Raw genomic sequence first — 72,089 nt, forward strand, 5'->3', positions numbered from 1 at the left:
GGATATTTTGTGTTTTTAATTGCACAGGTAACTGTGTGAGAAAAAGAGCCTTTTAAAAGTATTTTTAGTTTTCTGAAATTATGTTTGTGTATTGTCCTCCCTACTAAACTCTAAGCTCCTCTAAGTAGAAAACAATCCACTCACTCCTCACTGTACCCCAGCACCCAGGTCAGTGCATGGATATTTTAAAGAAATTTTCTATCAGTAGCATAGAACCATTTGAAGTGAAGTGAAAGTTGCTCAGTTGTGTCAGGCTCTTTACAACTCGGTGGACTGTAGCCCGCCAAGCTCCTCTGCCCAAGAGATTCTCCAGGCAAGAATACTGGAGTGGGGGAAAAAAAAAAAAAAAGGATACTGGAGTGGGTTGCTATTTCCTTCTCCAGGGGATCTTCCCAACCTAGGGACTGAAGCCAGGTCTCCTGCATTGCAGTCAGATTCTTTAGCTGCTGAGCCACCAGGGAAGCCCAAATAGCAGAGGGGGCATCCCTGGGTGGGCACGAAGAATTGATGCTTTTGAACTGTGGTGCTGAAGAAGACTCTTGAGAGTCCCTTGTACTGCAAGGAGATCAAACCAGTTAGACCTAAAGGAAATCAACCCTGAATATTAATTTGGAAGGACCGATGCTGAAGCTCCAATACTTTGGTCACCTGATGCAAAGAGCTGACTCATTAGAAAAGACCCCGATGCTGGGAAAGATTGAAGGAAAGAGGAGAAGGAGATGACAGAGGGTGAGATGGTTGGATGGCGTCACTGACTCAATGGACATGAGTTTGAGCAAGCTCTGGGAGATAGTGAAAGACAGGGAAACCTGGGGTGCTGCAGTCCACGGGGTAGCAAAGAGTCAAATACGACTGAGTGACTGAATAACAAGCATAGAACCAAAGACCCAATTTGGGGGGTTGAGACCAAAAGGTGGACAAGGGGGCCCCGAAGTGGTTTATCAGATCTCCCGAGAGACAAATGTTCTCCACTTAAGCTTTTGGAGCAAGACTTGCTTGGTGGTGGTGTTGACAGTTTCCCTTCGCCAGGAGGCGTCTATCACTTTAAGATAAACACCAGGAAGTTAAAAGTGAATGGGAGAGGCGAGTGACGGAAATTCCGGCTGCTTGGATCTCCCCCTGAGAGTATTTGAGAGTTCGAGCATCTGCAGCTGAAAAACCGAGAGGTTGTAGGGTTAATCCTTTCTGCTTAAAGCGGGTTGGCCCACTTTTTATTCCCTCAGCTGGAGAAAAGGTTGCGGCTGAGTGGGCGGGGTTTTGGCTGAGAGGTGTGGAGCCGAACAGCCCCGCCCCATTGGCTATTGATGATGTTGGTATTTTATTGCTTTATATATCTTCGAAAAGAGCCAAAATTGCACTGTGCTCCAGATCGCAGCTGTAGGATCTGTTGGTGTTGAGGCACAGGCATTGAGTTCGGGTACCACAGCCGACCTCTCAGCTCTGTGTCTCAGGTCTGGGTCTTGCAGCCGCAGGGCTCTCCCATCCAAGGTGTAATAATTCCCTGTGGCTAGGAGGACACTGGTATCTGGCTTCCTCAAAGGTATCTGCTCTTTCAGCCTTTATTTATTGATGCCACGGCCAAGTCTTACCGAAAGATGTTAATTGATGTGTGTTTTCTATCTTTTGTCATCCTTTCTTTCAGACAGGTTACACTGACCCAGCCCCGAAGATCTCTGGAGACCATGGCCAAGAAAAGAATTGCTGTGATTGGGGCAGGTGTGAGTGGGCTCACGTCTATCAAGTGCTGCCTGGAAGAAGGCTTGGAGCCCCTCTGCTTTGAAAGGTCTGATGACATCGGAGGGCTGTGGCGGTTCCAGGTAAATCTCTTGGTTCCTTAATACTTGGAACTCTGGCTGTAACTAGGTGCAAAAGATACTTTATCTTGTGTCAGGAAATATGATGGGCTTCATAGTGATTCAGCCTGCTAGACTTCAGTTTGCTGATCCCTTCTCAGGTTCTATGCAGGTTCCTCTTTCCCAAGGCTGGCAGCAAAAATGGGACAGAGATATCACTTTTTTTTTTCCTTTACTGATGACTATGAAAATGGCACAGAGATCTTTTTCATTTACAGATCTTCCTTGATTGACAATGAAATTACATCTTGATAAGCCCATCATAAATTGAAAATATCCTAAGCTTAAAATACATTTAATACACCTAACTTGGTAAAGAACCTGCTTGCTATGCAGGAGACTGCCTACAATGCAAGAGCCCACCTGCAATGCAGGAGAGGCAGGATTGATCCTTGGGTTGGGAAGATCCCCTGGAGAAAGAAATGGCAATTCACTCCAGTACTCTTGCCTGGGAAATCCCATGGACAGAGGATACTGGTAGGCTACAGTCCATGGGGTTGCAAGAGGTGGACACGACTTAGTGACTAAACCACCCCCTAACACCATAGCTGCACCTAACCTGTCTTAAATGTGCTCAAAGCACTCACTTTAGCCTACACTGGCAAAATCGTCTCACACAAAGCCTATTTCATAATAAAGTGTTGAATATTTTATAATTTATTGAATACTGTACTGAACATGAAAACTAGAACGGTTGTAAACTGATCAGTTGTTTACCCTCCTGATCTGTGACTGGGTAGAAGCTGCCACTGCCCAGCAGCACCAGAGTATGGTACAAAATATTGCTAACCCAGGAAAAGATTAAAATTCAAAATTTGAAATATGGTGTCTATTGAATGAATATTGCTTTTAAACTATTGTAAAGTAAAAAAAAAATCACAAGTTGAATCATGGTAAGTAAGTTGAGGAGTGTCTAATAAGTTTTGCTGCTATCTGGAAGAGGGCAACAATCTCCATGGTGGCAGGGTGTAACAAAACGACAATATGTGAAGTGGCTAGAAAATTTAGAGTGGTTACTCTTGGTCTGCATTAATCAGTAAGTGATCTAGAATATAGTTTACAGCTCCTAGGAATTCCTCTTTTCAGTCTCTTCTAATCTTACTGTTTTTTGTTTGTTTATTCCTTCCTTCCTTCCTTTTAAAAAATTCTAGTAACTTTAAACAATTCTCTAATAATTCCAGTCCCTGAATAGGATATAAAATCTGGCCTAAAAGAATCAAAAAATTCTTTGAACTTTTTCTTTGCTTGAGAAATCAAATCAGTAGTCATATCTTCAGAGGAGGGCAGATAGCACGTGCAACTAGATTGTCTTGTCCTTGCACAGATAAAGTTGTTGCTTTAATAAGCACACCCAGCCCTGCAACTAACATATTAAAGTATCATCTAACTTAAATGATAGTTAAGCTTATTATATGTTAAAGAATATCAACCTCCTTAACTTCCTCCAAAGCAACATCCATTGGGTTTACTTCTAAACTCACTTTTTAAAGCCAGTGTTTCATATTTCATAAAGACAAACAGTGTTTGCCAGTTACTTACAAGTGGTTTCACAGCATTCCTTAGTTGAACAACAGTGCCACTGTTTTGCTTCTTGCCTCTGTCTTAGCGACTAACTCTGACAATAGTTCTTATTCAGATCTAGGGTGAATACCCCTTAGCACACGACCCATGCCTCGGTCATAATCAGTCTTGCACGTGGACTGAAAAGACTGTTAATTAATATTTTGTAATCAATAGAAAATTTTACTTTAGAAACCCAGCCACAACATAGTGTAGAGTTTAAGAGCATAGTCTGGGTTCAAATCCTGTGTCTGCACCTACTAGCATTACTGTGACTTTGGAGAAAATCATTAAACCTCTCTGTACCTCTATGTTATCATCTTTAAGAAGGAGATACCCACTTCACAGAGTTATTGTGGAGGTTAAGTGAATAATTATGTCATCACTAATAACAGTGGCACAATAAGTGCTACACACCAGTTGTTATTCAGTAGGCCAAATGTGGGGCCCACACAACTGAGCGACTGAACTGAACTGAAGCCTTCTAGGCAACTACTGATCACCTAAGAAATCAGTTGAAGGTTCACCATCCTACCCGATTATCAGGTTTCTAGCTTTTATCTCCGAAGTGGCTTAAACTTCTTCTCTGTTAAAAATTCAACTTGAAGTTTGTTCTAATGATACTCTTGGCAAAATTTCAATACCTTATAAACTGCTTACTTGAAAATAAATAAGCTATATTTCATCGTAATGCTCTGACTTCTGTTAAGACAGACCACATCTGGGTCTATTATATATAACACATATTTTTACATATATTATATGCACACACATATACACCACTATAATTCTAGAGCCAAAGGCCATGCCTGGCATGTATTAGGCACCAAACATACTTGCATTTTATAAATGAATCCTTGAAATGGAAAATTTCTTGGGTGGCTGCTTAGACTGCTTATGGAAATAGACCTTCGTTCTCACATATCCCAGTTACACAACTGTGAAGCCTGAGGCATTATAAAAATTTGTTAATTGCAGATTAAGCATGTTTCACATGTTGATGCTGGTTTCCTCAAATATTCCTTTGAGATCTGCTTTTCTTTTACCTCCTTGCTTGTTGTTTGGAGCCTTCTCCCCCACCCTACCCCCCTTCACATTTTTATAATTTCATTGGGGGTTTCATATATAAGATCATCCCAAAGTGAAGTCGCTCAGTCGTGTCCGACTCTTAGCAACCCCATGGACTGCAGCCTACCAGGCTCCTCCACCCATGGGATTTTCCAGGCAAGAATACTGGAGTGGGTTGCCATTTCCTTCTCCTGATCATCCCAAGCACACTGGAATTCCACTGTTGCTACGAGGTGTCCAATAAGTCACTGGGGACTCAGGGCTTCCATTTTCTTTCTTGTAATAGGTCTCAGGGATTCAGTATGTATGCCTTTCTTCTTGACCTCTTCATTAATGTTAGATCAGACTGAGGCTGAAACATAGGTAGTGATGTGAGACATATTGCTTTAATGTTCATTACTACAGTATTACTTTATAAACAAAGTGGCTTAAAATGATAAATCGCTTGGGAAATGTTGAGGTTTTAATAAGTATGCAATGCTGTAGAATAATTTTTAATTTTAGTTAAATTTAGTTTAATTTTGGAGAAGGCAATGGCACCCCACTCCAGTACTCTTGCCTGGAAAATCCCATGGACAGAGGAGCCTGGTAGGCTGCAGTCCATGGGGTCGCTAGGAATCGGACACGACTGAGCGACTTCACTTTCACTTTTCACTTTCATGCATTGGAGAAGGAAATGGCAACCCACTCCAGTGTTCTTGCCTGGAGAATCCCAGGGATGGGGGAGACTGGTGGGCTGCTGTCTCTGGGGTCACACAGAGTCGGACACGACTGAAGTGACTTAGCAGCAGCAGCAGTTTAATTTTAGTTAAATTTTTAGTTAAATTTTAGTTAAATTTAGTTAAATTTTAGTTAAATTTTTAAAATCTCAATGTATACCATAGCAATGCTTCTCAAACTTGAAAATGAAAATGAATCACTGGAGATTTTGCTAAAATGTACATTCTGATTCATTAATCTGGGGGTGGTGCTAAGATGCTATATTTCAAATAAGCCCCCAAGTGATGTTGATCCTGCTGATTATTACATTTTGAGTAGTAAAATTCTAAAGTGTATATGTTATACAAAGGTACCATATTGATACAATATAATGTAAAGTAAGGCATATTTAATACATTTTGATTTAAAATATAAAATTAAGTGATAACCACTCTTAGATGGATAGATCTTTTAAATTCTTAAATATATCTCCCTCCGAAAAAGACAACTGAATGGATACAAAAGTACTTAGAAGGTTAACTATAGAGCAGTGGCTGTTAACTTTGGCTGCACACTGAGCAATCACCTGGCAACTTTAATAAACTTTAGCAAATACTGCTATCAGCCCATCCAGATTCTGGCTTTATTGGCCTGGAGTGCCAATAAAACTTTCCACTAGTTATTTCTAATGCCCAACCAACATGAAAACCTTTGGCCTTCAGCCTTTACCCCTGCTTTCCCACATGATAAATGAGGATGACATTGCATCTTTAAAACAAAATCAATAATGGTTTATTAAATAAACATTTCTGGACCTCAGACTATATTAGATGATAGGGAAACAGAATTATATAACCTCCTGCCTCTGCCCTTAGATATTTTGCAATTTAGCTAAGAATGTGAGGAGAAAGGACTTCTGAGGTGGATGGGATAAACTCTGGTTCCCTGAGCCTTCTAGGGCCAGCACATGATCTCATATCAGTAGATTTCAACCTTATCTACATATTAGACAGGCAGTAATTAAAACAGGGTCTCTGGGAGAAGGGACCAGGCATTAGTATTTTAGAGTTCCCCATGTGATCCCTGTGTGAAGACAACATTGAGAACAGTCCTAAGACAGCTGGGGTCCAATGGGATTCTGAGAGTCTGTCAAAGGAACAGAAGGTCCACACTGTTCTCATTCCTCCCACTGAAGGTGAGTCATTTTTCTCCGTTCTTCTGCCCTTACTAATGCCTCCAATCCCTTCAGTTTAAATTACACTACCCTATGTCCCCATTATTTTTTTTTTCACATGAATTTCCTATTCAATGCAAGTCATGTGCTTAGGCAGGAAATATGATCAAGGTATGTCTATATAGGGAAGATTATTCACTGATAGTAGAAAATACTAAAATGCGGGAGTAGAAGCTCCTTTTTCTACTCACTGACCTGATACTGCTCTGCGCTCACTTATAAAGTAGTGAGCTGACAGTAATAAGCACTACGAAGGATCTAATGGGGTGTTTAGAAGGGCTTGAAGGTTTTTGTGGACATACAATATTTCATTGTCTTAATTATTTGAAAATTAATACAAATATATGATTATTGTCACATATAATGGGTAAGATCTGTGATTCATTTAGCTCAGTGACCCCCAACAGACCTGCTGTGGAAAGCATTGGTCTACTCCTTCTATATGGAAACTTCGAACCTTTGGAAAACAAGGACAGACGTGTATTTTTTAGCATTAAGATCGTGAGGTTTTTTGTTTTGTTTTGTTTTTTTATTTTGGCAGCTCTGGATCTTGGTTGCAGCATGCAGAATCTTTAGTTGCAGCATGAGAACTATTAGATGTGGCATGTGGGATCTAGTTTCCTAACCAGGGATCGAACCCACGTCCTCTGCTTTGGTACAGTGTGGAGTTTTAGCCGCTGGACCACCAGGGAAGTCCCTGCGGCGGCTGCTTCTGCTGCTGCTGCTAAGTCGCTTCAGTCATGTCCGACTCTGTGCAACCCCATAGATGGCAGCCCACCAGGCTCCCCCGTCCCTGGGATTCTCCAGGCAAGAACACTGGAGTGGGTTGCCATTTCCTTCTCCAATGCATGAAAGTGAAAGTGAAGTTGCTCAGTCGTGTCCGACTCTTAGCGACCCCATGGACTGCAGCCTACCAGGCTCCTCCATCCATGGGATTTTCCAGGCAGGAGTACTGGAGTGGGGTGCCATTGCCTTCTCTGAGGGAAGTCCTTAATATAGTGTTTTTATTACTTTAGAAATATCTGCTGAATGAATGAAGTCAAATTTAATAGTTAGGAATATTTCTACCCCTGCCCTCACAAACACCTTGTTTTCAAAAGGACCTAACCACTAATTAATTTTTTAATGTGCTATTACAAACAATATGTTTAAATAAACTTTAATTTTAGAACTGTGTTAAGTTTACAGAATTATTAGGAAAATAGTACAGAGTTCCCATATACCTCATGCCCAGATATTGTTAACATCTTACATTAGTGTGATAATATTTGTCATAATTAATGAACCAATATTGATACATTATTATTAACTGAAGTCCATGCTTTATTCAGATTTATTTAGGTTTATTTTTCCTAATGACCTTTTCCTGTTCCAGTTGTCCTGTCTCCTTAGGCTCCTCATGGCTGTGTCAGTTTCTTAGCCTTTCCTTGTTTTTGATAACCTTGACAGTTTTGAGAATCACTGGCTAGATATTTTATAGAAAATCCCTCAGCTGGGATTTGTCTGATGTTTTCATCATGGTTAGACTGGGGTTATGGATTTTGGGGAGGAAGACTTTAGAGGTAGAGTGCCATTCTCATCACACCATATCAGTGTTACACTCTATCACACTTGTCACACTGATTGATGTTAATCTTGATGACCTGGCTGGAAATGGTGTTTATCAGAGTTTGTCACTGTGAAGTTTCTTTTTTTCTCCCATGTCATACTGTACTCTTTGGAAGAAAGTCACTATGCACAGTCCACATTTAAGGGCAAAGTTGGCTATTCTAGGCTTTTTGTCCTTCCACATAAATTTTAGAATCAGTTTGTCAACATCTACAAAATAGCTAGCTGGGAGATTGACTGGGACTGCATTGAATCTGTAGATCAAGTTGGGAAAACTGACATCTTAAAACAATATTGAGTCTTCCAATCTATGAGTAGAGAATAAGTTTTCTTTTTTTTTTTTTTTTTAAATTTTTAATATCAAAATGAATCCACCACAGGTATACATGTGTTCCCCATCCTGAACCCTCCTCCCTTCTCCCTCCCCATACCATCCCTCTGGGTCGTCCCAGTGCACCAGCCCCAAGCATCCAGTATCGTGCATTGAACCTGGACTGGCATCTCGTTTCATACATGATATTTTACATGTTTCAATGCCATTCTCCCAAATCTTCCCACCCTCTCCCTCTCCCACAGAGTCCATAAGACTGTTCTATACGTCAGTGTCTCTTTTGCTGTCTCGTATACAGGGTTATCGTTACCATCTTTCTAAATTCCATATATATGCATTAGTATACTGTATTGGTGTTTTTCCTTCTGGCTTACTTCACTCTGTATAATAGGCTCCAGTTTCATCCACCTCATTAGAACTGATTCAAATGTATTCTTTTTAATGGCTGAGTAATACTCCATTGTGTATATGTACCATAGCTTTCTTATCCATTCATCTGCTGATGGACATCTAGGTTGCTTCCATGTCCTGGCTATTATAAACAGTGCTGCGATGAACCCTTCTGGTTTCCTCAGTGTGTATGCCCAGCAGTGGGATTGCTGGATCATAAGGCAGTTCTATTTCCAGTTTTTTAAGGAATCTCCACACTGTTCTCCATAGTGGCTGTACTAGTTTGCATTCCCACCAACAGTGTAAGAGGGTTCCCTTTTCTCCACACCCTCTCCAGCATTTATTATTTGTAGACTTTTGGATCGCAGCCATTCTGACTGGTGTGAAATGGTACCTCATAGTGGTTTTGATTTGCATTTCTCTGATAATGAGTGATGTTGAGCATCTTTTCATGTGTTTGTTAGCCATCTGTATGTCTTCTTTGGAGAAATGTCTATTTAGATCTTTGGCCCATTTTTTGATTGGGTCATTTATTTTTCTGGAGTTGAGCTGTAGGAGTTGCTTGTATATTTTTGAGATTAGTTGTTTGTTGGTTGCTTCATTTGCTATTATTTTCTCCCATTCTGAAGGCTGTCTTTTCACCTTGCTAATAGTTTCCTTTGATGTGCAGAAGCTTTTAAGTTTAATTAGGTCCCATTTGTTTATTTTTGCTTTTATTTCCAATATTCTGGGAGGTGGGTCATAGAGGATCCTGCTGTGATGTATGTCAGAGAGTGTTTTGCCTATGTTCTCCTCTAGGAGTTTTATAGTTTCTGGTCTTACGTTGAGATCTTTAATCCATTTTGAGTTTATTTTTGTATATGGTGTTAGAAAGTGTTCTAGTTTCATTCTTTTACAAGTGGTTGACCAGATTTCCCAGCACCACTTGTTAAAGAGATTGTCTTTAATCCATTGTATATTCTTGCCTCCTTTGTCAAAGATAAGGTGTCCATATGTGCGTGGATTTATCTCTGGGCTTTCTATTTTGTTCCATTGATCTATATTTCTGTCTTTGTGCCAGTACCATACTGTCTTGATAACTGTGGCTTTGTAGTAGAGCCTGAAGTCAGGTAGGTTGATTCCTCCAGTTCCATTTTTCTTTCTCAAGATCGCTTTGGTTATTCGAGGTTTTTTGTATTTCCATACAAATTGTGAAATTATTTGTTCTAGCTCTGTGAAGAATACTGTCGGTAGCTTGATAGGGATTGCATTGAATCTATAAATTGCTTTGGGTAGTATACTCATTTTCACTATATTGATTCTTCCAATCCATGAACATGGTATATTTCTCCATCTATTAGTGTCCTTTGATTTCTTTCACCAGTGTTTTATAGTTTTCTATATATAGGTCTTTAGTTTCTTTAGGTAGATATATTCCTAAGTATTTTATTCTTTTTGTTGCAATGGTGAATGGAATTGTTTCCTTAATTTCTCTTTCTGTTTTCTCATTATTAGTGTATAGGAATGCAAGGGATTTCTGTGTGTTGATTTTATATCCTGCAACTTTACTATAATCATTGATTAGTTCTAGTAATTTTCTGGTGGAGTCTTTAGGGTTTTCTATGTAGAGGATCATGTCATCTGCAAATAGTGAGAGTTTTACTTCTTCTTTTCCAATTTGGATTCCTTTTATTTCTTTTTCTGCTCTGATTGCTGTGGCCAAAACTTCCAAAACTATGTTGAATAGTAATGGTGAAAGTGGGCACCCTTGTCTTGTTCCTGACTTTAGAGGAAATGCTTTCAATTTTTCACCATTGAGGATAATGTTTGCTGTGGGTTTGTCATATATAGCTTTTATTATGTTGAGGTATGTTCCTTCTCTTCCTGCTTTCTGGAGAGTTTTTATCATAAATGGGTGTTGAATTTTGTCAAAGGCTTTCTCTGCATCTATTGAGATAATCATATGGTTTTTATTTTTCAATTTGTTAATGTGGTGTATTACATTGATTGATTTGCGGATATTGAAGAATCCTTGCATCCCTGGGATAATGCCCACTTGGTCATGGTGTATGATCTTTTTAATGTGTTGTTGGATTCTGATTGCTAGAATTTTGTTTAGGATTTTTGCATCTATGTTCATCAGTGATATTGGCCTGTAGTTTTCTTTTTTTGTGGGATCTTTGTCAGGTTTTGGTATTAGGGTGATGGTGGCCTCATAGAATGAGTTTGGAAGTTTACCTTCCTCTGCAATTTTCTGGAAGAGTTTGAGCAGGATAGGTGTTAGCTCTTCTCTAAATTTTTGGTAGAATTCAGCTGTGAAGCTGTCTGGACCTGGGCTTTTGTTTGCTGGAAGATTTTTTATTACAGTTTCAATTTCCATGCTTGTGATGGGTCTGTTAAGGTTTTCTATTTCTTCCTGGTCGAGTTTTGGAAAGTTGTACTTTTCTAAGAATTTGTCCATTTCTTCCTCGTTGTCCATTTTATTGGCATATAATTGTTGATAATAGTCTCTTATGATCCTTTGTATTTCTGTGTTGTCTGTTGTGATCTCTCCATTTTCGTTTCTAATTTTATTGATTTGATTTTTCTCCCTTTGTTTCTTGATGAGTCTGGCTAATGGTTTGTCAATTTTATTTATCCTTTCAAAGAACCAGCTTTTGGCTTTGTTGATTTTTGCTATGGTCTCTTTTGTTTCTTTTGCATTTATTTCTGCTCTAATTTTTAAGATTTCTTTCCTTCTACTAACCCTGGGGTTCTTCATTTCTTCCTTTTCTAGTTGCTTTAGGTGTAGAGTTAGGTTATTTATTTGACTTTTTTCTTGTTTCTTGAGGTGTGCCTGTATTGCTATGAACTTTCCCCTTAGGACTGCTTTTACGGTGTCCCACAGGTTTTGGGTTGTTGTGTTTTCATTTTCATTCGTTTCTATGCAAATTTTGATTTCTTTTTTGATTTCTTCTGTGATTTGTTGGTTATTCAGCAGCGTGTTGTTCAGCCTCCATATGTTGGAATTTTTAATAGTTTTTCTCCTGTAATTAAGATCTAATCTTACTGCATTATGGTCAGAAAAGATGCTTGGAATGATTTCTATTTTTTTGAATTTACCAAGGCTAGCTTTATGGCCCAGGATGTGATCTATCCTGGAGAAGGTTCCATGTGCGCTTGAGAAAAAGGTGAAATTCATTGTTTTGGGATGAAATGTCCTATAGATATCAATTAGATCTAACTGGTCTATTGTATCATTTAAAGTTTGTGTTTCCTTGTTAATTTTCTGTTTAGTTGATCTATCCATAGGTGTGAGTGGGGTATTAAAGTCTCCCACTATTATTGTGTTATTGTTAATTTCTCCTTTCATACTTGTTAGCATTTGTCTTACATACTGCGGTGCTCCTGTGTTGGGTGCATATATATTTATAATTGTTATATCTTCTTCTTGGATTGATCCTTTGATCATTATGTAGTGACCTTCTTTGTCTCTTTTCACAGCCTTTGTTTTAAAGTCTATTTTATCTGATATGAGTATTGCTACTCCTGCTTTCTTTTGGTTCCTATTTGCATGGAAAATCTTTTTCCAGCCCTTCACTTTCAGTCTGTATGTATCCCCTGTTTTGAGGTGGGTCTCCTGTAGACAACATATGTAGGGGTCTTGTTTTTGTATCCATTCAGCCAGTCTTTGTCTTTTGGTTGGGGCATTCAACCCATTTACGTTTAAGGTGATTACTGATAAGTATGATCCCGTTGCCATTTACTTTATTGTTTTGGGTTCGAATTTATACACCATTTTTGTGTTTCCTGTCTAGAGAAAAGTTTTCATTTATTTATATCTTTGATTTTCTTCTTCTGTGTCTTATATTACCTGGATATAAGTCTTATACATATTTTGTTAGATTTTTACCTAAGCATTTAATTCAGGGAGTATTATTATAAATGGTATGGTTTTTAATTTCAAAGTCCAATTTTTCAATTCTGGTATATAGGAAAGCAGTTGGCTTTTGTATATTACCTCTGTAGCCTGCAGTCCTGCTATAATTGCTTATGGTTTCCAGGAATTTAAAAAAATTCTTTGGAATTTTCTACATAGATAGGCAGTCATATCATCTTCAAATAAAAATCATTTTACTTATTCCTTCCCAATATTTCATTTATTGCCATTTCTTACCTTATTACATTAGTTAGGATTTCTAATACAGTGTTTAATAGAAGTGTTAAGAGAGGCTGTCCTTGCCTTGTTCTCAATTTTATGGGTAAATTGTTCATTTTCTCAGTATTAAGTATAATGTTGTTGTATTAGTTGCTCAGTCGTGTCCAACTCTTTGCAACCCCATGGATGGTAGCCCACCAGGCTCCTCAGTTCATGGGATTCTCCAGGCAAGAATACTGGAGTGGGTTGCCATTCCCTTCTTCAAAGTATCATGTTACCTGTAAGTATTTTGTAGATGTTCTTTATCAAATTGAAGGTGTTTCCCCCTATTCCTAGTTGGCTGAAGGTTTTTATCATGAAGATGTGGTATAAATATTTCTACAAAAATAAAAGAAAAATCCTACCTCCTTAATAAGTCAATTTGTTTTTCCTACCTTCAAGTTTTATTGATTCATAATAAATAAAATATACTCATATAACAGGGGAGAGATTATACAATGTGTAATTATGTAAACTTGGGTAGACACAGGCATACAGTTGCCCCAGGCATACATAATATTATATTTGGTGATTACAATGTAAATTTAATTTTGTATATTGCTTTTTCCACTTAAAGTTATAGCATAGGCTATTTTCAGTGTTCCTTTACAGATTTCAAAATCACATTTTTAAGTGTCTCTAAATTCAATCTCTATAATTCACTCATTAATTCATTTCAAATCATTTATTAAGCATCCACTATATATCAGGTTGGGAAGATATATACTTTCTGGAGTAGGAAAGGGCAACCTACTTCAGTATTCTGGAAAATTCCATTGTCAGAGGGGCCTGGCGAGCTACAGTCCATGGGGTTGCAAAGAGTCAGACACGACTGAGTGTGCGCACACACACACACACACACACATCAGAAATACAAAAAATAAGACACAAACTCTACTTTTGGGTACCTCACAGTCATAGTAACAAATGTAGACTACTGTGTATTCTAAGTCGCCTTGATGGCAATATGAGCAGAGAGTTTTGGCAGTTTGAAGGTTGAATGGAGGCATTTAACTCAGTGGAGAGAACAAGAAATACTTCTCTAAAGAAGTCATATTTGATGGGACTCTTGAATGACTGATAAGAATTTTCCAGGAGTTTGTCGGACGTTTGGCGGGAGCAACTGTTAGTGGGTGTCGCTGTCATGTCTGGTCGTGGCAAGCAAGGCGGCAAGGCCCGCGCCAAGGCCAAGTCGCGCTCGTCTCGCTCAGGCTTGCAGTTCCCGGTGGGGCGGGTGCACCGCCTGCTGCGCAAAGGCAACTACGCTGAGCGGGTGGGGGCCGGCGCGCCCGTCTACATGGCGGTGGTCTTGGAGTACCTGACCGCCGAAATCCTGGAGCTGGCGGGCAATGCGGCGCGAGACAACAAGAAGACGCGCATCATCCCTCGTCACCTGCAGCTGGCCATCCGCAACGACGAGGAGCTGAACAAGCTGTTGGGCAAGGTCACCATCGCCCAGGGCGGCGTTTTGCCCAATATCCAGGCCGTGTTGCTCCCGAAGAAGACTGAGAGCCACCACAAGGCAAAGGGCAAGTGAGGCCGGTCTCCGCAAGTCCTACCCAGCTCTCCTGTAGAAGGGGCATCTGTAAAATCAAAAGGCTCTTTTCAGAGCCAAAAAAAAAAAAAAAAGAATTTTCCAAATGAAGAAGCAGTAGTATTACAAAAGTTTAAAGTTGTGAAAGAGTCTAGAATGTTTCAAAAACAATTTAATGACTCAGAACCTTGAAGTTAATTGAGGGAATAATAAATGCAGATAATAAAGTAGATTAGGATTGTGCAACATGCTGAGTTTTAGAATAAGAAATCTGGTTTCCCACATGGAATCAGTGGAAGCCAGTAAGCAGTGGGCTGATAGGATCTGCTTTGAATTTAGCAGGATACTTAAGAAGTGGTGTGGAAGATAATTTCTACATCATACTGAGATCATAATTTATTAAACCATTTGCCTATTGGGAGAGGGGCCATTTTAGGTGATTTCTAATTAATAGCTATTTTAAACTATAAATTGAATATCTTCATGCATTTGATTTTATATTATTTTGCAATTTTCCTTACAACAAATTTTTATAAGATAAAAATATCTTATTCAACTCTTTTTGGAATGAATTTGATGTATTTCATTAGTTTGTTAAGCATTATGTGAAATTTACTTCTTTTTTCTATATGTACCTTTCTCAATGTAATTCAGCATACATCTATTAAATAGCTACTAAGTGCTATTTATAATTTTATATACTGTGGGAAAGATCATAAATATAAGTCAAGGGGTTTACAATCGAATTGGGGAGATAAAGAATGTATAAACTATAAGACATTATGGAGGTCTCTGAATCCTAAATTGAAAAACAAACTATAGAAAATGGAGCAGCATCCAAAAGTTTAATTAGAGAAGAGATACAACCATACCCTAGTAGAACACTTTGGTTGAAATTTGTAGGATAGGTTAGAAGATACTTGAAAAGAGACTTGTGAAAACATTATTAGCAGCCAACAAGAATGAGATCTGAAGTACAGGGGAAAGAAATGGGAATGATCAATTCGGGATTCTGAAATTCAAAAATTCTTCTCTAAAAACCAGGGGAAAATCATCTTTAATGTGGGCAAAGCCAATGAACACTCTCCTTTATGGCCATTGAATGCTCAGGAACACCCAACATCCAAATATCTGTTTGTTTATGGAAAAAAGTGAGGACTCTCTCTGCATGATAAACAACCTTTTGTTGTTTAGTCTCTTAAGTCATGTGGACTCTTTTGCAATCCCATGAACTGGCAGGCTCCTCTGTCCATGTGATTTCCCAGGCAAGACTGCTAGGGCAGATTGCCATTTCCTTCTCCAGGGGATCTTCCAACCCAGGATTTGAACCTGTGTTTTCTGCATTGGTAGGCAGATTCTTTACCACTGAGCCACCAGAAAAGCCCTAAAAAGGAAGTGCATGGGTGTGTGCTCAGTCGTGTTGGAATCTTTGTGATTCCATGGACTTTAGCCCACCAGGATCCTCTGTCCGTGGGATTTTCCAGGCAAGAATGCTGGAGTGGGTTGCCATCTCCTACTCCAAGAGAGCTTTCCCACCCAGGGATCGAACCCACATCTCTTGCACTGGCAGGCAGATTCTTACCACTGGGCCACCTGCAAAGCCCAGAAAGGGAAAAGGGGGTCTAAGTTGGTTAAGGTAATTGACCATAATCAAAACAATTTTTAAAAGAGTTGAAAAATCATCATTTGTGATGTTTCAGTGAAGGCTAATATAGCTGTCTGGATAGATACTGTGCTATTTTTTGTGGTCAGTACAACACCCCTGTTTGTGTGTGCTAAGTCACTTCAATCATGTTCAACTCTTTGCAACCCTATGGACTGTAGCCCACCATGCTCCTCTGTCCATGGGATTATCCAGGCAAGAATACAGGTGTGGGTTGCCACGCCCTCCTCCAGGGCATCTTCCCAACCCAGGGGTTGAACCTGTGTCTCTTGCGTCTCCTGCATTGGCAGGCAGATTCTTTATCCCTGAGCTACCTGGGAAAATCTTGAGGATTTTGCTAAAAAGGCAGGTTCCAATTCAGTAGGTCGGGGTGGGGCCTGAGATTCTGCATTTCTAACAATCTCCCAAGAGATATCTCTGCCTGCTAGTTCACAGATCATACTTCAGGTAGCAAGGATCTAGAGTAGTGATTCTCAAATACAGTGTATTTGTTGGGCGTTAAATGGTTCTGAGACCAATGCCAGTGTGTGTGGGTGTGTATGTGCATGGGTGGGGGATGGTCCCCAGACACCAACAGACAATGTTCAGATACTAGCAAGATGTCCAAGAATTAAACTCTATTCTATTTACCCAGAGATAGTTTCAGATTCCACAAATTGAGAGCTCAGTCCTACAAGACTGCCCCCTCAGCCCTACTGTAGACACCAAGTCATAAACTCAGGTTATTACCAGTGCTTCTGACGAACTGGCTGCAGTTTGGAGATTCCAATGACCCCTCCTTGGACTTTGGACTTCAAATGCCAGTCGTTACCAGGTTGTTACCTATACTTCTGACCAACTGGCTAGAAATCAGAAATTCCCATGACCCTTTCCTTGGGTTTGCTTAATTTGCTAGAGCAGCTCACAGAACACAGAAAACCCATTTACTCACTAGATTACCAGTTTCTTATAAAGGTATGTAGCTTGGGAACAGCCAAAGGGAGAGATGCACAGGGAAAGGACACTGAGCTTCCATGCCCTCTCTAGGCACGCTGCTCTCCTGATCTTTTCAGGTTCACCAACCTGGAAGCTCCCTAAATCCTACTCTTTTGGGTTTTTATGGTGGCTTCATGACATGGGAATGATTAATTAAATCACTGGGCATTGGCTACTGATTCAACTTCCAGTCCCTCTCCCCTCCCCAGAAGTCAGAAGAGGGCAACTGAAAGTTACAACCCACAGGGTTTGCTCCATTGGTAACCAGGCCCACCATTATTTGCTTTGTAAGAGTCACCATACTAACACAACAAAAGACTTTAATTACTTTCAACATTTGGGAAATTACAAGAGTTTTGGGAGCTCTGAGCTAGGAACTGTGGTAGAAATACCAAATATATATGAGAAATATATTTTGACCATCTGGATGACCAAATATATATTTCTTATAAATCACAATATCACAGACATTTATTTCATTTTTATGTTACAAATAATGTGATCAACATACATTAACATAAATTTTTGTCTGAATACTGAATCTTTTTTTAAATGGCTAAGTGTCAAGGGTTTTCATATTCTTGCCGCATTACTCTCCAGAAAACATTGTACTGAGATTTCATTTTTGCTAACACTGAATAATTGTCTTTTAAATTAGTGAAAATAAGGTAAAACAGGAACACATAGTGGACAGAATTATAAATTAGTACAGTGTTTCCTGGAGAACAGTGTTGCAAGTACATGAAAAACCTTGAAAGTAGTACTCAGATGGGAGTCTCTTGTCATTTTAATCAGGTGACAACTAAGACTGGACACATACTATGACCTCTTTGCTTCCATGTTTAGAACATCAGCTGGGATAACTAGGACTTCTGGGGGCTGGTTACACATCTCTCTATCACAAACATGCTCTTCATGTGGATAGCTTGGGCTTCCTCACAGGATGATGGTCTCAGGGTAGCTGGACTTGTTACACAGCTGCTGACTTCTACTAGAGGAAGCTTTCTAAGGAACCCAGGTGGAAGTGGCAAGACTACTTAGCACTTAGTCTTGGAAGCCATTCAGTATCATTCCAACTGCATGCTGTTGGTCAAAAGCAAGTCATAAAGACAACTCAGATTCAAGGGGAAGAGACAGCTCGAGGGTACAAATCCTGGGAGATATAAAGGGATGTGTGTGTATAACTTTTTTTTTTTTAATTGGCGTTGCAGATAACTTTTCAAATGTTAATTGGCTGTTTATAAACCATGACTTTAATTCTCAAGCTGCTATGAATGCTTTTTATTTACTGCAGGAAGAACCTGAAGAAGGAAGGGCAAGTATTTACAAGTCAGTGATCATCAACACTTCTAAGGAGATGATGTGCTTCAGTGACTATCCCATCCCAGATCATTATCCTAACTTCATGCACAACTCCCAGGTCCTGGAGTATTTCAGGATGTATGCCAAAGAATTTGACCTTCTAAAGTACATTCAATTTAAGGTAGGGAATTTTGTGGGTATCTCTGTGTTTGAAGTTGTTTGCAAAGTAAATGAATAATGTGGTTTCATTTAGCAGTGCTTATGTGTAGCTTGGTTTGATATGCTCATGTATCTATCCAATAGACTCCACACTGTGTCTTCTCTCTGACTGAAAAGTATCAGTGGGAAAGTCTCTCTTCTATGTATTTTGGCTACAGATCCAGGAAGCAACCTTCATTTCATTGCCTTCATTCTGTATCATTTGATTACAATAAACAAATGAGAACTGACAGGTATGGACACTTTGAAACCTTCTGGTGCCACAGTTTGTTCTACAACTTGCCACTTAGCCCTTTATGCTTTCTGAAGTGCTTTCCAAAGCATTTTTTATGTGACGACAACAACCCCATGAATTAGTTATTGAACAGTTATGAGAAAGCAAATAAGTCAACTCTGGTGTAGAGGAAAGAACACTGAATTGAGGAAAAAATCTTAAGTTTTATTCTGCTGCTAATCTACTTGTGACTTCAGGCAAGTAAGTTCCTCAACTTTGATGTGTCTTAGTTTTATTTTTAAAACAAGATGATTGTAGTATATCACCTCCTTGGTTCCTTCCTGCTGTAAAATCTTCCATGATATTTCTATCATTTTAAGCCATGACCATAAAAGAACCAGTATTTCTGACAGCTGGCAAAAAGCCCAAATCTTCTACTTTCTGATCATTCTACTAAATCATGCCTTTTTCTATTTAACAACAAAATTAAAATGGCAATATCCAGTAACGACTTCTAAAGTCAGTCGTTTACAGCCTAGTGGTGCTTCTCTTCACTTGTTAAAAACACTTAGGTTTGTTATCACACTAAGCAGTGAAGAAACAAATACCAAAAAAACAAAACAAACAAAAAAACAGTGATTTAACAGTCTTAAATACAGAGTTACAGGGTGATAAATGCCCTGAGATCTATACATTGCAGCTCAGAGGTGGGACACTTAACCCATCAGAGCTTGAATTATCAGGTACCAAGGACGTTTTCTTAGAGGAGATAATACCAAACTAAATGCTGAAGGGTGAGTATCTCCAAATGAAGAAAGCATAAAAGGATGGTCCAGGCAGAAGCACCGGCCTGTGTAAAAGTAAGAACATGCTAGAGAGGAACTATAAATAATATAGGATCACTTGGGTATATAAGAGTGGTATCTCTATCAGTCCACCAAGACATTATGGTCATAAATCCTAGAAGCACATAGGACATACTCTTAATGTTTCCTTAGACTAGGTAAAGTAACCCGTATTTGTTTTTAAAGCTAAAAACTATACCACTGACTATCCCATCTTGTATCTTCTTTCTTTCTAGTTATTTGTAAAATGGGCATTTATGGGAGTCAAAGAAGTTCATTTACACAAAACATGAGCCACTGAGATGTTTTTCTACTCTATTAGGAAAGGGAGCCTTATTAGCTCAGTCACACATTTAAGACTAGACAGTGAGAACAGAACTTGAGATAAGAAAGCATCAGAAGATCTCAGGATGTCTGGGAGTATGGGGAGGAATAGGCATTTAGTACATCAAGTGTCTTAGAAACACAAGAGAAGCCCAAATTTTATTTAAGTATCATATTGCCTTAGGGTATGGTCCAGGGCATATGGTCCAAGAAGGGCTTCCCAGGTGGCGCAGTGGTGAAGAATCCACCTGCCAATGCAGGAGACACAGCAGACTTCGATCCCTGTGTCAGGAATATCCCCTGGAGGAGGAAATGGCAACCCACTCCAGTATTCTTACCTGGAAAATCCCGTGGACAGAGGAGCCTGGTGGGCTACAGTCCAGGGGATCGCAAAGAGTCAGACATGATTGAGTGACTGAGCATACACACATGCATGGCCTAATAAAACTAGTAATTTGCACTTTTCTCAGAGAAGACAATGGCACCCCACTCCAGTACTCTTGCCTGGAAAATCCCAAGGATGCAGGAGCCTGGTAGGCTGCAGTCCATTGGGTCGCTAAGAGTCCGACACAACTGAGCGACTTCACTTTCACTTTTCACTTTCATGCATTGGAGAAGGAAATGGCAACCCACTCCAGTATTCTTGCCTGGAGAATCCCAGGGACGGGAGAGCCTGGTGGGCTGCCATCTATGGGTCACACAGAGTCGGACATGACTGAAGTGACTTAGCAGCAGCAGGAGAGGACAGTGCAATGTTAATTTGCCAACTCATTTGAATTAGGTCGCCTCATGAAAGTTTTCTCACTCTGACCAAGGCGGTGGTGGTTGTGATGGTTTAGTTGCTAAGTTGTGTCCTACTCTTGTGATCCCATGGACTATAGCCTGCCAGACTCCTTTGTCCATGGGATTTTCCCAGGAAAGAATACTGGAGTTGGTTGCCATTTCCTTTTCCAGGGGATTCTTTCCAACCCAGGGATCAAACTCTGGTCTCCTGCATTGCAGGCAGAATCTTTACCAACTGAGGCATGGCCCAAGAAAAGTAGTCATTTGTACTTTTCTAGAAGGAGAAGATAGTGCACCGTTAGTCTGCCGACTCTGTTTTATTTAGCTTGCCTCGTGAAAGTTTTCTCACTCTGACCATAGCCCGAAACAAAAATAGTTCTTATTTGTAGAGTATGAATATCAAATATCCCTGCCTTAGCCCTCTTATGTGGTATCAGCCCTTTCGTGTAACCCCGTGCAAAGACATACCTGTCAGGGAAGATGACCACTGCATATCTGTGGCTACAGTCCCCCGTGGTGATCCCTTTTCTTCTTAGACCACTGTTTGCAGTGTGAAGAAGCAACCTGATTTCCCCACTTCGGGCCAATGGGAGGTGGTCACGGAATCTGAAGGGAAAAAGGAGGTGTATGTCTTCGATGGAGTTATGGTTTGCACTGGCCATCACACCTATGCTCACTTACCCTTGGAAAGCTTCCCTGGTAAGTACCTACTAAGCAGGAAGACCCTTGAACCATGCCTGTGACCTGGTCCCTAAAGAATGGTCTGAGTGATTCCTACCTTGGGATGAAATAAGGCTTATCCTAATTCTGCATATTCTCCTGAAAAATGTTGTGGTAACTTGTATTAATAATATTTGGGAGGTAGAAATAACAGTAACATGGGGGTCTAGAGGAAAATTAGAAGGCTTTATATTTAGTTTCACAATGATTATAGTTTTTCTAAGGATAAAAAGAGTTGATCTGCATTAGACTGAACGAGGGCTTTAAAAAAATTTTATTGGAGTATAGATGATTTAAATATTGTGTTTTGAAAAGTTTCTGCTATATAGCAAAGTGAATCATATATCCACTCTTTTTAAGGTTCTTTTGCCACACAGGTCATTACAGAGTATTGAAAAGAGTTCCCTGTGCTATACAACAGGTCCTTACTATTGCTGTTCAGTTGTCAAGTTATGCCAGACTCTTTTGCGACCCAATAGACTGTGGCCCACCAGGATCCTTTATCCATGGGATTTCCCAGGCAAGAATACTCAAGTCAGTTGCCATTTCCTTCTCCAGGGCATCTTCTCAACCAAGGAATTGAACCCATGTTTCCTGCATTGGCAGGTGAATTCTTTACCACTGAGCCACCAGAGACCCCTTATTAGCTGTCTATTTACAGTGGTGTGTATATGCCAATCCCCATGTCCCAGCTTATCCCTCCCCCACTTTTCCTCCCTATAGAAGTTTGTTTTCTATAACTCTTTCTGTTTTGTAAATAAGTTCATCTGTGCAATTTTTTTAGACTCCACATATAAGAGATACCATATGATATTTGTCTTTCTCTGACTTATTTCACTCAGTTTGACAACCTTTAGGGGCATCCCTTTTGCTGCAAATGACATTATTTTGTTCTTTTTCATGACTGAGTAATATCTCATTGTATAAATGTACCACATCTCTTTATCCTGAATGAAGGCTTTTTTTTTTTTTTTTTTTTTTTAAGCAATGGAGGAAACAAACAGAAATATTGAGTTTCTAAGCAAGAAAATAAAGCTTAAAGAAAGAGTTAAATTACAGTCTTTGGCCTGGATTTTCATTTTGAGGGGAAAAAAATACTATATATGTGCTCAGTTGCTCAGTTTTCAACTCTTTGTGTTACCACTGGAGTGGGTTGCCATTTCCTCCTCCAGGGGATATTCTCAACCTAGGGATTGAACCCATGTCTTCCTGCATTGCACATGGATTCTATGTATACTCTAGAGTATATAAAAACATATATACTACAATTGAAATGGAAGTAGGTATTTACAGAAGATGAGAGGGTGGGGTGGGCAAAATAGGTAAAGGGGATTAAGAAATACAAACTACTAATTATAAAATAAGTCACAAGTAATATAATATACAGCACAAAGAATGTAGTCAAAATACTATAATATTGTTAGAGAAGAAAATGGTAACCCACTCCAGGGTTGTTGCCCAGAGAATCCAATGGACAGAGGAGCCTGGTAGGCTGCAGTCCGGAGGGTCACAAGGAGTCTGACACAACTGAGCATCTAAACCACTATAATATTGTAATAAGTTTGAATGTTGCATAATCTATAAAATATCAAGTTACTATGTTATACATCTGGAACTGATACAAGTCAACTACAAAAAAAAAAAAAGAAGAAGAAGAAGATGAAAAGACAAGAGAATGTTTTCTGAAGTAGTTTGGATTTGTGAGTCCACAAGTCCAAAATACAAACAGATCCTGAGGTAAGCAGACTACTTATGGTAAGGAAATCACAAGGTTTGACTCTGGGGCTATGGGAAAAGAAAACAGGCAAAAATATTTAAAAAGGTGACAGTGTGCTTGAATAAAAGGAGAACACATGGAGAATGTATGCATAAACTCTACAGACTGCAAAAAAATTGAATGACCATTACCCATTAATTATTTTTCCTTCTGTTGTAGGAATTGAGAAGTTCAAAGGACAATACTTCCATAGTCGAGATTATAAGAATCCAGACAGTTTCACTGGAAAGAGAGTCATTATAATCGGCATTGGGAATTCTGGAGGGGACCTGGCAGTGGAAATTAGCCACAGGGCCAAACAGGTTTGAATTAGTAAAATTATTTACTTTGCTTCACCAAGGAAGCCGCAGGACCCAACGGAGTGTATATACCTGCACACAGCCCATCAGTGCCAATGGCAAATGTAGGGATTGGTTTTGTAGCCTCAATTGGCAACATCATGATTGATGATGTGACTGAGCCAGGTTACAAGTTAAGATTTCCATCATTTATCTGGTCACTCTAAGGAATTCAGTTATGACCAAGGACTGTGCCCATAATCGCTCTCAGCTGTCTCTTTGGAGGGTGCTTCTGGCTTTGAAGAAGACCAAGTGATTGCTGGGAGAGCTTGTTAGAATGCAGCATCCAGTGGGGACCACCTGGTGGCCAGCAGAAGTGCTATGCTCTTATTTTGAAGGAAAGTGTACTGGGTCATTGAAGGCTTTTCACTCATAGGCTGGTAGGGGAATTTTCCCCTTCACTCTTCTTCACTCCCCAAATGAAAAAAAAAAAAAAAAGCAGTCTAATCCTCTAAAGACAACAGACATCAGTATGAAAAGCATCCACATTGTAGCACATGCAAGCAGCTCTCCCCAGCTTCCGTGTACAATTAGTTAACATAGAATTACATCCACAGTAAAGCCATTTCTATGTCCTTGAGGGTTTTTTGATTGTTTTTTATTTTTTGTGTATCATAGATTTTGAACTGGGAAGAAAGTATCTTCATTATAAATTCCTAGAAAAAGACATCATTGTCTTTCTGGAATCATAAAGATTCATGTCTTTATGGAATCATAACTTTTTTGGCATAGTTAAATGCCTGGTTGTTCTTCAGTAACTTTAATTAAACATACATTTTAAATTACTTTTTAAAAAAATTACTTTTAAAAATAGAAGTTTAATGCCACAACTTTGTTAAATAACCTTTACCCAGAAATTCCATTCAATAACAGTTCTTCTCAGGTTTATCCCCATCTATTGCCACAGAACTGATTTTATATGTTACTCCATGAATTAATTCAATAAGCATTTATTAGGAAACAGTTATGTAAATAATAAAGGGTAAAAATGTACGGGGGTGATGTGATAAAAGAATTTTCAAAGTACGTGGTAGGAACCCAAGTCATGAACTTTCTTTAATACCATTGGCTTGTTAAATTGTCAGCTATAGAGAAGCTTGGCCTTACAAGCACTCAGTTCAGTTCAGTCACTCAGTTCTGTCTGACTCTTTGCAACCCTATGAATCACAGCACGCCAGGCCTCCGTATCTGTCACCAACTCCCGGAGTTCACTCAGACTCACGTCCATCGAGTCAGTGATGCCATCCAGCCATCCCATCCTCTGTTGTCCCCTTCTCCTCCTGCCCCCAGTCCCTCCCAGCATCAGAGTCTTTTCCACTGAGCCAACTCTTTGCATGAGGTGGCCAAAGTATTGGAGTTTCAGCTTTAGCATCAGTTCTTCCAATGAACATCCAAGACTGATCTCCTTTAGAATGGACTGGTTGGATCTCCTTGCAGTCCAAGGGACTCTCAAGAGTCTTCTCCAACACCACAGATCAAAAGCATCAATTCTTCGGTGCTCAGCTTTCTTCACAGTCCAACTCTCATATCCATACATGACTACTGGAAAAACCATAGCCTTGACTAGATGGACCTTTGTTGGGAAAGTAATGTCTCTGCTTTTGAATATACTATGTAGGTTGGTCATAACTTTCCTTCAAAGGAGTAAGTGTCTTTTAATTTCATGACTGCAGTCACCATCTGCAGTGATTTTGGAGCCCCAAAAATAAAGTCTGACACGGTTTCCACTGTTTCCCCATCTATTTCCATGAAGTGATGGGACCAGATGCCATGATCTTCGTTTTCTGAATGTTGAGTTTTAAGCCAACTTTTTTACTCTCCTCTTTCACCTTCATCAAGAGGCTTTTTAGTTCCTCTTCACTTTCTGCCATAAGGGTGGTGTCGTCTGCATATCTGAGGTTATTTATATTTCTCTGGCCAATCTTGATTCCAGCTTGTGCTTCTTCCAGGTCAGCGTTTCTCCTAATGTACTCTGCATATAAGTTAAATAAGCAGGGTGACAATATACAGCCTTAACGTACTCTTTTTCCTATTTGGAAACAGTCTGTTGTTCCATGTCCAGTTCTAACTGTTGCTTCCTGACCTGCATACAGGTTTCTCAAGAGGCAGGTCAGGTGGTCTGGTATTCCCATCTCTTTCAGAATTTTCCACAGTTTATTGTGATCCATACAGTCAAAGGCTTTGGCATAGTCAATAAAGCAGAAATAGATGTTTTTCTGGAACTCTCTTGCTTTTTCCATGATCCAGCAGATGTTGACAATTTGATCTCTGGTTCCTCTGCCTTTTCTAAAACCAGCTTGAACATCTGGAAGTTCACGGTTCATGTATTGCTGAAGCCTGGCTTGGAGAATTTTGAGCATTACTTTACTAGCATGTGAGATGAGTGCAATTGTGCGGTAGTTTGAGCATTCTTTGGCATTGCCTTTCTTTGGGACTGGAATGAAAACTGACCTTTTCCAGTCCTGTGGCCACTGCTGAGTTTTCCAAATGTGCTGGCATATTGAGTGCAGCACTTTCACAGCATCATCTTTCAGGATTTGAAATAGCTCCACTGGAATTCCATCACCTCCACTAGCTTTGTTCGTAGTGATGCTTTCTAAGGCCCACTTGACTTCACATTCCAGGATGTCTGGCTCTAGGTCAGTGATCACACCGTTGTGATTATCTTGGTCATGAAGATCTTTTTTTGTACAGTTCTTCTGTGTATTCTTGCCACCTCTTCTTAATAACTTCTGCTTCTGTTAGGTCCATACCATTTCTGTTCTTTACTGAGCCCATCTTTGCATGAAATGTTCCCTTGGTATCTCTAATTTTCTTGAAGAGATCTCTAGTCTTTCCCATTCTGTTGTTTTCCTCTATTTCTTTACAAGCACTGAGGAACCATAAATTGCCAAAGAACAAGGCAGCAAGAGTGGGTTAAGGTAAGGTGGATATGTTTCTGATAAAGGTTTGTGACATATGTATTATTGTCACTATTTTATACATAGAGAAGTTTTTACTATTTTTTAAATAGAGGATAATTGCTTTATAATGTATTGGTTGAGAACTTTTTAACTGAAGCTCTGAGCATTTACATTACTTATAACCTATATTTTAAAAGTTACATAGACTGCACACAAAATCATTTGATTCCTAAGACCATGCATGCTCTTTCAACTGTGACACATAAAAGTGCTTAATTATGATAGTGCTTAAGGGCACCATTGGTGAGAATACATGTATGAAGTATATGATCATCCCGCTGTAGACAGGTCACCTTTTAACAGGAGGACTTAAACAAAAAACCATGAAACAAGGACTTCCCTGTCAGTACAGTGGTTAAGACTCCACTGCAGAGGGTGCGTGTTCAATCCCTGGTTGGGGAACTAAGATCCCACTTGCTGCATGGCATGGACCAAAAAAAAAAAAAAACAAAAAAACCCCCACAAAACATTGTACTTAAATAGCTTGCTGCTGCTGCTAAGTCACTTCAGTCATGTCCGACTCTGTGCAACCCCATAGACGGCAGCCCACCAGGCTCCCCCGTCCCTGGGATTCTCCAGGCAAGAACACTGGAGTGGGTTGCCATTTCCTTCTCCAATGCAGGAAAGTGAAAAGTGAAAATGAAGTCGCTCAGTCGTGTCCGACTCTTCACGACCCCATGGACTGCAGCCCACCAGCCTCCTCCATTCATGGGATTTTCCAGGCAAGAGTACTGGAGTGGGGTGCTATTGCCTTCTCCGCTTAAATAGCTTACAACCCTGGAAAGTATCTCTAGAGAGTGTTATAACGTAGACAAAGTGATGCTTTTGCCAAGTAGCTGAATACCAAACTTTTATTAGCTCTGAATGTGGACTTGAGCCAGCAGATGACACAGAAAGAGTGACCAGCTCCCATGTTGTTCTACTCGCAATATTCAGTTTTTCCCTTAAATAACTGAAACATTTCTTAAGCACAAGCTTTGGCATAGGTAAGACTTAGGTTAGAAATTCAGCTCTACCACTTAGTAGATCTATATGAGTTCAGGCAAATTATTCATCTTCTCCATGTTTCTCATCCATCAAATGGACATAACATTACCTACCTCAAGAGGTATTTATTTATTGATCAAATAAAAATACAGATAAAGGACCTAGTACAATGACTTACGGGTTATAATTCTCAATAAATGGAAATGGTGATGATGGTATGTTGGGAACTAGAAGATGTATGTGCTATACCTTCCACCTTGGAGAAAATACATTCGGAAAGACAAAAATCAGAATATACAATGTTAAATATCAGTATAATTGATGTTTTTTTGTAATAATGCAAACAATGTCAAAGAAAAGATTAAAGGTTTTAGATTAAATGATGTCCACTTGCTGTCAGCTTTATTGTCCCCTGATTTTAGATGAATTGGACAGGTGATAAGTGCTAGAGAAGTTCAGAAAATGGAGAGAAAATTATCAGCCAGAATGATCAGTGGTATCTTATGGAGGAGGGAGACTTGATTCTGGATCTTAAAAAGGAATAAGCTTTGGAGAATTTAGGGAATAGGGGGCCTTTCAGGGAGGCATAATGACATTAAACAGAAATGCAGTGGTAGCTTACAGCAAGATATATTCTTGTTCAGTGAATATACCAATTTAATTGTAAGCTTAGTGTTTGAGAAGAAAATGGCAGGAAATTTAAATAAATAAAGAGATAGGCAGGGAATAAAAAGCCAGATTAATGAGTTTGAACTTCATCTTGAAAAAAATGGGTTCCCATTTCTTCAGAGAATGGCAAAAGCAAAAATTATTTTTTCCCCATTCTCAGGTTTTCCTCAGCACCAGAAGAGGGGCTTGGGTCCTCAATCGTGTAGGAGACTATGGATATCCTTTTGATACAATTTTGTCATCTCGATTTAATCATTTGCTGAAGAAGATTATTGGTGAATCAGCAACAAATAGATATTTGGAAAAAAAGATTAACCAAAGGTTTAATCATGAAATGTTTGGCCTGAAGCCTAAACACAGGTATGTTCCAAGGCTTGGAGTTGGCAGGGATGGCCAAAGCAAAGTATAAAGGCTGTGCCCACAGACTAACAGTAGAGCTTATCTCTACCTGTACATGAAACAGATGCACAGAATCAGAAATCAGATTTCTACCTTGCCCCCACGGAAGTCCAAGATCTACTGGTCTGTAATTTTCAGTCTAGAATTCTCCTTGGCATTAATCATTTTATCATTCTCCAAGGTACGAGTTCTTTTTACATGATGCCCAACAGCAACAATAAAATGGTAGTAGAGGGCAGTGCATCCTTCACTCATCTAACAACTGAGCATCTGAGCCAAGCAGTAAACTGGCTTGAGAATACTGAGACTCAAGACCTAATAGTAATACTAACATCTTACCTTTCTGAAGACTTAATATAAGACAAACATGGTGCTAAATGTGTTACATGCATGATCTCATTTAGTCCTCACAGTAGCCCTATAGGTTGGTACTATTTTGATCTCCATTTTGCAAATATAAAAATTGACAATTAGAGAAACTAACTTGCCCGAGATCACGTAAGCAATAAATGAGAAATGGCTAGTTCTTTAAATACTCTAACAAGAAGACAGATGGTAGAATATGATGTTATAAGAGAAATGCATGGAGATTATGAAGGACAGAAGTCTTCACACAGAAGTGGACTGTGATAGCATTTCCAGAGGGTGATTTTAAATGCTTTTTACTCCCTCCAACTTTTAATTTTTTTTAATGTTTAGATTTACTTGCTATAAAATAGTAAGTACAATGAACACCCATATACCCTTCATTTAGGTTGACCTATTATTACCATTTCACTATATTTCCTTTCTCTCTCTTTCTGGAGGTATATAGATCCATACATATATAGTATCTATATATCCATGCATGCATTCATACATTTTTTCCCTGAACTATTTGAGAGTAACTGCTGCTGCTGCTGCTGCTAAGTCGCTTCAGTCATGTCCGACTCTGTGCGACCCCATAGACGGCAGCCCACCAGGCTTCCTGGTCCCTGGGATTCTCCAGGCAAGAACACTGGAGTGGGTTGCCATTTCCTTCTCCAATGCATGAAAGTGAAAAGTGAAAGTGAAGTTGCTCAGCCGTGTCTGACTCTGAGCAACTACTTGTAGTCAATAAGACACTTTACCCTACATTCTTTAGCATACATTGCCTAAGAAAAAGGGCATTCTTCTACATAAACATAATATAATTACCAGACTTAGCAAACTGAACATTGATAAACTACCATTATCTATTGATAATATATTGCATATTCAAATTTCCCAAATTGTTTCAATAATATTTGTAGCTTTTTATTTTGGAGCCACACTGTGTGGCTTAAAGTGCAGAGTCCTAACCACTGGATCACCAGGGAATTCTTTGTAGCTTTTTTATTTTTAAAATCTAGGATCCTGTCAGGTATTATACCATGGCATTCAGTTGTCATCTCTCTTTTGTCTCTTTTAATCTGAAATAATTCTCTATTTTTTACACGGATTTTTGTTTTTTTTAAGAATTGAAGCCATTTGTTTTGCAGGAAGTCTCTAAATTTGGACTTTCATAGTTATTCTTCCTCTATTATATTTAGATTAAATGGTTCTGGTGCCAATACTCATAGGTTGTGTTGTGCCTTCTTGGTGGATCACATGAGAAACCAAATGACAACAGTTTATTGCACATTAATGATGTTAAATTTGATCACATGGATTTGGTAGTAGCTACCAGGTTTCTCTTCTGTAAAGATATTTTTTTCCTTTGAAATTAATCAGTGGGATGATACTTGGAGAGTGTGTTTCCCAACAAACTTTCAGCCATTTATTTGACCCAATTATGGAAACTGTAGCATCCAAAACTTTGGGAATCACAAAATAAACTGAGTCTTTATGAAATAATAGGAGATAGTCAAACAAAATGGGTAAGGAAGTAGCGTTCTAATTATAAATACAAGGTCTTAGAATAGCAAAAAATACATTATGCTGTAAGACCTGCATATAGTTTTGTTGGGCTGGACTACTAGGCAGAGATAGAAGAGTGCCTGAGTACATCTCCAGGTTCACTGGAAATAAATAAAATAAAAAGTTTAGAACGAAGACAGTCCAGAGCCATCATCAAAAGGTTTTAACCGAGTGACATAATAATAATAAATACATTTTTGAACAATCACTCCCAAAAAAATGTAGAACATAGATTGAAGGGGGATGGAGCAGAAGACCCTGAAGACAACTATAACAGTCCAGGTGAAACAGAGAATGAGTAAAACAATTCTGAAGATGTTTAAAGGAGAAAGGGTGGCCTTGGTAACCAGATATAAGACTCACAGTTCTGTGATTTGGGCAACAGTGTGGAATTGTGGTACTGTTAGTGAAAAGGAGTAAGTTTGGAGAGAAAGATGAAATGAGGTTAGAATGAGAACAGAATCACAAACCTAAAGGTTTGAGTCAAAGAATTACTAAATGCAACAAGCCAGTAATACTGTTTAAACAGACCAGTTCCTGAGAAGAGGCCAGCTCTGTCCGAACATGACAGGCTGAGGATTATCAGAGCCTGTTAACACAATATCCAAGGATTCAGACTGTTTTTAGAAAGGTCCAAATTCTGCAAACCTGTCATTTTTTTGTCACCTTATCCTATACTATTTCTAGGAAATACCACTTACCATGCCCAGAGGATCTCAAGGGAGTTCATAAAAAACCATTTTGATATAAATCCTAAAGTCCTAGGCTGCAGGACCTTAGGCAAGTAGTCACTTAACTTCTTTAGTCCTCAGTTTCCTCATCTATAAAACCTGGATAATGGTAACTGTCCTGCCTCCTTCATTAGGTTTATGTTAATGTATGTAAAATCAATTTATAAAAGTAAATTACTATACACATGTAGTTCATTATACAGTTTGGAAAACGATGGTTCAAGTCTACCTCCTGGGCCTTTGAAACTAAAATGAGGCTCAGTAGGATGCTGATAATACAGTTCTGCAGACTTTCTGACATATGGATAGAAACCACTAGACTGTGGCCTTATTATGTCACCAAGAGCATTATTATTCCTTGAGAAACCATACATGTACTTTTCAAATAAGACCATTCTTCCCTTACTTCTCCAACATCTCCCCTTTCAATGCCTTCCACAGTCCAACATCTACTCTGAGATCGTCCTTATCTTTATCAAGCTGGTATATATTAGACTGTTTCCAAATTTCATGAATAAAGGGAGACTATTGGCATATTGATTAACCACCTCAATTGAAGCAGAATTTTACTTACATGGTAATGATTTCTCTCTCTCTCTCTCATGATCTCTCTCATTTCTCCTTTATCATCATTCACAGAGCTCTCAGTCAGCATCCAACAATAAATGATGACCTGCCAAACCGTATAATTTCTGGCTTTGTGAAGGTAAAAACAAATGTGAAGGAGTTCACAGAGACAGCAGCCATATTTGAGGACGGCTCCAGGGAAGAGGACATTGATGCTGTTATCTTTGCTACAGGCTATAGCTTTGCATTTCCTTTTCTTGAAGATTCTGTCAAAGTAGTCAAAAACAAGGTATCCCTGTATAAAAAGGTCTTCCCTCCTAACCTTGAAAAGCCAACTCTTGCAATCATAGGCTTGATCCAGCCCTTGGGTGCCATTATGCCCATTTCAGAGCTCCAAGGACGCTGGGCCACTCAAGTATTTAAAGGTAAGTGACCATGTAAGATGATTACCTGATTACTTAGCAGTATGTTTAATTATATTTATGTTCTTGCTTATAAATAGCCAGATAGATAGTATGTATGATTAAAACAGTGCCTGGCACAAAGTTAGTGCTCAAAAATTAATTGTTGAGGGAATATAAAGTAGTAATTTATAACCATGGACCTATAGCAAAATCTCCTGGGAAATTTTCCCAAAATAGGCATGTTTTGCTGGTGGTATTTAGTTAATAAGTCCGAGATGGAGCTGATATAAAATCATTGAGAAAATGTTCCCCAGGTGATTAAAATGTGCACTCCAGATTAAAATCCACTCTTCTAGATTTTAGAAAATGGATACATATTTGTGAAGCAGTCTTCTTTTATTATAGTTAGAGAAAGTCAAATATAGAAGTGCTGTGACTTGATTTCAGCAAAAAATTAAGACCTGGTAAAGACTAGTCCAGAATATAGAAGATTCAGCCACTCAAATTCTCAATTTCCCCCTTTATATTCCCTTTTTCAGAAAGTTTTGGCTATGAAAACATGAGAAAAAACTGTAGGGTTTGGGATAGTAGGTTCAGCATGAATTAGCAGAATAATGTGGCTTCTAAAAGACTTAATTATACCTGACATCATTAAAAAACTATAATATCCTGGAATTTACAAAATTCTTCTCTAAGTCAGACCACACTGTGGTCAGACCACACCTAAAGATATTTTAAAAGTGAAACTGGAGTACATTAAAAGGAGAGAGATAAGAATGGTTAAGGGATTTGAAAATGTGCCATTTGAAGTACTAAAAAGGAGCTGACATATAGATTCAGGGATCAGATCTGATAGACAGAGTACCTGAAGAACTATGGATGAAGGTTCATAACATTGTATAGGAGGCAGTGATCAAAACCATCCCTAAGAAAAAGAAATGCAAAAAGGCAAAATGGTTGTCTCAGGAGGCCCTAAAAATAGCTGAGAAAAAAAGAGAAGTGAAAGGCAAAGGAGAAAAGGAAAGATATACCCATCTGTATGCAGAGTTCCAAAGAATAGCAAGGAGAGATAAGAAAACCATCCTAAGTGAACAATGCAAAGAAATAAAGGAAAATAATAGAATGGGAAAGACTAGAGATCACTTCAAGAAGATTAGAGATACCAAAAGCACATTTCATGCAAAGATGGGCATAATAAAGGACAGAAACACTATGGACCTAACAGAAGCAGAAGATATTAAGAAGAGGTGGCAAGAATACACAGGAAAACTATACAAAAAAGATCTTAATGACCTAGACAACTATGATGGTGTTATCACTCACCTGGAGTGTGAAGTCAAGTGGGCCTTAAGAAGCATCACTACAAATAAGGGTAGTGGAGGTGATGGAATTCCAGCTGAGCTATTTTAAATTCTAAAAGATGGTGCTGTGAAAGTGCTGCAGTCAAAATGCCAGCAAATTTGGAACACTCAACAGTGGCCACAGGACTGGAAAAGTTCAGTTTTCATTCCAATTCCAAAGAAGAGAAATGCCAAAGAATGTTCAAACTACCACACAATTGTACTCATTTCACATGCTAGCTAGGTAATGCTCAAAATCCTTCAAGCTAGGCTTCAACAGCGTGTGAACCAAGAAATTCCAGATGTACGAGCTGGATTTAGCAAAGGCAGAGAAACCAGAGATCAAATTGCCAACATCTGTTGGATCACAGAAAGAGCAAAAGAATTCCAGAAAAACATATACTTTTGCTTTATTGACTATGCAAAAGCCTTTGACTGTGTGAAAAGTGAAAGTTGCTCAGTTGTGTCCAACTGTTTGTAACCCTATGAAATTCACCAGGCCAGAATACTGGAGTGGGTAGCCTTTTCCTTCTCCAGGGGATCTTCCTAACCCAGGGATCAAAGCCAGCTCTCCCTCACTGCAGGCGAATTCTTTACCAGCTGAGCCACCGGGGAAGCCCCTTTGACTGTGTGGATCACAACTGTCTGTGAAAAATTCTTAAAGAGATGGGAATACCAGACCACCTCACCTACCTCCTGAGAAATCTGTAGGCAGGTCAAGAAGCAACTGTGAGAACCAGACATGGAACAACAGACTGGTTCCAGATCGGGAAAGGAGTATTTCAAGGCTGTATATTGTCATCCTGCTTATTTAACTTATATGCAGAGTACATCATGCAAAATGCTGGGCTGGATGAAGCACAAGTTGGAATCAAGATTGCTGGGAGAAATATTAGTAACCTCACATATGCAGATGACACTGCCCCAATGGCAGAAAGTGAAGAACTAAAGAGCCTCTTGATGAAAGTGAAAGAGGAGAGTGAAAAACATTCAAAAAGCTAAGATCATGGCATCCGGTCCCATCACTTCATGGCAAATAGATGGGGAAACAATGGAAACAGTGATAAACTTTATTTTCTTGGGCTCCAAAATCACTGCAGATGGTGACTGCAGTGATGAAATGAAAAGACGCTTGCTCCATGGGAGAAAAGCTATGACAAACCTAGACAGCATATTAAAAAGCAGAGACATTACTTTGCTGACAAAGGTCCATCTAGTCAAAGATATTGTTTTTCCAGTAGTCATGTATGGCTGTGAGAGACCATAAAGAAGGCTGAGTGCCGAAGAATTGTTACTTTTTAACTGTGGTGTTGGAGAAGACTGTTGAGAGTGCCCTGGCCTGCAAGGAGATCCAACCAGTCCATCCTAGGGGAAATTAGTCCTGTATATTCGTTGGAAGGACTGATGCTGAAGCTGAAGTTCCAATACTTTGGCCACCTGATGTGAAGAAGTGACTCACTGGAAAAGAGCTTGATACTGGGTAAGATTAAAGACAGGAGGAGAAGGGGATAACAGAGGATGAGATGGTTGGATGGCATCACTGACTTCAGTGGACATGAGTCTGAGTAAGCTCTGGGAGTTGGTGATGGACAGGGGAGCCTGGCATGCTGCAGTTCATGGGGTCACAAAGATCGGACATGACTGAGTGACTCAACTGAACGGATTCAGAGTTCTTATAAAAATTACAGCTTCTTCCCTAGTGAATACTTCATGGTAGTAGAGAAAAAGAAACTATGGTGATAGATGGGAGTGAAAACTAGTACAACCACTATGGAGAACAGTGTAGAGATTCCTTAAAGAACCAGAAATAGAACTGCCATACAGCCTAGCAATCCCACTGCTGGGCATACACACTGAGGAAGCCAGAATTGAAAGAGACACACGTACCCCAATGTTCATTGCAGCACTGTTTACAATAGCTAGGACATGGAAGCAACCTAGATGTCCATTGGTAGAAGAATGGATAAGGAAGTTTTGGTACATATACACAATGAAATATTACTCAGCTATAAAAAAGAATGTATTTGAGTCAGTCCTGATGAGGTGGATGAAACCAGAGCCTATTATACAGAGTGAAGTAAGCCAGAAAGAGAAACACCAATACAGTATATTAATGCATATATATAGAATTTAGAAAGACAGTAAAGATGACCCTATATCCAAGACAGTCAATGAGACATAGATGTAAAGATCAGACTTTTGGACTACGTGGGAGAAGGAAAGGTTGGGACGATATGAGAGAATAGCATTGAAAATGTATATTACCATATGTAAAATAGATGACCAGTGCAAGTTCGATGCATGAAGCAGGGCACTCAAAGCTGGTGCTCTGGGACAACCCAGAGGAATGGGTGGGAGGGAGGTGGGAGAGGGGTTCAGGATGGTGGGACACATGTACACCCATGGCTGATTCATGACAATATATGGCAAAAACCACCACAATATTGTGAAGTAATTAGCCTCCAATTAAAATAAATAAATTTTTTAAAAAAAGATTAGCAAAAAAAAAAAAAAGAGCTTTCCCAGATTTCCCCAAAGTTCTTTCATTTCTTTTCTTTTTCTTTTAATTTTTTGGCCACACCACAGGGCACATAGGATCATAGTTCCCCAACCAGGGATCAAACCCGTGTCCCCTGCATTGGAAGCATGGAGTCCTAACCACAGGGACTACCAGGGATGTCCCAGAGTTCTTTCATTTCTTAATTCTTTAATTCTATCCAGTAGATTGTGTACTCCTTGAGCGCTGGACCAGCAATCCAATGCAAGTAACCCATTAAGTTGGCTAATTCCAGTCATATTAAGTGGATCTTTTAAGTGGTCAATTAAGTAAGAGGAAAAAGTTGCATTAAAATAGTCCACAGTACCTTAATATATTTTGAACAAACAACTGAGACTCTTCCAGAACAAATGAACTATTGAGAGGATTAGGGAAAAAGCATTTGGAAGATTCTGCATTACGGCTGTGGGATTAGGGGATTTTAGGGGAATTGTATAAAAAGCCCAGTTTTCTATGCTAGCAGAGCTTAGTGCTAATTCCTCCAGCTTTCTTTTAACACTCGGAAGGAAGGAATCATCAGAGAATCCCTATAAATTTATCAAACTTCCAAAAGGAACCCTGAGTTTCTTCTAATACTCATACCCCTACATTCTACCTACCAAATTTCTTGCCTTTCTCATCCCTGAATTCTACCCTCACTGTGCTGATTTTAAACCTTTAGAATCAGCTAATTTCACACATGCCCAGCTCAGCCTGTCTTCTTGCCTGATGTGTTCTTTCCTACCAAGTCCCAATTCTCTTCTTCCTTTGTTCTCTAGAATTACTATTCTCTTGTTAAGGAAATATTACACCCTTTTGTAGAACACTAAGTCTACTTGCTTGCCTTGACCAAAATCTAGTTTTCTTTAATCTTTGTCTCTTTTGTAACCTCTCAAGAGCCCTTGCAAGGATCCCACTTTCATTTAGTAACTTTCTTCCCTTGCAAACCATATGAAATGATACAATTCTCTGGATCACAAGGAGGCATTATGTCATAGCATGGCATTCGAGTTCCTTCACAAATTGGATAAAGGCTGCTTTTTCAGGCCTATCTTTCACTTCTTTTACCATATATCCTATCATTTTCTAGATCCTATCATCTTCTAAATCTTCTAGCTGACTTACCCACTAAGCAGCAAACACAGCAGGTAATATGTTGAAAGCTCTTTGTTTTTCTGGCTGCAAACTGGGTCCACCTTGCAGGGCACAGGCTTCTCTAGTTGTAGTGCGAGGGCTTAGCTGCTCTGCTGCATGTGGGTTCTGAGTTCCCTAACCAGGGATTGAACCCACTCCCCTGCATTGGAAGACAGATTCTGAACCACTAGACCACCAGGGAAGTCCCTGAAAGTTCTTTAAATACAAGAGTCAAGTTTATTTGCCTTTGTCTTCCAAGACTAGACCAATGCCTAGCACATGGGAGGCAGCTAATAAGTCTCTAGTCAATGAATGCAAGTCCAGCTTTGGTGGTTTTCTAAACTCTACAGTTGTTCAGTCCCTAAGTCATGTCTGACTCTTTGCAACCCCATGGACTGTAGCATGCTGGGCTCCACTTTAGAGTTGGGTTTAGAGTTGGATACAACCAACGGAGGAAATGAACAGGCTTTTTCTACACAAATAAGGAGTAAAGGGGAAGGCATACAAGACAGAGAAAACAGCAGAAGCAAAGGCATAAGGTATGGGTACCTTTAGAGTTGGCTCAAATTTTCTCTATGGCATAGTGCCTATAAATTCCTGGCAAATTGTTAAGTACTATCCTACCTTTGTTTAGCCATGTCCTTGATGTTGGTGTTAAATTCCTGCTACTGGAACTCTTTGTGCATTGGTGCATAAATTTATTTGTTAAGACTGGGTATTGAGTTGCCTTTAACCTTACCCCTCACTCTCACCAAATAAAAAAGCTTGTAAGGTAAGGTTTATTCCCCAAGGGACTTAAGGCATAAAACAGATTGACAGTTTATTTTTACTTCCTTCTCTCTGTGGTATAAAGCCCCTTTGTGATTGAGTACAAGAACAGATGTGTTTCCCATCATCCTCCCACCCTTTTACTTTGAACCTAACTTTTCATATAATTTTTATCATTTTCTCATGTCCATATCTCATTTCCCAGTTGAAAGACTATTTTAGGGAGGAGGCGGATATTGGTTGGAAAGCAGATTAGGAGAAATTTCTTCCAAAGACAAAGTGGGAAAGAGTAAGCTACCAAAGTTAATATGGTTATATTCTGGTGGTGGAAGGGTAAGGTGATCAACTGAATGTGTAAACTTCCTTGGTACAGAAAACTAGCCTGTATTCCTTTGAATTCTCCATAGCATGGTCATTGTTAATAGGATTATTATTCATACTGAGGTAATTTTACACATAAATTTTTGATCTTTTTTTTCTCTTTAGGGTTAAAGACATTGCCCCCACAAAGTGAAATGATGACAGAAATAGCTAAAGTTCAAGAGGATATGGCAAAACAGTAAGAATTCTCCCAATTTTTCCCACTCAATTCTTAATAAGAGCAATGTTGTACTATATTTATTTTCCTTGTGTTCATTTAAGGATTTAGATATTTTGAAGGAAAGGAAATAATAGTTTGTCACAACAGAATAGAGAAATACCACCAAGTGATTTGAGTATGGATGGGAAAGGAGATAAGAGCTTAAGAAAATCCTATGTGTAAGGCCTAAAAGAAAAGTCAAGTAGGAAAAAGTACACGGAGGGAAAACCAGGTATGTTATTTTGGCAAGAATTACTTGAAGGGCTGTTAGAGCTGCCAGAGAAAGGAGGGGCAGCAATGAATTAATGAGGGGTGGAGCTGCCAGAGAAAGGAGAGGCAGCAATGAATTAATGAGGGGTGGAGCTGCCAGAGAAAGGAGGGGCAGCAATGAATTAATGAGGGGTGGAGCTGCCAGAGAAAGGAGGGGCAGCAATGAATTAATGAGGGGTGGAGCTGCCAGAGAAAGGAGGGGCAGCAATGAATTAATGAGGGGTGGAGCTGCCAGAGAAAGGAGGGGCAGCAATGAATTAATGAGGGGTGGATATGGTCAAATTACAAATCTGTAGGTAGACTTGCAGATCTGCAGAGGACATTTGCTGGCTGGCCTGTGACAGCATACTCAGGCCCCAGTAGCTCTTGGTATGAACAGTCTATATGATCTGGGAAGGTGGTACCATCAGCTAGCTGCTTAGTGCTTATTTAGCAATCTGAATTTCAGAACTTAAACTTATTCACTGGGGGATTTTTATTTGAACGAAGTTGATGTTGATCAAGTCCTAAAAGTCAGAGGCACAATCACCCCATGCCCAAAGATGTGGTTTTCTTCAGTTATATGATTATACCAGTGTAACTCTCCCTTCTGGGAGGAAGAGAAAGTTTTTATTTAACCCTGATACCCTTTCTAGATGCCCTCCTGTTTTCCTCCTTCCTTTCACTGCCAAACTTCAACAATATAAACATTCTGTATTACATGTTCTAAATTGGCACCCTTTTCTCCATTGTAACTTCCATCCTTATTCCTGAAATTGCTCTCTTAAGAGTCATCCATGAACAACTTAATTTTTCTTTCACTACTGAGTTTGGTGCTTTTTAACACCTCTTCCTTCTTGGAGTGCTTTCTTTCCCTGGCACTATTTATTATTTTTATTATTAATTATATTTATTATTGGGCTTCCTAGATGGCTCAGATGGTGAAGAATCTGCCTGCAGTGCAGGAGACTTGAGTTCCATCCCTGGGTTGGAAAGATCCCCTGGAGAAGGGAATGGCCACCCACTCCAGTATTTTTGCCTGGAGAATTCCATGGACAGAGGAGCCTGGTGGGCTACAGTCCATGGGGTCACAATATTATATTATTTAAATAATTTATTATATTTATTATTTAGTATGTATTTATTATCAATTATTATATTTATATCATGTGTTATATTTATTATATTATTTAAATATATGTATTATTACCCCATTTCAATTTTCCTCCTTTCTTTCCTTTGACTTACCTTCTGACTGTGAGCAGTTCCTAAGGATAATATTTAACTTTTATTGAGGGTCAACTTTGTGCAAATACTAAATGTTTTACATGTATGAGTTTATTTAATTCTTGAAACAATCCTACAAAGCAGGTACTAGTGTATCTCTGTGACATCTTCCTGAATACCACAGCTGTTGACCCACTACATGCCTGTAAACCCATGAGCTAACATAATACCCATAAGGGAAAGCTCTCAAATTCTTTCCTGTCTTACCTTCTTCTCTTCTAAACTTTAGTCCCATTTCATAGATTCCTTTGCCTATCTATCAGTTCCTCAGGAATTCTATCTTACCAGTTCTATTTTAAATTTATTTTCTATCATTTTTTCTGCCTTGTTTTTTATAGTTTCTTTTGGTGTTTCTATTTTTATTTTTTTTAAAAAATTTGTTGGCTGTGCAGCATGTGGGATCTTAGTTCCCTGACCAGGAATTGGAATCTTAGTTCCCTGACCAGGAATTGAACCCATACTCTCCTTCACCCATCCCTCCTCCTCCTGAATTGGAAGTGCAGAGTTTTAACCGCTGGGCTGCCAGGGAAGTCCCTTTTCCTGTCCTTTTTGGATTTCTAGTAAGCCCATCTAATCTCAGTTAACCTGACTTGACTTTTCTCATATTTCTTTTCTGTCCCACTGTTCTTTCTTTTTTTTAAATAGAAAGTAAAAAGAGAAAGTCATCAGTTAACTCTTTAAATCCCACTGGCTTCCCCGATCCCACTAGTGATAAAGAGCCCACCTGCCAATGCAGGAGATATAAGAGACGTGGGTTCATTCCTTGGGTTGAGAAGATCCCCTGGAGGAGGGCATGACAACCCACTCCAGTATTCTTGCCTGGAGAACCCCATGGACAGAGGAGCCTGGTGAGCTACAGTCCCTAGGGTCGCAAAGAGTCGGACATGACTGAAGCGACTTAGCATGCACTTTTCACATATGTATTGTACTGTTACCACATTTTCTCTCCCAAAAGCCCATTTTGCTCTTCAAATCTGTACTTGGTGTAATCATTCCATCTGGTTCCATTTGGAGGAACCTTGTAGGATAAGTCATCCTCCCCCTCCTTTCAGGATTCCAAATTAATGTTGGTCCTGAGAAGTCCTGCCCTTTGGACTCCACCTCCCTCATGAAACAATTGAGGGTCCCAAACTTGAGAATTTTTGTGGTGGGTTCTTTCTGACAACATCAGAGTCCTCTGTATCTCGATCTGCTATGTTTGCTTCCATATATCCACCCTTATTTTCTACAGCATTCTTCCTCTACTGTAGGTAGTGCCCACGAATACTCTGTGCTTACATTCTATACTCATTGTTGCCTTCTTCCTTCACTGTGCCATTCCCTTGACTTGTAATGCTCTGCTCTTTGTTCTCACTTTATCTATTTCTTCCACATCCTTCAAGAACTTAACATAGCTCTGTTTCAACTACCCTCCTCTACATTTCTATATTTATCAGCCTAAAACCACATGATTTAACAAAGTCTTGAATTCTTCTCTGTTTCATGTGTACCTATCTACTCCAGTAGATTATAAAGGTCCTTAAGGATAGAGACAGTGTCTTTTCTTTCTTCTCTGTTTTCTGTAGTTCCTATCCCAATATTGAGCCAATAGCAGGTACTCAGAAAGCACTGATTGATTGAATTGTTAATAGGCCATGGTTTCTGTCTTCTCTGCTTCAGGTTTGTGGAAAGCCAACGCCATACCATTCAGGGAGACTATATAGGTACCATGGATGAGCTTGCTGATCTGGTGGGCGTCAAGCCCAATCTTCTGTCCCTGGCCTTCACTGACCCCAAACTGACATTCCAGTTATTTTGGGGACCCTGTACTCCAGTCCAGTATCGTCTACAGGGTCCTGGAAAGTGGGATGGAGCTCGAAAAGTGATCCTTACCACACAAGATCGTATCAAGAAGCCACTAATGACAAGAATACTTGAAACCGATAATTCTAACACTTCGACAATAACAATGGCCAAGTTTGTGTTGGCTGTTGTTTTCTTTGCCATGGTTATGACCTATCTGTAGCTGTTCCATTGTCATGGTCCCAGTTTTCTTTGAAAGCTGAATCTACAGATGCCTTTGGAGCCTGACAAGATTGAACAACTTTCATTGCCCAAAAAGAGATATTTCATATTGCCCAGAAATCTACTTTTCTTTCTCTTTCCAAAGCATTCATTCTTTTTCCTCTTTTCCCTACAGTGAAATCTCAGCATTTCATTTCTATTGACTTACTTCCCTTACTCTTATGACTCATTACTTTTTCCTTCCAGTAATTCCTGGACCATGAGCTTAGATACTCTTTTAGTCATCTTTGTTTCTCCTTAGCAGAATTCCTGGCATGTGGCAGGTGCTTAATAAATGTGTGCCGTCATTTATCAAATATTATGGTGGGGAACATAAGCCAATATCTACATAAGAAATGGGTGACTCCATGTAACTGTGCTTCTGACAGTATTTTCTACTAGAAGCTGAATCTTTTGTTGTTTTTAATATATAACTAAATGTATTTTTCCTGAGAGATAAGAGAAAAAAGTTGTCTTATAACTGTTGTACATACCTAAGATAAGATATATAGATACTTAAACATTTTGTTTCACTATGTATTCACTAGTATATCTGATACCTGGTCATTTTTATTCTTTTCCGCTAAGTAACACATCTCTATTTTTTCAATGAGAACTACCTTCAACTATCTAGGTTCATGGATCATTCTAACAATCTAGCAGCTGCCAACAGGCTCAACCTGACTGGAAAAACTGGGATTTTAAATTAGCGGTCCAGTCCTTTTTGATCTCTCAGCTGTCATGTTAGGATACAAGACTTTATCTTAGGAACTGTGATAAGTAGCCATCAACTGCTATAGTATGACACACAAATGTGACTGGATTTCCTCTCCCACCCCCAACTCCCACTGTCTCCCCTCCATACCCTCCCACACACAGAAAGTCAAGGTAATTCAAAGAGGTCAGTTATGTAATAAATTAAAATTGATGATAACTAAATATAGGGGGTATTCTACTTTTAACAGTTATGTCAGAAATTGCAAGTTGTGAAAAACAAAGCAAATGAAATGAAAACCAGGGACTCCAGTTTATGTCCAAGAGCTGCTGTTGATTCTGTTTTCTCATCTGTAGAAGTGTTGCCCTGTTTTTGTGCCTTAGAGAAGTTAGCTAAGTGTTAATTGTTGGGCACACTGAATTTCATGAAGAAAGGTACTGGATGTACCAATCAGATGTGTGTTCATAAAGATGCTATTGTATAATATATTTTGGGATTGCTGTCTATTACTTAACAAAAGAATAAGTTTGAACAACTGAAGAAACAACACTAGAAATTATTTTCTTTCCCAATATAAATAAGAGAACCAGAAATGTGAGAACTACAACTTCTTCTTAATCATATAACTATTAATATTTGTACAATTCCCTGCTATTTTGCCTGTGGAAAAACTTTTTGAGAATGAGAAGGTCTTTTGCCTTCCATAATTCTTGTGATACTTGGGATTTATCCTCTATTAAAATGGACCTAGTATCTTTTTTTTTTAATTGGAGTACTTGCTTTACAATGTTTTGTTAGTTTCTACTATACGGCAAAGTGAATCAGCTATATGTATACATATATCCCCTCTGTTTTTGGATTTTCTTCCCCATTTCCTCACCACAGAGCACTGAATAGAATTCCTTTTGCTATACAGTAACTTCTCTAAAATGGACCTAGCGTTTTCTAATCTGCAGACTATTGTAGTGCAAGAGTAAATGAAAAACCACTTCTTTTTCATTTCCTTCTTTTAACATATACATTTTCCTCTTTTAGCATGTAAGTTTGTTGAATTAATAGTCCTTTGACAACATAATTCCTAGTGATCAGTAATAAATACTTCACTTTTCTCTTTAAATAAAAAGCATGTAATTCTAAGCTCATTGACTCTCTCACTTTATGTATAATATGAAAGTTTACCAAAAAAAAACCATCATCATAAACCAAGGTAAAATTCAGATGTGAATAGGAAAATGAACTCAAAACAAACTCAAGATACAAAGCCCTAGTTACTGATTTTGTCGTCGTTGTTGTTTAGTCGCTAAGTCATGTCTGACTCTTTTGACCTGATGGACTGTAACCCACCAGGCTTCTCTGTCCATGGGATTTCCCAGGCAAGAATACTGGAGTGGGTTGCCATTTCCCTCTCCAGGGGAATCTTCCCAACCAGGGATCAAATCCACATCTCCAGTGTCTCCTGGATTGCAGGTGAATTCTTTACTGCTGAGTCATCTGGGAAGCCCCAGTTACTGATTAATACTCATCAATTTACCACATCTTTCTTTTGTAATTATATTAAAAAGTAATATCATTTTCCTAATTATATTATACAAAAAAAAAAAAAAGAGAGAGAGAGAAAGCTTTTTTGTAGTACCAGAAAGTAAGGAAGTGCTCAAAAAGCAAACTGGTGGGAGTATGTCATAGGGACACAGGAACCAACTGAAAATGGCCCCAGTGGCCAAAGCTGAATAACAGTACAAATAATCTAGCAATCTCGAGTGGCTTAGGCCTGCAGCGGCTTGAAGCGGGGTTTTGGTTCTCAGCCAGAGATTGAAGCTGGATCATGATGGTGAAAGCACCAAATCCTAGCCACTAGGCCAGTCGTCAGTGACAAGGCCCTGGCTCTTCAGCTTTGCAGAAAAGAATTCCCACTAAGAGAGAAAGTAGTGAAACCAGTAAAGTATTTATTAGGAAGAAAAAGGGTATCATATGTGTGGATAAATACATGGACACACTCCCTTCGTGGCAATTTGAATCATTTTTATGGGGCATTTCTTCCAGTTTCTTTTGGCTGATCATTTTGATGTACCTGGTTCGGTGTTCATATTTGGTATATCTCAGGATCCTCCCGTATGTGCCAAGGTGGATTCTATGGAAAAGGCCTATGGGTAAAGCATCCCTTAGCACTCCCCTTCAAGGGGACTTTCTGTGAATGTGTGGTCAGGGAGGTCTCCTGACTTCAAGAATGAGAAATACATGGCCTGGGCAGGGCTCAGCCTCCTCCCTTGACAAGATATTCTTGTTTTGGAGTTTCAGTCCACAGGGAATAAATCTCCAATCACTTCACTGGGTGGGGTGGGTGTGGTAATCTACCTCCTGCCTCACTAGTACTGGATTATAATATAAAGTATAAAAAAAATGCCCATGAGTGCATACTGATATAAATAAGTGATTGAGTAATAAATAGGGCAGAACAGACAAAACACCCATAGGAAGAATTTTGAACCTTTACATAACTACACTACCCTCAAGGAGTTGAATCACAATTCCCCACTCCTTAAGTATAGGCTGCAGAGAGTGACTTCCTTCCAAAGAGAACAATATGAAAAGGGGGAGAATTAACTTTGCAGTGGAGAAATCAGACAAACACTACTTCAACGGGGTGATCAAGATTAACATCAACAGTGAAGTCATGCTGACAGTATGTACTCTTGATATGATGTGATGAGAAAGGTACTTTACATCTATGGTCTTTCTCCCTAAAACCATAACCCAGTCAACCCATGAGAAAAACATCAGACAAACCCAAGTTCAAGAATATCTTACAAAATACCTGACCATCTCAAAACTGTCAAGCTCATCAAAGAAAAAGGAAGGTCTGAAACTGCTGTAGTATAGAGGAGCCTAAGGAGACCTGATGTCTAAATGTAATGTATCTTGGATGGGTCTTGGAAAATAAAAAGGACAACAAGTAAAAGAAAATGAAATTACTGTTAATAAACTATGGATTTTGGTTAATAACAGTGTACTGATTGGTTTATTGGTTGTGACAAATGTACCACAGTAATGTAAAATGTTAACAATAAAATAAATTGGATGTGGGATATTCAGGGACCCTATACTATCTTCCCAAGTTTTTCTTAAAACTATTCTAAAATTTTTAAATTATTAAATAAAAAAGAAACATATTCCTTTGGTTCAGGATTTGACCCAGAGCCATAATCGAGTGGAATTTTCTCAGAGGAGAAGTTATATTGGACCGTACCATTCATTTAAATTACTTTCTTTTCCCTTGATTAGTCTACAAATTAAGCTGTTTTAATAAGGTACACTATAACTTACTATAGCAATTATTTTCCTTTGCTGAGTAAGTATAGGCTACAGTTGTAGAGGAAAAAATGGTAATATAAGGTCAAAAGACACATTTTCTTAAAATACTCAGTTAATTTTTTTCTTGTAGCTGAGTATATTAAGACAGTCATCTCCACTAGCAAATTGTATGATATATTAATGACAAGTACATTCATGAATGAGATAGTTTTACTCAATATTGGATCTCTGCATTGTTAATTTTATCAATAGTAATATAAAACATACTGAAAGGTTGTTGCTGAATCATGCAAAGACGCCGGGAATTCAATCCGGGGCCAGAGACGAGGCTTGATCACTCAGAGCTTTTGTGTAATAAAGTTTTATTAAAATATATACTGAAGTATTACTGAAAGGTTGTTGTTGAATCACGCAAAGACTCCGGGAATTCAATCCGGGGCCAGAGGCGAGGCTTGATCGCTCAGAGCTTTTGTGTAATAAAGTTTTATTAAAGTATAAAGGAGATAGAGAAAGCTTCTAGACATAGGCATCAGAAGGGGGCAGAAAGAGTACCCCCCTGCTAGTCTTCAGCTGGATGTTACATAGTCACTAGCAGTCTGTTACTGAAAGAAAGGAATGTCTTAGAATGGCACCAGGCCCCTCACCCATAAGATGCATTTTGGGATAATATTAGCACCAAATGGTTCATCCTGGGCCATAAAATGATTAACTTGAATCTTGAAGAAGGGCAGATCACCATACAAATAGTTTCATTTACAAAAATTAGGGGAACAATATCTGAGTATAACATACTGGTTTGTCAAGTAGGTTCTGAGCCAAGAGGAGGAACCGACTTGAATAGAGTTTGGGGGTAAATGCATAGTACATTAGCATAGCTTAAGACAAACATTTCCATAAGAAAAAGGCAGTGCTTAACTTCAGGTGAAACCAGGGGTCATTATGGCAACACGGTATTTTAAGAGAAACCTCTTTTTAAATTTGTATAGAGAAGGAAAAAATATTGCTAGTTTGTTTCCTCCAGCTGCTTAAGAGAGATAAAAATGTCTGACACTTGCAGCCTATTTCCTCCATTTGGAGACCCCTGGCCTTCCTGCCTGTTACCCTCTCAATACTATATAAATATCCTCCAGACTGCCTATTGGAATTTACCAAAGTGTTGTGTTTTTACCATGCTTCTATATACATTCGCATGCTGTACCCTCCTCTTATTACATGTTCCAGCCTATTTCATATTTCACCTTCCAGATTCACTTTATCTGTTATCTCTTCCAGAAATCTCTAGATTTCCAGGATGAAACAGGTGACCGCACTACACTTGGTATATTGCTCAATTATACACGATGAATATCACAGTCACACTACATAATATCAGTTGTTTCTCTCACCTAGTTCTTCCTTGAACTAGTAAATTCCTTTGAGGAAGATACTTTATAATTAATTTGTATGTTCCTATGGCAACCCACTCCAGTACTCTTGCCTGGAAAATCCCATGGACGGAGGGGCCTGGTGGGCTACAGTCCATGGGGTCGTGAAGAGTTGGACATGACTGAGCAACTTCACTTTCTCTTTTCACTTTCATGCTTTGGAGAAGGAAATGGCAACCCACTCCAGTGTTCTTGCCTGGAGAATCCCAGGGATGGGGGAGCCTGGTGGGCTGCCGTCTATGGGGTCGCATAGAGTCGGACACGACTGAAGTGACATAGCTTAGCAGTGCCCAATATAGTGTCTGAAACATGGTAAGACCTAAGTAAATTAGTGATTAGTTAATTAAATAAATTCAACATGGGAGATAACAGTATGAATGAGTTTTTTAAAAAGTAAATAAAATAGTGAATAATATGTTACCATTTTATTAAAAAGTGATCAGGAGATTAAGGGGTTCTTAACACTTTGAAATGTTTGTGGGCCAAGCACGTTCTTCCAGAAAATATTCTTGGATAAATCTTTGATCTGAGTCAGTAGGTCATCTCTAATATTCTGTTTGGTTTGAAACACAAGTGATATGTCCTATCTATAACGTATTTCCTTGATCAAACGCAGGGTTTAAAAAGTCAATCTCAGTACAGGAAAGAAGATGGGGGACATGTCTTCCTCGATCCTGCTTGCTGTCCTGGTCCTCACTACTGTTTCTTCATGTTTTGTCACATTCCCCAGCTTCTTTAAAGTATCCACTATCACTTCTGTTTGAAGTTCTTTAGAGACCTCCTGTTTACTCTTCATTCAGGGAAGATTTGAGCACCAAGCTTTCCACCTTTCTCTATATATAATTACTCCTGTAGTTGATTTTTTCAGCAGTTTTTTTTAACCTCAATTTTTTATTGATATATAACTGACATGCATTGTTAGTTTCAAATGTACAGTATAATGATTTATGCATATATTATTAAGTGATCACCATGGTAAATATGGTTAAGATCTATCACCACAAATAGTAAATTTTTTTATTAACTATTAATTACTGATGATGAAAGGTTGTTGTTGAATCACGCGAATACCCCGGGATTCTTGGCCCCCGGAGGAGAAGAATTCAATCCGGGGCCCGAGACGAGGCTTGATCGCTCAGAGCTTTTGTGTAATAAAGTTTTATTGAAGTATAAAGGAGATAGAGAAAGCTTCTGACATAGGCATCAGAAGGGGGCAGAAAGAGTACCCCCCTGCTAGTCTTTAGCTGGATGTTATATAGTCACTAGCAGTCTGTTAATTAAAGAAAGGAATATCTTAAAATTCAGAATGGCACCAGGCCCCTCACCCATAAGATGCATTTTGGGATAAAAGGTTTATCCTGGGCCATAAAATGATTAACTTGAATCTTGAAGAAGGGCAGACCACCATACAAATAGTTTCATTTACATAGATTAGGGGAACAATATCCATACTGGTTTGTCAAGTAGGTTCTGGGCCAAGAGGCGGAACCGACTTGGAGACAGAGTTTGGGGTAAAGGCATAGTACAATAGCATAGCTTAAGACAAACATTTCCATAAGAAAAAGGCATTGGTTATCTCTAGACTCGAGAATAGCGAACTTCAGGCGAAACCGGGTGTCATTATGGCAACACAATATTTTAAGAGAAACCTCCCTTTAAATTTGTATAGAGAAGGAAAAAATATTGCTAGTTTGTTTCCTCCTGCCGCTTAAGAGAGATAAAAATGTCTGACACTTGCAGGCTATTTCCTCTATTTGGAGACCCCTGGCCTTCCTGCCTGTTACCCTCTCAATGAGAACTTTAAAGATCTACTCTGTTAGCAACTTTCAAATGTACAACAGAATATTGTTAATTATAGTCACCATGGTGTACATTATATCCCCAGGACTTATTTTACAACTGTAAGTATTTACCTTTAGGGGCTTCCCTGATGGTTCAGGCGGTAAAGAATCCACCATGATTCCCATGCCTGGAGAATCCCCATGGACAGAGGAGCCTGGCGGGCTATACAGTCCATGAGGTTGCAAAGAGTCAGACATGACTGAGCCACTAAGCATGGCACACTTACCTTTAGACATTGTGCCCATGTCCTGCCTCTGCCAACCACCAATCTTCTCTGTGCATCTGTGAGTTTAAGTGTTTTATTTTCTAGATTCCACATATAACTGAGATCATATGCTATTTCTCTCTTTGTCTTACTTATTTCATTTAGCCTAACGCCTTCAAGGTCCATCCATGTTGTCGCAGAGGTAGGATTTCCTTTATTTTTATTGCTAAATAATATACCATTGTGTATATATACCACATATTCTTTATTTCTCCATGAATGGACAGTTTGGTTGTTTCCATGTTTTGGCTATTATAAATAATGCTGCTATGAACATGGATGTGTAACCTTATTCTGTAGTTGATTTCCACAATTATGTAACACTTTCACCCATCCAATGTATTAGTTAGGATTAGTAACAGTAACCCAAAGTAACAGTGGGTTAAACAAGGTTAAAGTTTATTTCCTTCTCATATTAAAAAGTCTGGAGGAAGATAGTCCTGAAGTGGTATGGCAGCTCCATAGCATCTCTTTCTGCTCCGCTCTCAGCATATGGCTCTGTCTTACGGTCCAAGATGGCTACTGGAGCTCCAGCCATTATATGGACATTCTACACAAAAGGAAAGCATAGTTTCCATTTCTCTTAAGGCAACTTCCTAGGAGAACATTGCCTTCCACAGAACATTGCCACTTGGATCTCATTTAGTCACATATATCTAGCTACCAGAGAGGCTAGGAAATGTGTCCTTATACAGAGAGGCAATGTGCCCAGGTAAAAATCAAGATTCTGATATTAAGGAGGAAGGGAGAATGAGTATAAGTGTTGAGGTAGATCTTTACCACCTGGCCTCTCAGTTCAGTGACCTTCTCACTCCAATGATCTTATAATCTACCTATGTCATTATCATCAAAACCTTGATTTAAAGCATCTTACTCTCCGAAAACATCTCTTATCTTTCCAGCACACTCACTCCAGTACTCTGACTCCAACAGTTTTTTGACTCCCCTGTGTGCCCTCCATCAACCTCCTCTTTTTTTTGGGGGGGGGGCGTTGTGCTGGGTCTTTGTTGCTTTGTGTGGGGGTTTTTTGTCTCTAGTTGCTTCAGGGCAGGGGGTGGGCTACTCTTGGTTTCAGTGTGCAAGCCTCTCACTGCAATGGCTTCTTTTGTTGCAGAGCACAGGCTCTAGGCATGCAGGCTTCAGCAGGTGTGGCACATGGGCTCAGCTGCTCTGCGGCATGTGGGATATTCCCATACCAGGGGCTGAACCCATGTCCCCTGCATTAGCAGGCAGATTCTTAACCACTGGACCACCAGGGAAGCTCCATCAACCTGCTCTGTCTTCACTTCTTAACCCACCTGGTCTAAAACCCATGGTCCAACATTATATCCATACCCTACCATGCACTCTCAATTCCTTTGCCCTTTCCCCCATACTTGCTTGGGTATTACCTTTGTTATGTGTCTTCACTAAAACACTCAAATATGGCGAGAGAAAAATACTACCTGACATCTTAAATTCGTGACTACTAAACCTTGCTTCTTTTTTCTCTAAGATAGACGCAATCAGAAGATTTTCACATCTTTCCACTCAGTGCCTGAGGTTTGTAATGAGGGCTAGTTATATAGGCACCCTCTGCCTAGCATATATCAAAATTCCAGGCTCCCAAGAGGAAAGCAGATGTTCAATATAAAACACATGGTTAGACTTCAGTGGTTAAGAATCCACTTGATAATGAAGGGGACATAGGTTCAATTCCTGGTCTGGGAGGATTCCACATGCCACGGGGCAACTAAACCCATGCACCATGACTACTGAGCCTGCACTTAAGAGCCCATGCTCTGCAACAAGAGAAGCCACCATAATGAGAAGCCCGTGCCCTGCAACTTGAGAGTAGTCCCTGCCCACCATAACTAAAGAAAGCCTGGACACAGCAGTGAAGACCCAGCACAGTCAAAAATAAAATTAAATAAATATAAGATAATAGATTCCATAATTTACAGGAAATGGATAAATTCCTTTACAAGCATAATTAAAAAAAAAATAAACCACATGGTTATACAGTTTAGTCTCGGGGAGCTACTCTTATCAGGGTGGTAAGAACCCTCCCCAAATCCAAATTCTCAGGCACCAGACATGGGTTAAGGATGCAAGCTGGCCTTCCTGAGGATAAACAGTCTCAGGCCTGGAGTCATGCCCTCCTTGAGAGGGCAATACATACATAAGTTATTTGGAATTTTTCTGTACAGAAGATTTGTTCCCCATATTCTGGTTGGTTTTAATTCTTTATTTTGGGGGATATGGGAAGCACTATCATGGTTACAAGAGTCAGCTAACCCTTTCCTGCACATTGCTTTTTATTAGGAGCCTCCAATACTGGTCTCCAGACTCTTGCCTGGCCCAGTGTTTCTCAAAATTTGGCTCTTGAGCCAGAAATATCAGCATCATCTGGAATGTGACAGAAATTCTCAAATCCCACCCCAGACTTACTGAATCAGAAATTTTAGTAAGTCCTCCTGATGAATGGTAAAGTTGAAGAACCACTGGTTTAGCCAGATAATGAGGAAGACCTGTACCTGCTCTTTCTGTCGGGCTTCAAACTGATCCTGAGGTCTCCACTATCTGCCAGAACCAATAGATGAAAGTAGGTTAGGATGGGAGTGGTGTGGAGTCAGGGTATATTCAAACTAGCATCTTCCCTTCCTTGTGGATTATAAATAAACTTATTTTAAAGCTTTCTTCAGAGCATTCTTTTTCTCGATTTCCTTGGGGGCAAATTCTCTCATTTGAAGAGTCTTCTTACGAAAGATCATGGTACTGGATGCCTGTGTTTTACTATTTGGATTGCTTTAGTAATTTTTTATGTTTTTTTGGGGGGGCGGATTTCATTGTTTCATAAAAGTTGAAAAACTAAAACAAAGATTTCTTACATAACTTTTGCCCAAATTCCCTAAAGGCAAGACTTTACATACCAACAAAGGAACAAGAAAATTAACATTCATATAACATTGTTAACTAAACCACTTATTCAACGGTCACCACTTTTCCCACTAATTTCCCTTTTTTGTTCCAGGATCCTATATTACATTTAGTAGTTATGTATCCTTAATCTCCTCTAATCTTTGTCAATTCTTCAATGTTTTGTTGTCTTTCAGGACCTTGACAATTTGAAAGACCTAAGTTCCATATTTTATTTCTGATTTATTTACTTTATACCTAATGTTGTTTTTCTGTTGCAGGATCCCACTTTCTAAGTGGGATCACATGCCCTTTATTATTAGTCTGCTTTAGACTGTGACAGTCTCTTACACTTTCCTTGTTTTCGATGACTTGACAGTTTTGAGGAGTACTAGTTAAGTATTTTGTAGACTATCCCTTAATTTGTGATTGTCTGATATTTTCCCCTCATGATTAGGCTAGGGTTTTGCATTGTCAGGAGGAAAACTACAGAGGTGAAGTGCTATTCTCATCACATCATACCAGGGGTACTACTAATCACTTACCACTAATGATGTTAACCTGCTAAGCTTGTGTTTGTTAAGTTTCTCCACTGTAAAGTTATTCTTTTTTCCTTTTTTCCAAATTGTATTCTTTGGAAGGAAGTTACTAGGCTCTGCCCATACTTAAGGGTTGAAGAGTTATGATCCATGTCCTTGAGGGCAAAGTATCTACATAAATTTTTTATAATTCTGCTGTATGGGAAGAATCCTCTCCCATGTATTTGTTTATTCAATTATTTATATCAGTATGGATTCATGGGTATTTATTTCATAACATGGGTTATAATCCAATTCTACATTATTTATTCCATTGCTCAAAGTATTCCAGCTTTAGCCATTTGGAGCTGTTGCACTGGTGCCTCTGACATACCATCATTAGTTTTTTTAAAGCACTTCTTCACTTTCTGGCACTACAAGATGCTCCAAACTCATCTTGTACATTCCCTGTCCCAGTTTTAGGAGCAGCCGTTTTGCTCGGAGTCCTGGTTACTCTCACTAGAGAATGGTATTAGAAATAAAAACTTGGTGCTAAGTGTGCTCATTGCTACTGGGGTATCATGGCTTCCAGGCCCTTCAGAGGACAGAGCTTGGAAATATGTGTATACTAACTCACGAATACACAATTATTTCTATACTTATCCATCTATTTCTACACTAAGCTAAATATGACTTCATACTAATGAGAGAGGTAAAGCTTATGCAGATTGATAGGGAGTCCAAGGCCCCTTGAGGAGGAGGCAAGCATTCTTTCAGATATTCTTTTGCCTTAGTCTCGTAGGACATGTTTCCCTTAGTTCAGTTCACTTCAGTTCAGTCGCTCAGTCGTGTCTGACTCTTTGCAACCCCGTGAATCGCAGCACGCCAGGCCTCCCTGTCCATCACCATCTCCTGGAGTTCACTCAAACTCACGTCCATTGAGTCAGTGATGCCATCCAGCCATCTCATCCTCTGTCATCCCCTTCTCCTCCTGCCCACAATCCCTCCCAGCATCAGAGTCTTTTCCAATGTGTCAACTCTTTGCATGAGGTAGCCAAAGTATTGGAGTTTCAGCTTTAGCATCATTCCTTCCAAAGAAATCCCAGGGCTGATCTCCTTTAGAATGGACTGGTTGGATCTCCTTGCAGTCCAAGGGACTCTCAAGAGTCTTCTCCAACACCACAGTTCAAAAGCATCAATTCTTCAGTGTTCAGCTTTCTTCACAGTCCAACTCTCACATCCATACATGACTACTGGAAAAACCATAGCCTTGACTAGATGGACCTTTGTTGGGAAAGTAATGTCTCTGCTTTTGAATATACTATGTAGGTTGGTCATAACTTTCCTTCAAAGGAGTAAGCGTCTTTTAATTTCATGACTGCAGTCACCATCTGCAGTGATTTTGGAGCCCCAAAAATAAAGTCTGACACAGTTTCCACTGTTTCCCCATCTATTTCCCATGAAGTGATGGGATCGGATGCCATGATCTTCGTTTTCTGAATGTTGAGCTTTAAGCCAACTTTTTCACTCTCCACTTTCACTTTCACAAGAGGCTTTTTAGTTCCTCTTCACTTTCTGCCATAAGGGTGGTGTCATCTGCATATCTGAGGTTATTTATATTTCTCCCAGCAATCTTGATTCCAGCTTGTGCTTCTTCCAGCCCCGCATTTCTCATAATGTACTCTGCATATAAGTTAAATAAGCAGGGTGACAATATACAGCCTTGACGTACTCCTTTTCCTATTTGGAACCAGTCTGTTGTTCCATGTCCAGTTCTAACTGTTGCTTCCTGCCCTGCATACAGGTTTCTCAAGAGGCAGGTCAGGTGGTCTGGTATTCCCATCTCTTTCAGAATTTTCCACAGTTTATTGTGATCCACACAGTCAAAGGCTTTGGCATAGTTAATAAAGCAGAAATAGATGTTTTTCTGGAACTCTCTTGCTTTTTCCATGATCCAGCGGATTTTGACAATTTGATCTTTGGTTCCTCTGCCTTTTCTAAAACCAGCTTGAACATCAGGAAGTTCACGGTTCACATATTGCTGAAGCCTGGCTTGGAGAATTTTGAGCATTACTTTACTAGCATGTGAGATGAGTGCAATTGTGCACTTCGCTGACTGTGGCACGGGCGCCCCCGCCTGGCGCTGGAGGCAGCGCGTGGCGGCTCACCACCGAGCCGGCGGCGGCTAGAGAGGCCGGCTGGCCCCGGGCGCCGTAGCGGCACGGCCGCAGGGAACGCGCGCGGGGCGGGCCCCACGCCACTGATCTTGTAGCCATTTTAGGAGGAAACCAGGCTCGCTAGCCCCGGGCGAGGTTTCAATTTCGATAACTTTATTGGTGGCTTTATCCGCAGAACAGCCATCGCACCATTGGTCCCGGGAGGAGGGAGAGCATCGCGGGAGGTGATTGGGTTGGGGGTGCCCCTGGACCGTGAGCGCGGGGGATGCGGGGGAGTTCCCGAAAGGGGGTTTCTTGAGCAGCCGGCCTCTGGAGGGTTTGGGGGTTCCGGGTGTTCTTGGAGGCCAGAGAGGAAGAGGTCCCCCAGGCACGGCTTCCCTGGGGCGGGGATTCCCTAGCCCGGGTCCCCAGACGCAGGGGCGGGGCCGGGGGCTCCCCTGACAAGACTGCCGGGGTGTCCCTTGCCCCATGCTGTTCCTTACGGCAGGTGGCCCCCGACTCGAGCTGCACAGCCATGGGAAACACCACCAGCGATCGAGTGGCCGGGGAGCGCCACGGCGCCAAGGCTGCGCGCGCCGAGGGCGCCGGCGGCCATGCTCCGGGTAAGGAACATAAGATCATGGTGGGGAGCACCGACGACCCCAGCGTCTTCAGCCTGCCGGACTCCAAGGTGAGCGTCCCCACGCCCCCAGTTGGTGGTGGTCCTGCAGCAGGCTGGGTGTCAGGCCTCCTCCTTCCTCTTTTGTTTTTTTCTTACCACGCTGACCCGAATTAAGGCTTTTAGAATTAAAGGTTTTTTTCTGGGGACGGAGATACTGAGTGGTAATTCTTTTTGCGGTGCTGCCTCAAAATAGGATAGAGGCGGAGTTCTTGTTACTGGACTCCTCTGTTTGCCACATTTTTAGGATGAGGCCAACCGCCCCCTCCCCCCACCCCCGCCCCCAACCTCCACCCTTGATTCTCCTGACCGGCAAGGGTGCCTCTTCTAGAGTATTGATGAATTTGTAGGTTGTGAAAAACTTCAGACTGTAGGTTACCTGAGTTGCTGACCATAGGCGGCAGTTTCTCACATTTGCCCTAAGGTAGATAAGTGACTTACTTTTCCCTGAACACTTCTACTTCTTTGTATTAGTCTCATTTTTGCCCTTCTAAGAGATCAGCACTTCAGATCCTCTTTCTCTTTGGCATGACTGTGAGCAACAACCCCTTGCTTATATGAATACTTTTTCCTAGTCTTGGAGATCAGTAAAGGACATTATTTGGTTGACTGCTTAGTTTTCATCTCAAACTTCATAGTTGTAGCTGAGGTGCTTTTTTTCATATCCAGCTACTTCTTAAGTGGGAGAGCAAATAAGTTTAGGATTTCTTCACTTCCCGGTAGTACTTGATATTACCAAGCTGAAAAGGGACAACCCGCAGTTTCCCTGAAGACCTGGCTGTCAGTCTAGGACTTTCAGGAAAGTGGCAACTTGTGTTCACTCTACAGAAAGGATAGATGGAGCTGACAGCAATAAAATTACATCCGAATGTTTCGAATCACTTTTAGAACTGTCTGCATTAAATACAGTAATTCCACCTGGTAGTCTGACTGGGATGAAGTAGAAAAATGGAGGGATTGAGGAGACTGGGGTGTGTTTGATGTTATCACTCATCCCTTGCCACACATCTGAGGTTTTATTTTATTTACTCTTGTAAATGTGTGTGTGTGTTAGTCATTCAGTCGTCTCCGACTCTTTGCAACCCCATGTCCATGGGATTCTCCAGGCAAGAATACTGAAGTGGGTTGCCATTCCCTTTCCAGGGGATCTTCCCTATTGAGGGATTGAACCTGGGTCTCCTGAATTGCAGGCAGATGCTTTACCGTCTGAGCCACCAGGGTAAATAGAGAGTAATTTTGCTGGGTTGGTAATACATGAAATGTGGATTCTGTTTATTTTCTTGGATCCCAATTGAAAACATAATCACAAAGAGAAGTGAAGGTGATTTCTTGGGGTTTCTTCTCTGTTCCTTTCTTGCTTCTTCCACTTCAGGACTTCTTCCTCAACACTTGGGCTGTCTCCCCAGCCATCTGAATTTACTTCTTCAAAGCTTTCTCAAGGTGATTGTATTTTTATCCATTTCCTACACTGATGACTCAGGATTTAAGTACTGTGTACTTTTCAAACTGTGACTGCAGTAATCGGTGTCCTGAATAAAAGCCAGGTTGCTCTGTCTGAAATGGAGCCTATTTTGGATCATTTTTTCCCTTACCTCAGTCTTGCCATTTGTGAAATAAGATTGGTTCAAATAATTCCCAAGGTCATTTCCAAATCTAAGATTTTACAGTTGCTCAGTCTATTCTGTTTCTTTCCTCAGTGTTTCACTTAAACAGTTTTCAATTGTAATTCTAGTTGTTTTGCCTCTTTTCCTGATGATTTTGCTGACTATTTAACTTGGAGTAAACAATCTTCCTGCTTGTCAGCTGCACTGATGCCTACCACAGAAATATCATATGTGGAAGGGCTTTCTTCCAAAGTTAGGCATATTAATAGTTTATAGCTTTCAAATTCTAAAATAATAAAGCATACAAGTAAATGATAGAAACAGTGGCAGAAGGGCCTATATTGCTTCAAATGCCACCGTTCTTCAGTGAACTAGTTCAATGGTTTTCAGTCCTATTTGCACATTAGACTTACCTGGGATTTATTTAAACATTTCATGGAAAATCTGAAACATTTTCCATGTTTCAAAGTCAGGAGAGCAGTGTAATGAATCCTATATAACTGTCATCCAGTTTAAACAATGATCAAATCATGAATGAATTCATATTGTCTATACCCCAATCCACTCTACCCCCACCAATTATTTTTAAGCAAATCCCAGCCCATCATATCAAATATTACTTTATCTATAAGTATTTTAGGATGTATCTCTAATGATGAGATTTCTTTATTTATTTTCAACATTAAATTTTAGTATTATTGTCTGGGAAGCTTAAAAATAGATTCCCAGGTCCTATATCTGAATCAGAATCTGAGGCATATGTAATTGTTAGGAATGTAAAAATTTCTGTAATTCTAATCCAGACTGTCAAATGAGTTCATTGCTTTGAGAAAATGGAGATCAAGTTTTTCTCTTAAGTCATTTTCTTATATAATGTGAAAGTTCCTTCAGTTCTCTTTGTTTACTAAGGATTATGTTGCCACTAACGTCTCATACTGTAGTTTTGAGGAATATTCAGAGACAGTATGGAAGGTAGACTGCCTCAGCCATTTTGAAAGTAAAGCGCAAGTGAATAAACTAGTCTTTTTTTTAATCCCACATTATTTTATTTGGTATTAATAATATTTTGGCTTGTTACCATGAAGACTTATTACCAAAGTCATTTAAGCCACTCTAAAGTGTGGATCAACAAACTTTTTCTGTAAAGGGCCATATAGTAAATATTTTAGACTTTGTGGCAGACCATACAGTCTCTGTCACTGATATTCAGTTCTGCCATTGCAGCATGAAAGCAGCTATAGAAAATGAGTAAGTGAATGAGTGTGGCTATTTTCCAGTAAAACGTTATTTGTAAAAGCATCTGGCTCACTGGCCATAGTTTGCCAGTTTCTGTTCTAAAAGATAGTAATGAAAAGAAACTTGACTTAAGGAGTCAGTTTTTTTCTGCAACCCTACATACCTCATTTGATATTGGAACCACTTTTTTAAAGGAAACTGTGTTTTTGATCTGATGCTTCTTGTAGCTCCACAATTTTCATCCCTACTCCTGAAAATTACTAGTATAAGCCTGGCATAGATGAATAAGTAAGATTTCATAACTATTTCTCAAAATTTAGGAAACCAGTGATCTGATTTTTATATATTTAATGTCCTTTTATAACCTGTTAACTAAAGAGGAAATTATGAATTATTTAAGAATTTTAGTATCTCTAATTTCTATTACAACTGATAATTGATAATTGAGATGCTTATATTTACATATGAAAAATACATGGCTTAGGACTTCCTTGGTGGTCCAGTGATTAAAACTCTGTGCTTCTGCTGCAGGGGTGAGGGTTTGAATCCTTGGTTGGGGAACTAAGATCCTGCATGCTGCATGGCACAGCAAAAGAAAAAAAATAGATGACTAACTTAATTATTTTTTGTAGAACCGTGCTTTATTATCATATTTTTTCTCTTAAGAGATAAGCATATCATGATTGTCTGCCTATGAGTTAATCTGGTAACAGGAAGTAAGATTTTTTGTTTGTTTGTATTTTAAGGGAAATCCTAAGGCTCTGAAAGGATGAGTGATTCATGCAGACTCAGAAATTAAGCTATGATTTGGGCAGACTTTGAGCATAAGCCATTTGACCATTTGGGTCCTAGATGAGTTTCTTTTCTATAGTTTTGTTCAAAGTTTGATGTAGTTGCTAATTTCAAGACTTATTAATCCTTATCAGAAATGTAGCACCCCTCTCTGCCCTAAGGAGGAGAGTGACCTTTTCAGAATTCCAGGGTCACAATTTAGGGATGACCTAATCCTTCTTACAGCTCCCTGGGGACAAAGAGTTTGTATCATGGCAGCAGGATTTGGAGGACTCCGTAAAGCCCACACAGCAGGCCCGGCCCACTGTTATCCGCTGGTCTGAAGGAGGCAAGGAGGTCTTCATCTCTGGGTCCTTCAACAATTGGAGCACCAAGATTCCACTGATTAAGAGGTGAAGACAAGTGTCTTGGTTGAGTCTGCTGGGTCCAGGAGTAGAGACCCAATTTCCTTTCTCAGGAGAGAGACTTGGCTGGACTACTCCTCTCCACCTGCTAGGGACTTTCTCTAGAACATTTTTTGTGACCAGTAACTATATCTGTGACTTTTTTTTTAACCTTATAGTGAGTCAGAGATGTTTTACCACTTACAATGTCATTGCCTTAGAGGGACTTACAACAGTTTTGTAGGTATGTTCTTTAGCATTGTGTTAATAGAAGTCCTTTCTATGCTTGTGGGAAGTCTCCCGTAACTGCCTGAGTCCAGCTGCCCTGACTTCTGCACTAAAACAAAACACGTTGTAAAGTTCTAGGTAGTAATGTTATTTGTTGCTTGCAGAGCAACAATGAGTTATGTAACTGACTATGGCCCTTTGTATGTAGGTAATTTTCTAGAAAATGCTCACCAAAATGTGGAAAGAGTACCTTGAGGCACTTCTTATCCTGAACCTACTCACTATCTTTTTTACACTCCTGAGGGATCTGTTCTGCTGAAGCAAAATAGTTGTACTAAGGTGAAACATTCTGGGGGATTAATATCTTTATTGTTCTTTTCCAGATATTAGTTAAAAATTAAAGTTATTAGGAGGGATAGCAAATACATGCTCAAGGGGATATAGAAAAGGAGAATGGGTTTATAAATTATTAATTTTTACTCCAGGGGGTGCAATCACTTAGGAATATGGGAGATCACTGGTATGATACTGTGATTGCCTCATGGCTTTTACATTTATCTTCTGTCTTCTAATAAGAATTTAGCCTGTTTAACTTTCTGTTTTCTTCTGTAGCCATAATGACTTTGTTGCCATCCTGGACCTCCCTGAGGGAGAGCACCAGTACAAGTTTTTTGTGGATGGACAGTGGGTTCATGATCCATCAGAGGTAAGACCTTGACCTCTGAGGGTAACCACTGGCTTAATAGTCTCCTTTTAGCTATTATTCCACTGGGTGTCAAATATCATTGCTTTTGGATTTCCCTGTTGATAAAAGATGGTGGTGCCAAGTATAATCCCTTCTAAAAAGAGGAGAGTTGAATGGATGAGATGTATTTGAAATGGGGATTCATGAATTTTTTTTTTTCCATTCACTGTTTCAGCCTGTGGTTACCAGTCAGCTTGGCACAATTAACAATTTGATCCATGTCAAGAAATCTGATTTTGAGGTGTTTGATGCTTTAAAGCTAGATTCAATGGAAAGCTCAGAGACATCTTGTCGAGGTAATTTTGTAGTATTTGCTCTTTCTTGATCTTTCCTTTCTTATAATGCATGTTTCTTCCCAAGAGTGGTTTTTGTTTTTTTCATTTTCGATTTAGGTATCTTCCTAATTGTATGTATGTTTCTCCTATAAACATTTAGGTCATATTCTCTGAGAATGAAATCTGTGTAATGTATTTGATTTCACAGTAAGTGAAAGTAAATATATTTGATCTACATTAAATTTACATTGTAACCCAACACACATCACACAAACCAGTAACATGTCTTGCAGTATGATGTTTGCCTTTATTACATGTAAAGCACTTTATTTTCTGCTTTATTCTTCTTTTTATAAACAACGAATGTGCTGTGATCTATAGTTTAAAAAGCTATTTCTAATAATTTTTCAGTTTTTTCATTGACCTTTGATAGTATCAACTAGCAGGAGCTACTTATGTCTCCTTTGTCTTGTTTAGCTGCCTCAACTTAATCCTGCCAGATTGATAGCTTAGTTGGCAGTTGTATATTTAATAGGCCCTACACATATGGCAGTCTTTGGGGAAAAAAGAGTCATAAAAACCTCAAATTTCTTTTGTGTGTATGTTAACTGAAATTTTTAAGTTTTGGGTTAAAAAATCCTCGATAGAGGAATAGACCTATATCCTTTTGTTTCTCCCAGTACTTTTTCCAAGGCCTTCATCTCTACTTACATTGGCTATAACACCAGAAAAGTGATTTGCCGTCCACATTCACAGTTACCAGTTTTGTGACTTTACAGTAAAGACTGTGAGTGTCTAAAGAACTGTGTTCCCAGTAAACAGACTTCTCCCTTTTGAGTTCAAAACCTGCCTCTGCTACTAACTAGCTTTCCCATTATGCGTAAGTCCTTCAGCATTTTTAGTTTTCAAAGTTTCTTATCAGTAAAATCAAAGGTTTAAGCTCTCAGTGATTCTCAGCTGAGGAGACACAGTGCCTAAGTGAGACATATTAGAATCTCAGGACACAAGGGTAGCTTATGCAGAATAATTTCTAAGAGAATAATCAATAGTATAATATTGTCTGCTTAGAAAAATTACAGATATTGTTTTCATTATATAAGGTCAGAAAGTAAGGCTGGACATTGTTCTTAACTGGTGGGATAGAGATTAAAGAGAGATTAAAAAATACCAAATTAAATGTCAAGGCCACTATGGCTAAATTTTTGCATTATATGATTCTAACAAAGCAACCAGTGAATAATAGACATATAATCATAATTATATAGAGAGAAGACTAGCATACTTTTGATATTCTTCCTTTCCTTCTTTCACCCAATTTCCTGATCCTCTGAGGTAAGGTTTAGAATACATTTTATTAGGAATCTTGAGTTTTAATCTGCACTCAGTGACCATCTTGCTATGTATGTGACTTTAGCTAAATAACTTTACCTTTTTTTTTTTTTTTTTTTTTAATGAAAAGGGAAAAAATACTGTTCTGTGTACTTGCCAAGAGTAATTTTGTAGTTCACATGACAAAATAACAGAGTACTTTGAAAAGTGTCAAGTTCTATATGTTTTTAAGATATTGTTTAATATAACAGTATTTTTGCTACTCTTTTGCCCCACATATAATTGAATTCTGAGTCCTTATGTTGAATTGGTTTAAAAATCCTTCTTACTAGGAACTGTAAAAAATATTAAGCAAAAACTTATAGTTCTCCTCATTTTTGTGTTTCTGTTCTTATCTGTATATACTTTTCCCATTTTTTAAAGATTTAATTTCACATGCCATAAAATTCACTCTTTTAAGGAGTATAATTAGATAATTTTTAGTGTATTCACTGAGTTGTGCGACCATTATCACTATCTAATTCCAGACCATTTTAATCACCCCCAAAAGAAACTCCATTCCCATTAGCAGTTACTTCCCATTCCTTGCTTCTCTCCACCTCTGGCATCCCTAAATTATTTTGTGTCTCTATGGATTTTCCTATTTTGGACATTTCATATAAATGGGATTATAAACTTTGTGGTCTTTTTCGTGTGGCTTCTTTAACTTGGCATAATGTTTTGAGGGCTCATCCATGTTTTAATATGTTAAGTACTTCATTCCTTACAACTGAATTAAATTCCATTGTATGGGTATACCATTTTGTTGATCCATTCATTTAGCTGATGACACTTGGACTGTTTCCACTTTTTGTATGTTACAAATGATGATGTTATAAACATTTATGTTCAAGTTCTTTTGTGGACATCTGTTTTCATTTCTCTTGGGTATGTATGTGCCCAGGAGTATAATTGCGGGTCCTACGGTAACTTTGTGCTTAACTTCTGGAGGAACTGCTGGACTGTTTTCCAGAGTGGCTGCACCATTTTGCATTCCAGCCAGCAATGGGAATAGTACAAAGGTTCTCGTTTCTCCACATCATCGCCAATAATTATTATTGTCTGTCTTTTTTTATTATAGCCAAATTAATGAGTGTGATGTGGTATCTTATGGTTTTAACTTGTATTTCCCTAATGACTACTACATTGTTAGCTGTTTTTCCTCGTTGTTACAGTCATTGTAGTATCAATAGTCGTAGAGTTTATAACCTTTATTGTTGCTTGGGTGGGAAAAAGAAAAATCTAATATTTTCATGTTGTTTAATAGTTTTAAAGGCATTGTCACATCTGTTGTCTCATTTGATTCCTATCAAAACACTGTGAAATAGGGCAGAAATTGTTGTTTTCATTTTATGAATGAAGAAACTGACTATAGTAGAGAGATTTGTCCCAAGTCATACAGTTGATAAATGGAGTAGCTCTCCCCTGAACCTACATCCTTATCTCTTCCCCTGTCCTCCACATCATGTTGCCATGAAGAACCTCATGGTTTATGTTCAGGATGACCCAGACTTTTTCTTTGCCTTATAGTTATAGACCCAACAAGTCACAAGTTAATGATTCTTGACTTCTACCATATTTAATATTACCTGCCACGTATTGACAGTTTTTTCATGCATCTGTACTAGCTGTCCAACTTTCCTTTATATTTGAATAAATATCTTCCAGACCTTTCCAGCTCACCCCCAGGGCCTTATGGTCAAGAAATGTATGTGTTTCGATCAGAGGAGAGATTTAAATCTCCACCCATCCTGCCTCCTCACCTTCTCCAAGTTATTCTTAACAAGGACACTAACATATCTGTGAGTATTCTAAAAATATTGCTGGGGCATCTGAGGGTTACTAGGATCATTTGAGCCAAGATGTAGTAATCTTAGAGGTTGGGATTATTACAAAGGTCTGTTGAATATGAATCATGTATGTATCAGTAGCATTACAGGTTCCTTTTTCCAGGGCTGTGTTGTGACTTTTCCAAGTACTGATATCAAAATTCATAGTTTTCTTCTGGTCCTAATGTATCAGCTCAGAGCTGTGGATTGCTAGAAACAGTTTCTAAGACTTTTATTCCAACATAAAATAAGAAGTATTTATCATTTGGCGATATCCAAAAGAAGCGTATTTTTCATATAATTTATATTTCTAGTCAATTCACTTGATTCCCACTAAGATTATTTTTGCCTCTTAACACAAACCTTCCATATGTGTTGTGGGTAAGGTCTATTAAAAAGAGGATGAATAGATTCTGAAGCTTAGAGTTTCTGCCCTGGACTCAGAATTTTTGTGATTTTCTGTGATGAGAATGTATTATTGATGTATACTAGAATAAGTGAATTATTTAAAAAAAAAATAATACCTTCTAGTTTTGAGTTTCTCAACAGTTCCAAAGATCTTTGAGGAAGAATAAACTGTTTGGTTTAAGATTGTACATTTAACCCCATGTAGTCTTTTTTTTTTTTAAACAGTGTGACCCAGCCTTGCTCCCCGAGCCCAATCATGTTATGCTGAACCATCTCTATGCATTGTCCATTAAGGTAAATGGTGGGCCTGCTTCTTCACATAGCTCCCCAAAACAGGAGGGCAAGAGTTGAACACATGTTCTCTAGTGGTTTGCTGAAGCTGGCAGTAATGGTCCAGTTATAGGAGAAGAACTTTCTTTTTTTTAACCAAAGGGTGAGTTGTTTATTCTAAATCTTAGTCTTGATATCTGAGTTCTGGCTAGCTGAATTGCCCTGTGATTAAATGGACTTTTTTGTTTCTTGGTTTCTTTTTGGGTAGCTATAACCTTTGCACCACCTACTTAATTAAGTGTGAGTTCATAGTAAGTACTAGGATTTCATTTGCAGAAAAAACAAGTTTACTTTCCAGTTCAAAGAATGCTTAAATCTGATATTAAGGCCTCCAGTGTTTAAAGGTGGACATGAACTGCTTTAAGGTGCCTGAGTCGTATATACGCCAGTGCTTGCATCTTTCCTATACACTACTCAAAGGAGAAATGTGACCAGACTTGCCCTGTGCACCGCCAACCCCACCCCCACCCCGCCGCTCCCCCGCTTTTAGAATGCTTCTTGGTTTCTTAGAATGCTTCTTAATTTCTCTGCTGCTTTAGATTCTGGATTGAAAATATCTGTTCAGTCCTGTAATGTCTTTGTGGTCTGGCTGTTGGGATATTTTATATAGTTCTATAGTTACCAAACTAAGCTGAGCATCAGCAGAATTATTTGGGGGAAGTTTGTGAAAATACAGATTCAGAAGCTCTATCCCCATGGATTCTGAATAAGTGCATCTAGGATGGGCCTCAGTAATTTTATTGAGTTGCTTATGTTTCTTAGATATGTAGCCAGATTAGGGAAATCACTGATACAGCTGTCTGTAACAGATTACAAGGTACTTATATACTACTGAATTTAATTTTCCTAATAAGCTTGTGAGATAAGTATTATTTTTAACTCCTGTTTTAGAGATAAAGAAACTAAGGCTAAGAGAAGGTCATATTGCCAGTAAGGACCAGACAGAGGACTGAGGTCCTGTCCTATCCTCATTCCATGTTCTTTCCTTGAGATTATGGTGCTGGTTTTTCCAAGTAGGTCTTTTTGTCACCTGCTCCTCATTTCTACCAAACTCTTTCTGGAGTTAAATTTTTTACCTGCCTTGCTGCTGTCATGTTTAGGCTGTGATTTGTATACTATGGTCACAGAATGTCAGTCTGGTAAGTATTCATTGTGGATGATACCTATCCCTGGTTCTCTCAAGATAGTTTAAGCTGTTTGGAATTGCTTCATTGGATGGAGTGTCTTTCCAAGGAGAATTTTAGGGTCTACTTTGTTCAAGGATAGAAGATGATTCCTGAGTCCCTTCTTGATCAGAGAGGATGTTTTTTAAGTCCAGCCCCAGATACTCAATGGAAATTAGACCTGTTTTGGGGCTTGGAAATGGTTTTTCAAAAGGATCACTGCTGTGATCCTTCTCATTGCTTTTAAGACTTCCTTCTAGAAACAGATGTCACAATATTTCTTTTTTTTTCCGTGATAGTTTTAAGCCCAATATTTGAATTTGAGGTGGAAAAGGAAGTGAGGTAGAACACTAATATTTCTTTAGCACCTATTTTCTGTCAGTTTCTGTGTCAGATATTTTCAGGTAATCATTAGAGCCATCTTAATGGTGGGTATTAACCTTTGTAATGATGAGGAGAAAAGACTTGGAGATAGGAGTCGGACGCAGCTTAGCAACTGAACGACACTCAGGGTCACAGAGTGTAACAGTAGGTGTCAGGATCAAAACAAATTGATTTGACTCCCAAACCACCTTTTTTTAAATAATATCAAAGTAACTCTGTTTAAAGTGAGCAACTATGAGGGATTAATGGCTGGGAACAGCTGTTTTCATCCTGAACTAGTGAATTAACTGCATGTGTTTATTTCCCTTGCAGGACAGTGTGATGGTCCTTAGTGCAACCCATCGCTACAAGAAGAAGTATGTCACTACTCTTCTGTACAAGCCCATCTGAGGGATCCCTTCCTGCCTCCCAGGATTCAGGAGAAGCATCTCCCTTGCCTTTCTGGACTGGACCAGTCTTAGCTGGGACTGGAAGGCTGATTTGCTTTGAGGCTAATATGTGTGTTTCAGTGCCTGAGTAGGATGCTCTGCTTTTGCATTTGATTGCAGATGAGAGCTTTATGAGTTTATGGAATTTATTTTAACACTATATATATATATATATACATATGAAGGGAAAGTTAATGGAAGCCTCCTAGCTAGATGTATTCTCCCTGCCTATGGGAACTCACCAAGACCTGTTTGGGAGAGCTTCAGGAAGAGCCATTACAGGAATCTTTTTTCCTAAAGTGAATGAAGAACAAACTCTCAGGATCCTTGTTGGGTGGAGATTCTATCACTGCTACTACCTTGGCTCTCCAAGGAATGGACTTGTGCCAGACTGCTGCCCTACTTACAGCTGCCTCCTTGCAGGAGCAGCTTTTCTTGCATGGGTTCTCTGTATTCCCAGAGAATGTGGCACAATCTGTGCTTTTTTAAATGATACCAGATGCCCCATAAGAACCCTTTTCCCTTTCATTTCACATTCTTGCTTTGTTAGCCTCCTTCAAATCCTATACCTGACCCTTCCTAGCACAGAACTTAGTAGGTAAGTGACCCATTTCAAAGGCTTTGTGAGACCTGACCCACCTCACAGACTAGGGCTGCCAGAATGTCTCCTTTTTAAGCCAGCACAGGCCCATGACACTTTGTTACCACTTACCTTAACTTCTACTGAAGAAACTGGCTTCCTATGATATGAAAGGCAGAATGCAGAAGGTCTGTTTTCTTGTTTTGGTTTGGTGCCACAGTTAAGGCTGTATTGGCACATTCCCATACTTTTTCCCACCTGGTTTGGCCCTGCTTCCATGTTTTCTTTCACAGACAGCTTTGAAGGTAAGAGTAAAACTAGTAAAAACCTTCATGTCTTTTGTCCTTGGAAGATTTTTATGTGCCTACATTTTTCTTTTCTCCAAAAAATGCCTTTTCATTGCTCTAAAGAGACTGCTTTTGGAGAACTTAAGCTTTCGATAAATAGCTCACTATTTTCTTTAGCCCTCTACAATCGTACATTAATGAGGCTGACTCTGTGTACATCATTACAGTAAACACTGTTCTAGATACAGGCCCGTTCAGGCTCATCTTGTGCACCTAAAAGTTTCCTTCAACTTAAAGATTCATTACGCCAAGAAGCAAGACATTACCTTTGGTAGTCTCAGCGATGAAAAATATTGCTTTCATGTGCTAAATGCTAACAGTCATCTTGCTCTTCTGTATCTTTTCCCAAAAAGTGTTTGATGATGAAGAGGGGTCAGTGATTTCCATTTGTGGAGTAAAAAGTTTCTATTCAATCCACTCTTGAGATTCAGAGATAAGTTATTTTCCCCTAAGTTTCTGTGGCTCTTGCATTACAAATAAATGCAAGCCAAACATTCAGTACCGAAGGAGGCCAGATTTGATGCTTGAGAGGCTCCTTGAGATGAGCCCAGTCCCACTGAAAGGGCACCCACATGTCAATTAGCTACCTCCTCTCTTTCCCATGTAAAGCTGATGACATAGTTGTCTTTGGGTATGTAGAACTCTTAGATCATCTGTGTGAGCAGTATGGTATGGGATTGCTGTCTTGCTGAGAATGCAAATTGCTAAGTGCTTTGGTGGTTATTTGCTGAGAGTAAATACTACTCTAGCCATTCGAGGCCACTATCTACAGCAAAATGCTTTTGTGGAGAATGTTTTATAGTTTTAGTCACATTTAGAATGGTGTACCATTCTAAAATTCTGTTAGAACCAACTGTCAGAATCTACACTGTCTCCAGTTATACTAAAATTTTGTATTTTTCTAATACCCAGTAAACAAGTGAGTCACTTAGGATTTAAAGTCTTGCTTGCTACATGGAAGGTTTTGTTGTACTTATATGTCTTGTCAGCGGTATTATCATGTAATCATCCTTGTGTTCATGTATTAAAATTTCTATTCTGCACAGATATATCATTAGCGTGGGGTAGGAAAAAAGATTCCTCCCATTTTTCTCAGGCCAGAGGCTTCTATGAAATGAATGGGTCTGTCTTCAGCAACAGCAGGCTTTGGTGTTGGTGACCTTCCAATCTTTCTAATCTGGAAACGTGCAGAAGGTGTCAGTTTTCCAAATTCTGAGGTAATCAATCTTTCAGCCAGATATGAAATTGGAGCCTACCAGCAGTTTTGGAAAGGGACAAATAAGAGGAATTGGATGATGACTTATGCAGCCCTGTCCCTTCTCTGTGCTGCTGATAACATCCCATGGCCTTGATAATTCCTATCATACTCTCCTCAGTCTGCCTCCAAGAAACTGTTCTAGGCTGAAAGGGAAGGAGGAAAGTACCCCAAAGTACAGCTCACTCATTCTTTTATATTGGTTAAAGGTATAGTTTATTTTCTGCAGAAGAATTTGACAGAGTTTGAAAATGAATAGAGTAAAAAATTGGGTTTTTTTTTTTTGTTTGGTTGGTTGGTTAGCTTTTGCCTATAAGAGTTTCACAGAGTCAATAAGTAAGAATGTAACTCTTTGAGGCGGCTGACTATTAAAGAACTGTATCATGGTATAGGAGTTGTGGGAAGCAGAGTAACTGAGCCGAGGACTGATACTAGGAAAATTAAGGCTTAAGTAACCCAGAACTAGAAATACCCTTTTTAAAATTAATTCAGACACATCCTGGTGTCTTTAGATCCCATTGTATAGAATTTGTCATATAAAAAAATCTTCCCTTTGTCTCTTGTTTCTGTTTTCTACACTTTGTTCTATATTGTGCTTTAACTTCATGTGTCAGGCAAACTTTACAAGGGTCTAAAGTCAAAGGTTACCTAAAGCAAATATTAGTCATCTTGCTGTTAAGGAAGATGTGTCATGGAAGGAAGAGCATCTGTGTCAGGATTATTAGCTTGCTTTAAGATTAGAGTTGAATGGGATTTAATCACTAGGCAAAACCCCTGAAGGGTATCTGGCCTCAAGAGTGTTGGCTTAAAAAAAAAAAAATGCTTATATATGGTAGAGAAACCCTATAAAAGAATTCAAGAGAAGTTTCTGACAGGATCCTATAAACCCAGGCCCAGTCACTTCACTCTGATTATTTCTAGTCTCTCTTACCTAATGGATCTGAGATAAAAAAATTTTTTGAAAAGTGTTGGTACTCTATGTATGCTGTTAAAATGAAGTTAAGAAAGAAGTTTTACTTCTAGACTGGGCTTATATTAATCTGGGTATAAATGAAGGAGACATATTAACGATAGACTCCCCTGCTTTTAATTGGGGAAATAGGGCTTTTAAATTTTTGACCTCAACTAAAAATTATATGCAATAGTCTTTGTTTGAGTATGTTTGCAATATGTTCTGTTCTCAGAGATCTCTAAATCTTCACGTTCTAGTGATTTGGGGCATAGACTTAAGAGCAGATACACCATTGGTTCCTGCATTATTCTGACTCATTGTTAAAGCTGAGTGCTTGCTGTATTTTACTAGGAACTGCTGACTCTAGTTACCCATGGGATGGAGGACCTGGGAGGGATAGGAGTTAGGGTCTTTTAAAACTCTGGATTTAGCATTTGTCTCTCCTTAAGCACCAATCACAATTGGAGGTTGAAGGGCTGTCATTTCTGCAATGAACTGGAACTTTCAGAATAAAAAGGCCAAATCTTTAAAAATTATAAGAAAAGCAGAGGAAAAGGCTCTAAGAGTCTGTTACTTAAGAAATCCAGTTCTTGGCAATGGAATCCCTCCAGGATTCAAATTTGGGCTTTGTCTTGATTTGCTTTACTCAGTTGTGTTTTGAATTGAATAAATTATTTAAAAGTTAAATTTTGTATTAGTTCTAACGTGAGTGGAGTTGAATTTTATGTAGCACAGTGCTTTTGCAGTATGATTGGTGTGAAATACTGAATATCTTGTGGGTTTTGTAGTCAGGTTAAATGACTGAGGAGTACCTACCCTAAGTATTATGTACTGGTCATCTAACTTCTTTTCTGTTCCCATCTACAGAACACCTACCCAGGTTGTGGTTTTAGAGCAGCCAAAGCTCACTAATGTTGATTAGTTCTAATCTCCACACTGGCCTCATATGTGAAACTTGCTTAAATTTTGGTAAATTTTAGAATGTTGGTTGTTACTTCACCAAAGCATTTTGAATGAATACAGCTCTGTTATAAAGGGGGAATAAGACTATAATTTGAAGGGAATTAAATATGTCAGTCCTCCTTTAAATGGTGCTTTTTGTAATCTTCAGTGCTGAGGGACAAAGCTGCTTTTCAATATTTCACAAAGGAGTGGCTTACAAGAATGGATTTTAAAGCTTTTCTCCAAATGTAATTTGTCACTGGATTCTGACATGCGTCTGAAAATTCTGTGATGTAACACATACTGAAATGTGAGTTTTTTCCCCATAAAACTGTGGAATAAAAGTATTATACAGCAATAATATTTGAGTTCTTCATCAGTTACTGATTATACCATCAAGATGTATCCATCCAGGTAGCCTCAGGACCTAAAGAATGTAAATTGCCACATGGATATTTTTAAATAGAAATGTAATAGGTATATGGGACACATGATATCATTCCTCTTCTTTTTGATGGAAGGAATGATGCTAAAGCTGAAACTCCAGTACTTTGGCCACCTCATGTGAAGAGCTGACTCATTGGAAAAGACCCTGATGCTGGGAGGGATTGGGGGCGGGAGGAGAAGGGGACGACAGAGGATGAGATGGCTGGATGGCATCACTGACTCGATGGACGTGAGTCTGAGTGAACTCCGGGAGTTGGTGATGGACAGGGAGGCCTGGCGTGCTGCGATTCATGGGGTTGCAAAGAGTCGGACACGACTGAGCGACTGATCTGATCTGCCAACATTAACTGCTGCTGCTGCTGCTAAGTCGCTTCAGTTGTGTCCGACTCTGTGTGACCCCATAGACGGCAGCCCACCAGG

The 72,089-nt window shown here is 39.2% G+C and overlaps 3 protein-coding genes across 6 annotated transcripts; all 3 read left to right on the top strand.

Annotated features, from left to right (window-relative positions):
• The first annotated feature begins 1,072 nt into the window (after positions 1-1,072).
• Positions 1,073-44,486, top strand: FMO5 (flavin containing monooxygenase 5). Of its 4 annotated transcripts, none has more exons than XM_027535418.1 (9): positions 1,073-1,540; positions 1,643-1,817; positions 18,366-18,554; positions 21,295-21,457; positions 23,415-23,557; positions 28,373-28,572; positions 31,899-32,251; positions 38,495-38,567; positions 41,784-44,486. In XM_027535418.1, the coding sequence occupies exons 2-9, from the start codon at positions 1,683-1,685 to the stop codon at positions 42,127-42,129; spliced, it is 1,602 nt and encodes a 533-aa protein (XP_027391219.1). In that variant the 5' UTR covers positions 1,073-1,540; positions 1,643-1,682; the 3' UTR covers positions 42,130-44,486. The 4 variants fall into 4 exon arrangements, with proteins under 4 accessions (XP_027391219.1, XP_027391228.1, XP_027391224.1 ...); XM_027535427.1 differs by having other exon boundaries at positions 1,080-1,166; positions 41,784-42,305; XM_027535423.1 differs by having other exon boundaries at positions 1,102-1,540; positions 1,647-1,817; positions 41,784-42,305.
• Positions 13,996-14,527, top strand: LOC113888120 (histone H2A type 2-A-like). The gene has a single exon (XM_027535436.1). It carries the CDS (start codon positions 14,044-14,046, stop codon positions 14,434-14,436), a length of 393 nt encoding a protein of 130 aa, XP_027391237.1. The 5' UTR covers positions 13,996-14,043; the 3' UTR covers positions 14,437-14,527.
• A 10,808-nt stretch (positions 44,487-55,294) lies between the features above and the next one.
• Positions 55,295-71,583, top strand: PRKAB2 (protein kinase AMP-activated non-catalytic subunit beta 2). Its single transcript, XM_027535439.1, has 8 exons — positions 55,295-55,539; positions 55,803-55,985; positions 59,831-59,997; positions 60,829-60,922; positions 61,137-61,257; positions 64,273-64,406; positions 65,067-65,135; positions 67,031-71,583. Exons 2-8 carry the CDS (start codon positions 55,830-55,832, stop codon positions 67,106-67,108), a joined length of 819 nt encoding a protein of 272 aa, XP_027391240.1. The 5' UTR covers positions 55,295-55,539; positions 55,803-55,829; the 3' UTR covers positions 67,109-71,583.
• Positions 71,584-72,089: the final 506 nt, after the last annotated feature.

The sequence above is a fragment of the Bos indicus x Bos taurus genome, chromosome 3, assembly GCF_003369695.1.
Source record: "Bos indicus x Bos taurus breed Angus x Brahman F1 hybrid chromosome 3, Bos_hybrid_MaternalHap_v2.0, whole genome shotgun sequence".
NCBI classification, from domain to species: domain Eukaryota; kingdom Metazoa; phylum Chordata; class Mammalia; order Artiodactyla; family Bovidae; genus Bos; species Bos indicus x Bos taurus.

Bases quoted from the DNA above. Each gene is read 5' to 3' on its own strand.
- FMO5 (XM_027535418.1), top strand. From the start codon at position 1,683: ATGGCCAAGAAAAGAATTGCTGTGATTGGGGCAGGTGTGAGTGGGCTC. The intron at 1,818-18,365 runs GTAAATCTCTTG...TATTTACTGCAG, and splicing joins GAGGGCTGTGGCGGTTCCAG to GAAGAACCTGAAGAAGGAAG. The intron at 38,568-41,783 runs GTAAGAATTCTC...TCTCTGCTTCAG, and splicing joins CAAGAGGATATGGCAAAACA to GTTTGTGGAAAGCCAACGCC.
- LOC113888120 (XM_027535436.1), top strand. From the start codon at position 14,044: ATGTCTGGTCGTGGCAAGCAAGGCGGCAAGGCCCGCGCCAAGGCCAAG.
- PRKAB2 (XM_027535439.1), top strand. From the start codon at position 55,830: ATGGGAAACACCACCAGCGATCGAGTGGCCGGGGAGCGCCACGGCGCC. The intron at 55,986-59,830 runs GTGAGCGTCCCC...TCCTTCTTACAG, and splicing joins TCAGCCTGCCGGACTCCAAG to CTCCCTGGGGACAAAGAGTT. The intron at 60,923-61,136 runs GTAAGACCTTGA...TCACTGTTTCAG, and splicing joins GGGTTCATGATCCATCAGAG to CCTGTGGTTACCAGTCAGCT.